The sequence below is a fragment of the Phocoena phocoena genome, chromosome 3 (genome assembly GCF_963924675.1).
Source record: "Phocoena phocoena chromosome 3, mPhoPho1.1, whole genome shotgun sequence".
Taxonomy (NCBI): Eukaryota; Metazoa; Chordata; class Mammalia; order Artiodactyla; family Phocoenidae; genus Phocoena; species Phocoena phocoena.
Genome location: NC_089221.1, coordinates 55,852,977 through 55,908,108, shown reverse-complemented (window position 1 = coordinate 55,908,108; position 55,132 = coordinate 55,852,977). Strand labels below are relative to the sequence as shown.

General features: G+C 37.7%; 3 protein-coding genes across 6 annotated transcripts in view; 1 reads left to right on the top strand and 2 right to left on the bottom strand.

The window, feature by feature from the left end:
• Positions 1 to 3,651, top strand: part of CCDC125 (coiled-coil domain containing 125) — a 23,892-nt gene extending 20,241 nt beyond the window's left edge. Inside the window, exons 10-11 of one of the 2 annotated variants that reach the window (XM_065875144.1) lie at positions 2,373 to 2,503; positions 3,343 to 3,651. In XM_065875144.1, coding sequence (XP_065731216.1) covers positions 2,373 to 2,503; positions 3,343 to 3,651 — 440 coding nt within the window. Of the gene's footprint in view, positions 1 to 2,372; positions 2,504 to 3,342 lie in introns of those variants that run through there. The other variant, XM_065875146.1, reaches the window with a different exon arrangement.
• A 4,268-nt stretch (positions 3,652 to 7,919) lies between these two features.
• Positions 7,920 to 35,615, bottom strand: CDK7 (cyclin dependent kinase 7). 3 transcript variants are annotated; one of them, XM_065873610.1, is made up of 12 exons: positions 35,429 to 35,615; positions 35,011 to 35,070; positions 29,281 to 29,314; positions 28,298 to 28,365; positions 27,490 to 27,558; positions 25,449 to 25,559; positions 24,088 to 24,206; positions 22,371 to 22,470; positions 14,754 to 14,840; positions 10,793 to 10,942; positions 8,586 to 8,733; positions 7,920 to 8,178 (listed from the first exon to the last, which is right to left on the bottom strand). In XM_065873610.1, the coding sequence occupies exons 1-12, from the start codon at positions 35,492 to 35,494 to the stop codon at positions 8,150 to 8,152; spliced, it is 1,041 nt and encodes a 346-aa protein (XP_065729682.1). In that variant the 5' UTR covers positions 35,495 to 35,615; the 3' UTR covers positions 7,920 to 8,149. The 3 variants fall into 3 exon arrangements, with proteins under 3 accessions (XP_065729682.1, XP_065729683.1, XP_065729684.1); XM_065873611.1 differs by lacking the exons at positions 27,490 to 27,558; positions 28,298 to 28,365 and having other exon boundaries at positions 8,150 to 8,178; positions 35,429 to 35,460; XM_065873612.1 differs by lacking the exons at positions 27,490 to 27,558; positions 28,298 to 28,365; positions 29,281 to 29,314 and having other exon boundaries at positions 8,150 to 8,178; positions 35,429 to 35,494.
• A 3,263-nt stretch (positions 35,616 to 38,878) lies between these two features.
• On the bottom strand, positions 38,879 to 51,686 carry KGD4 (alpha-ketoglutarate dehydrogenase subunit 4). The gene is made up of 4 exons (XM_065875227.1): positions 51,584 to 51,686; positions 42,126 to 42,189; positions 40,741 to 40,928; positions 38,879 to 39,866 (listed from the first exon to the last, which is right to left on the bottom strand). Exons 1-4 carry the CDS (start codon positions 51,623 to 51,625, stop codon positions 39,849 to 39,851), a joined length of 312 nt encoding a protein of 103 aa, XP_065731299.1. The 5' UTR covers positions 51,626 to 51,686; the 3' UTR covers positions 38,879 to 39,848.
• Between the last annotated feature and the right edge of the window lie 3,446 nt (positions 51,687 to 55,132).

The following is a 55,132-nucleotide window of genomic DNA, read 5'->3' as shown; positions in this document are numbered from 1 at the left end:
CAAATATAATGGCTAAGTCCGCAACAGTCACTTATAGTAAAAAAATAATTAGTATTTATATGGCTGTTTTCTATAATAATCCCTTGATAAAAGGTAAAGGTATAACCTTAATGTCAAGGTAAGTGGTTTGCCAGGGAAATAAGCTAACATAGTCCAATGTACTTAATTAGCCTTTGAGGAATTGGTGGAAAACATTAAGAATATCTAGTTCTACCGTGAACAACAAATGTGTAGGTGATCTTCCTCAAGTACCTCTTCTTTCAGTGAGGCCCTTGATAGGAGCTGGATTGCAAAATTTTCAAAGGTATACTCTCAGAGGGCAGCCTCGGTGTTTTTTGTGTTGTTAACTGAAGTCAAATCCCTTTGAAAATCTGATTTTGTTTTGATGGAAGGTAGAGAGAAGAGTAGGGAGAAAGAATAGAAGCGGTAGATTCATATTCAGTTCAGCACTTGTACTCATTTTATATTCCAGAATTCCTGCCTTTCTTAGCTTTTTACAGAATTCAGGAACTTCTCCATAGAAAATATGATTTGAGAGGTACAGCTCCCAATCTTTGCTTTCCGTTAAGGTACTGGGAGAGACTGGAAGCAGAATTTAAAATAATTAGTTTATCTCTGAAAAGCCTTACAAGTCCATGAAAGGTTTAGCAGCTCTTTGTTTCTTAGTGACAAGACTTTGATTCATTTTAATATACTTCAGTAATCTGGTACAAGATGACTGTTACAGGTCATTTTCTTATTTGTGGTTAACACTATGTTAACTTTTCTTCTTGATAAGGCTGCTTAGAGATAGCTTATAAGCATGTTTCCTTTTTTTTTAGATTGAAAAGAGAGACAGATTCATCCACTCTTAGAACTGGTGAGCTGGTCAACTTGTCCGGCTTTTCCCCCTTGCCACAGCTGCTATTGAAAAAGGTCAGGTGTGAGGCCCAGTCTCTGTGGTTTATCAGGATTGGGTGGAAAGGGAATTGTCCCTTAAGACTTTATCTGATCATTAGACCATTTGCACAGCATTCTAAAAACATTCTTGAAACTTTCTTTGTATAAATCTATAAATTTTGTATTTTCTGCTACAAATTGCATCCTTTCTATGGATGAAGAAGAATATCAGTGTACATATTGCAGGATGTGGACTTTTAAGCATTATGTCAGTAGCTGGGCTAGGTGCTTTCACAATTGTTTTTTTTTTGTGATAAAATATGCATGAAACTTACTGTTCTTTTTTCTTTTAAGTAGGTACATTTTTTTTAACATCTTTATTGGAGTATAATTGCTATACAATGGTGTGTTAGTTTCTGCTTTATAACAAAGTGAATCAGTTATACATATACATATGTCCCCATATCTCCTCCCTCTTGCGTCTCCCTCCCTCCCGCCCTCCCTATCCCACCCCTCCAGGCGGTCACAAAGCACCAAGCTGATCTCCCTGTGCTATGCGGCTGCTTCCCACTAGCTATCTATTTTACATTTGGTAGTGTACGTATGTCCATGCTTCTCTTTCACTTTGTCCCATCTTACCCTTCCCCCTCCCCATATCCTCAGGTCCCTTCTCTACGTCTGCGTCTTTATTCCTGTCCTGCTCCTAGGTTCTTTAGAACCATTTTTTTAAAACTTACCATTTTAACCATTTTTAAGTGACAAGAAGTCCATTCACATTGTTGTATAATCATCACCACCATCCATCTCCAGAACTTTTTCATCTTCCCAAACTCTGTATCCCCGTTCAATACTAACTGCCCACTCCCTTCCCCCAGCCCGTGCTCTATTATTCAGTGGCACAGCAACCCAACAGTAGAGCATAGGTACTATTATTCTCATCCTGGAAGTGAGGATATGTAGCTCAGAGAACTTGTCCAACATGATACCATTAGGAAGTGGTTAAATGGGGATTCAAGTCCAGGTCTTTCTGGCTCTAAAGCAGAGTTTGCATGGTTCAGAGGCCACCTGTCTGCAGACATGTTTTGTTGGGAGTGAATAGTGTTCTCAAATATTGTGGGCAGGTGGCTAACCTTTACACTGGGAGATTTCATAAGCAAATGTGGATTACTGGCTCCTTTGGAAGACTATGAGATTATCAGGTAGCACAGGCTGCATTCTCCCATGGGCAGCTGCTGAGCAATGAGAGTGGGAGGGCGCTGCTCTGGGTTCTCACACTGTGGCCTCTCACCTGCGTTTGCAATCCTGGCTCTAAAGTCTGCTTTTCCCACTGCACTGCGCTGCCTGACTCACTCGTGCTAGAGGTCACCTGAAGAGGACAAGATCCTGGCTGATTCAGGAATGAATTAGCCTTGGTTCACACTTACCTCTTTTTCTGGAAGTACTTCAGTGAGTGTCTTTTTGTGTCTCAGCTGGATTTTCATGTTCCATTTTAGGGTTACCATCACAAAGGAGTAAGAAGACCTTAGGGCAGAAACTGTTGGGTATGCTCCCTCTGGAAAACAGTTCTAAGAGTACTGATGACCAGCATGATCCTCAGGAAGTCTTTAAGTTGCTAACAGATTTGGTTAGTATCTTTGCTTTTTGTTAGAGGCTGTGGATGAGCTTATCTTTTTCCTTCCTATTAATTCAACTCTTTATCGCTCTATACTTGACTTTTATGCTCTGTTCCCATTTCAGGTACCATTTTCCAGAATCATGATCTTCATCTCCTTAAACACCCCACACATGCTTCCCACTTCTCCCATCCATGTTCTTCCTGTGCACCTTTAAAGCTCCACCTCTGAAAAGAGGAGGCTCCCTGTAATTAAGTCCAGGCATCTCCGTCATCTGCAGTTACATATACAGTTCATGACGAGACTTATATATTCAGGAATTTTTAAAGTGTTCAACGAACTTCCTCATGCATTATATCCTTTAATCATTACCACAACCCTGAAATCGGTCCTGTTATCCTCAATTTCATAGATGACTATACAAAGAAACTCATGTTATATGAACATACTTATCTACAGAAGAGTATTAAAGTTTATTTGCATATAAAAATATAAAAACAATTTTATATAAATAACTTCAACATTCTTTCAGAGGTAAGTACATGTTGGTATTATATATACATATATACACATATACACACATACCATGTAAATATATACTTCTTTCTCCTTTCTCTTCAGATGACTTAAAAATTTTTTTGATAGAAAGAACGCTGTTTTCTATTTTTCCTTTTAAAAAAAATCCTCAATACCATGTAGCATAATGCTTAGGAATCAGTGGATACCTAATTGATTTATTCATACTGACTGGCTTAGATTGGAGGTTGAACATTTTCATGAAATACTTCTGACTATAGTTCTGTACTCTGTGATATACTAATTGGTATGTTTTTAATTTCTGTGCATGCAGTTAAATGATAAAGAAGAAGCTTTGGCTCATCAAAGAAAAGTTAGTTACATGCTTGCTCGGGCTTTGGAAGACAGAGGCACCACCTCAAAAGAGAATAAAGAAAAAGATCCTATGAAAGACAATTCTCCATTAAAAAACCCCTGGCAGAAAACTTCAGAATTCCCTGTTTTACATGATCCTGTACATTCAAGTGTTCAAATTTTTAATTCTGTGGGCTGCATTTGTTCAATTCAGCACTTTCAAACAGATCAATACTACACAAGAACTCTTAAAAGATCCTATTCTTTGCCATCAAATATCATGTACTGAAGACCAGTTGAAATTAGAACTGAGAGCTGTTTATATCGAGACTTTGAAAACGGACCATGTAAATGTTGCTACATCTTCAGAAGTTGTGTTTTCTGGGTATTCTAAATTTGGGGAAGCAGCTTAAATAAGTGTTCTCTACAAGACATTTATTAGTATTCTGTGTTGACATATTTATAAATTATATTACTATATTTTTGAAATTTTCAGTATTTGCCAACATCTTAAAAACAAAGAAATAGTGATTTTGAGAAGAAAATTAACTATTTAGATTGACTTATAGGGATCTTTGGCTCAAGCAACAAGAGTGACTGTTAATTTTTGGAATACATTTATCTGGTTTTGTGTTTTTCTGGATTTTTCATTTGCCATATAAAGTTTAAAAATAATTTCCTTCACTTCAATAAAAAAGTTATTATGGTGGGACTTTGGCAGCAGTATATTCAAAGTCATTGCTAGTTACCTATTTCATAGCTTCCTTTTTGTCAGAGTGGTGACATTCTGTAGCCAGATCTATGCAGAATTCTGGCATTTAGGCCACTCTGAATTAACTTCTTGGTTTTGATGCTGAATTTTAGGCCATTTAAAATTATTTTCTCTTTCTAGAAATATTACATAGTAATACTCTTTAATATCTTTTGGGAATATTACTATATTAATAGCATCACAATGATATCAAAGGAAGTGCATTACCTTGTCAGCAGTTATAAAACTTATCTAATCTCTAGTGAAAAGAAAAGATATTACTACTTAATTAGATAGTTAACAGTAGGGTAATAAGGTAACAATATAAACCATTTATAGTTGTGTTACAGGAACAGCACTGGTTGGCATTAATAATAATAAAAGCTGAAAAATTGGCAAATACATTTTGAAAACAGGAATAATGAGCATCTACTGTTGCCAGATATTAAAATGTATTATCCTATCAACTATATTCCAATATAAAACAAAAATTAAATTAAAAAAATGTATTGTCCTGATGGTAATACAAAGCTACATTATTTAAAACAGTGTAACAGCAGGTCAATGAGAATCGGATAAAGACCATACACAGACCTAGTATATATAATAATTTAACATAAAAGGTAGGGAAAGGAAGGATCTGGGATTATTTAATAATACCAAAGTGGGAAGTGTAAAAAAACAAATCACATTACAAAAACTAGAAAGAAGTATGTGTGTATATAAAACAAACTCAAATAAATTGATAAAATTTATATTCCAATTGATAAATGGACAAAGAATCTGAATCAGTCTCCTCAAGTAAAGGAAACAAAAGCAAAAATAAACAAATGGGACCTAATTAAACTTAAAAGCTTTTGCACAGCAAAGGAAACCAACAAAATGAAAAGACAACCTACTGAACAGGAGAAAATATTTGCAAATGATATGATAAAGGATTAATGTCCAACATACATAAACAGCTCATACAACTCAACATCAAAACAAACAACCCAATTAAAAAATGGGCATAAGTCTTGAAAAGATATTTTTCCAGAGAGGAAATGCAGATGGCCAACAGGCACACATAAAGATGCTCAACATTGCTAATCATCAGGGAAATGCCAATCAAAACCACAATGAGACATCACCTCACACCTGTCAGAATGGTTGTCATCAAAAACACAAATAAATGTTAGCGAGGATGTGGAGAAAAGGGAAACCTTATACACTGTTGGTGGGAATGTAAACTGGTGCAGCCAATGTGGAAAACAGTATGAAGGTTTCTCAGAAAATGAAAAATAGAACTACCACATGATCCAACAATTCCACTCCTGGGTATATATCCAAAAAAACCCAAAATCATTGATTCATAAAGATACATGCACCTCAATGTTCACAGCAGCGTTATTCACAATTGCCAAGGTGTGGAAGCAACCTAAGTGTCCATAAACAGATGATGGATAAAGAAGATGTTGTATCTATACATAGAGTGGAATACTACTCAGTCATAAAAAAGAACGAAATTTTGCCATTCGCAGCAACATGGATGGACTTGGAGGGCATTATGCTAAGTGAAATAAATCACAGAGACAAACACTGCATGATATCACTTACATGTAGAACCTGAAAAAATACAACAAACTAGTGAATTTAACAACAAAGCAGCAGACTCACAAATACAGAGAACAAACTAGTGGTTGCAGGGGGAGGTTTCATATAGGGGTGGGGAATGGGAGTACAAACTATAGGGTGTGAGACAGGCTCAAAGATGTATCCTACAACACGGGGAATACAGCTGATATGTTGTAATAGCTGAATGAAAAATACCTTTAAAAATTGTATTAAAAAAACTGAACCAACAGTTCACAGAGGAGGGATTAGCAACACAGTAGAAATCAAAGAAAAGTAAATTAGAATGAGGTATCAAATTAGCAAAGACCCCAAAGAGTATGAATGCTAGAGATGATGAAGTGAAATAGATTCTTATATAAAGGTTAACGAATGCATTCGTTTGGGATACCGCATTCAATTTTTTTGCGTATATACTCAGAAGTGAAGGTGCTGGACCGTATGGTAATTCCATTTTAAATTTTTTGAGGAAACACCACAGTTTCCCACAGCTGCTGGCACTGTTTTTATACATTCCCACCAATAGTTTACAAGGGTCCCAATTTCTCCACATGCTCACTGACACTTGTTGTTTTCTGGGTTTTTTTGGTAGTAGTCATCCTAATAGGTATAAGGTGATTATCTCACTGTGGTTTTGACTTGCATTTCCCTAATGATTAGTGATGTTGGGCATCTTTTCATGGGTTTTTTTGGCCATTACTATATCATCTTTGGTGAAATGTCTATTTCAAGTCCTTTGCCCATTTTTTATTTGGATTTTGTTGTTGAACTATAACAACAACATATATTCTTCACAGATTCTGGATATGAACCCCTTATCAGATACATGATTTGCAAATATTTTCTCTCATTCCATAGGTTGCCTTTCCATTCTATTGATTATGTTCCTTTGATGCACACAAGCTTTTAATTTTGATATAGTCCAAATGGTCTATTTTTTACTTTTGTTGCCTGTGTTTTGGGGTCATATCCAGGAAGTCCCTGCCAAATCTGATGTCATGAAGCTTTCCCTCTATGATATTTTCTAAGAATTTTTATAGCTTTAGGCCTGGTGTTCAGGTCTTTGATACATTTTGAGTTAGTTTCTGTATACAGTGTAAGGTAAGGGGCTTCTTCATTTTTAAGAACTACTGAACAGTTACTGGGGGTGTAAACTGATACAACTACTTTGGAGAAATATGGCAATATCAACACTAATTGAAAATACACACTATGACCTCACGATTACAATTCTAAGTATGTACATTAGAGAAACACTTGCATGTGCATATAAACAATCCTTTTTAAATAACCTAAATGTCCATGTGACAGAATTCTCAAGATGGCCCTCTCATGATTCCTGTCCTGATTATTCAAGCACTAATCTAGTAACTGCTATGAAGGGATTTTTAAGATGTGTAATTAAGCCCTTGGTGAGCTGACATCATTTATCAGGTGAGTCCTTTAAAAAAAAAAAAAAAGGCAGAATTTTCTCTCTTGGCAGCGATAGGAAGCCAGACAGATTTGACACTGTTGCCGGTTTGCAGATGGAGAGTGACATGCAACAAGGCAAGTGGACTGCCTTAAGAAGCTAAGAGAGGCCCCTGGCTGACAACTAGCAAGGATAAGGAGGCATGAGCATTAAAATGGCATGAACTGTATGAACTCGGAAGCAGATTCTTCCCTAGAGCTTCAGAGAAGAGCCCAGAGTCCAACTGACACCTTGATATTGGCCTATGCAAAAAAAACACAGTTGAGCCACGAGAGGTAACTGACCTACAGGACTGGGAACTAAGTTTTAAAGTTTTGAGTAAGAATAAAAATGCCGTATGAGATGTACTGTCTACCACTCAAGTTGTGAGACCCAAAACAGTACTGTATACTACTACATGCATTCTTATAAAATAGCAGTATAAAATCATGGAAGGACACACTCATTTCCTGAGAGTCATTCTCTTTTGGGGAGGGTAAAAAGGAAAAAATAAAATGGAATGATGTATTAAAGGGTTAAAGGGAGCTCAATTTTATCTGTAATGTTATTTTTTTTTCCTATTTAGTATATGAACATATGTTAAGTCAGGGTAGCAGGTATTTGGTATATTACTACTATCTTTCTATTTTAAAATAATACCCCCTTTACTACAAATCTGTAATGCTATATGGGCCAGATCATTAAAATAACTGATAGTTATTTTTATTAAGAATTCCTTAATGCATTTTCAACTCTACATTTCAGAGAATTAAACTTATCTTACTGTTGCACTCTAATCAGAAAAATCAGAATTAAGTTTGTTTTAAAATACATTTAATAAAATAACCCAGTTTTACATATTTTACATGAATAGAATATTTACAGATTTCTTTTAAAGCATTTAATTAATGTTTACTATTTTGCCTTTTTCACTATATCCTTCAGTAGTACAATATTGTCCAGTGTTCTCTGTAACTAAAAAATTAGCTTCTTGGGTAATCCTCCTGGGGGGAAAAATGAGGTTGTTTACATTTAATCTTATAGCAATTTTAACCAGCCATTGCATTCCAACTACCTCTATTTTTACTCGCTTTGATTTTCCAATAGCACTAGTTAAACATTAAGCATACAGTGTACCAGAAGGAATTTATGAAAAGAGCAGGATGCACACGGACAGTACTTGTAACTCTGAGGTATACTCAAAAGTGCCCATGTCCTTTTAAAAAGCATGATGTAAGTATTCTCAATGGAAGTAAACATAGCTAAAACACCACACTCAACTTTATCCAATTTAAATTTATACAAGTAAACAGGTCACAGTCTACATTTCTTAGCTGCCCTTCAGTCACTAGCTATATATTAGCTATCTGGAGTTTTCTGAATTCATTTCTTGTGAAAATGAGAGTTTTACCTTGTTCCAAGGCCTCTGTTCTCTTCCGTTTTGTTGCCATGGCTGGATTGGACTGCTCCTTTAAAGCGTCCACTGGACAGTTTGGTCTTGGCAGCTGACATCCAGGTGTTGGCCCTGGCCGATTACTGAAATACTTAGTTTTCAATGCCTTTAAGAAGAAAAGATACCAGAGCAAGTAAGGTTTTAAGTGAATATATGAACTGTGTTTAAGAAAAGCTAACCGCCAAAATTTTAAGGAGCATTAAAAATACTATGTGAATACCCCCCTCCCCAAGCAAACTTAATTTCAAGTATTTCGACATGCAGATTACTACAAATAAACATCTAGCAGCCTAAGACTGATTGATAATTCCATTACTATAAGAAAAAGACACTACCTTCAAATTTTTCTACAATAGCCTATACTAAGTACAAAATATCCATAGTAAAATATTGTAAAATTCATCTCCCTGCACATTATAGGCTCTGTAGTTCAAAACACAGAGAGAGACTTGTTTAAAAAGAACTTCCAAGTTTATTTGTCACATCTACACGTATTCAAATTCCAAATCACATAAATTCTTAAAAATAAAGCTTTTAAAAAGATGTGATAGGTTGGAAACAATGGATTAAAATCCAACAATCCACTACAGATTAATAGAAATTTTACTTGGAAGGACTTGCCCAAGGTTACTTCTATTTACTACCAGTCCAATGTTCTATAATATGATATTTTTACTTAGTTCCAAAATTCCAATAAAAACAGTTTTATTCTAGATGACAAAGTTGTCAAGTTCATACTTTATCCGCATCATAGTACTGTTCAATAGCCACAAAAACTTAAGGTATTTCCTTTTGGATAATTCTTTTATGAACAAAAGGAAGTCATATAAATTTGTCAAGCATACCTCCCCCTACTTGCCAACGTAATATCATATGCAGTAATAATTTAGAGATTTCTTACTTCAGAAGAGTTGCATTTATAAAATATAACTTCCAAATCATAGCAGTTCCATAAGTAAATTAAACTAATTTTGAGCTACATAGAGATCTAAGAAGAGTATCACATTCCAACTTTTAGATATCTACAAGCCAAAACCCATTAAAAAAATTCATTCTATCAAAATACAACCCAAGTAAGTCATCACAACTAGTATTTTTCTATATATTTTGAGTTTTACTATTAACGAAAACAACTTTCTAGATAATCTGACCTGGTCTCAAGTTTCTTATGATGGAGATAATATGCATATATGCATGAGTGAAAAGGTAAAAATGAGTTACTTGTTTGAAATTAGAAGAGTAATTCCAGTGGTAAAATATCTATTATATATATATTAATGTGGCATGTACTGCTACAAAGAAAAGGCTTGTACAAGTAAATGCATTAAACAATGATTTGGTAGTCTGTAATAAACTTAAGTGAAAAAAAATCCACTTTGTATCCCTCATATATTGTACATTAATATGTTTTGTGAGATATGAAGATTTGTGACATTTCAATTGGTCTCTTCCTTTATGAAGGCAAATCATTGTACCGTGTTGCGTTTTTGCACTGCCTGTCCCTGCCCCAGTTTTGTGTGCTTGTTTTTAAAACAAAGAAAAAAAACCTTTTCAAATCTATAGGTCTTATATTTTTGTATTGGATAACATTTCTCTCTTCTTTTATAAGAGCAGGTACTCTTGGTCTTCCACATTTTTCTTGAGTTTCATTCTTATTTCCTTTAAATAACTCAGTTTCCATGTTTTTCTGTTTAGAATACCTTTCAATCTCTTGTAAGTATACAGTTGTATCAGACTATACCATTTTCTCCCTATTATCACTTTCTGACTGTGACAATGACCAGAATGCATATTTGAACTGCGTTTTATGCGGAAAAATCAAAACACTTTTGGCACTGATTTTAGCACAAAATTTTAGTTAATACATAAGAGTTTAATTGAAATATACCAATGCCTTAACAAATACAAAACCTTTTTTTTCCTCTCTAGTGAACTATTTGAAAGCAAATTAATTATGAAATAGAAATGTATTTATATGTGTTTAAGCAAGAATAAACTCTCCTGTACTTGTGTGCATCATATACTTTAATACCAGTCTGAATAGTGCTTGTAGCTTAGGGAAAAAATAAAATTTGTTACCCCTTAAAACAAAACAGAAACACATCTTTTCGGTATTTAAAGAATGTCAGAAAATCTTAAGAAATTCTAAAGATATGCTAAAATACCTGTGTGGCTGTAATTCGAGTACACGGATTAAATAAGAATAAGCCTTGTATAAGATCTAGCAAGTCATCTCCTGCTGCAATGAAGATATGCTGTAACGGGATTCCAGGGAAACTCTTAAATGTCACGAAATCTGGAAGACTACACATGTCCTGTAAAAATATTTTTATAATTCAAACGTAAGTAAAGAATCGAAAAGCATGTAGATCTCAAATGAATAAATAGAACTGTCATACGGATGATATGATGATCTATGTAGAAAACCTCAAGAAATGTATTAAAAAACTCCTACAACTAGTGAGCAGACAAGGTTACAGGAAGGTAAACATAAAAAAATCAACAGTAGTTCTCCATACTAGCAAAGAACATGTGGACACTGAAATGAAAAACAATGCCATTTAGAATCACTCAAAAAGAATGATGGAATGCTCTGGTGAAAATCTAACAAAACATGTGTAGGACTCATATACTGAAAGCTATACAATACTGATGAAATAAATCAAAGCTCTAAATAAATGGTGAGACCCATCATGTTCGTGTATTGGAAGATTCAACACCATAAGGATGTCTATTCTCCTCAAATTGGTATACGGGTTTAATGCAATTCTTGCCAAAATTCTGGCAAAATTATTATAGATATAGACAGGTTATTCTAAAATTTATATGGAAAGGAAAAAGAACTAAAATAGCTAAAAACAACTTTGAAAAAGAATAGAAGCGGGAGGAATCAGTCTACCTGATATCAAGACTTAATATATAGCTACTTAATTAAGACTGTGGTATTGACAGAGGGAAAGGTATCATAAACAACACTGTCCCCTCCAAAGACATTTTTAATCTCATACCTCATATAAAAATTAACTCAAAAAGGATCACAGAGTTAAATGTTAAATGCAAAACTATGAAACTTACAAGAAAAAGAAAATCATCAGGAATATCTTTTTGTTAGGACAAGAGTTCTTTGACTTGACATCAAAAGCATTATTCATAAAAAGAAAAATGATAAAAACAGACTTGATCAAAATTAAAAACTTTTACTCTGGAAAGACTGTGAAGAGGATGAAAAGACAAACTACAGTGTAAGAGAAAATTTGCAAAACATATACAATCACAGGACGAGTATCTCAAATATATAAAGTGCTCAGTACTCAGCCAAAGTACAAACAATCCAATTAAAAAACAAGGAAAAGACAAGAAGAGACATTTCATTAAAGCTATACAAATGACAAATAAATACATGAAAAGATATTCAACACTATTCATTAGTCATTAGGGAAGAGAAAATCCCTCAGAATGCTTAAAGTAAAAAAGTGACAAAACCAAATGCTAGAGAGGATGTAGAGGAAATGGATTACTCATATATTGCTGGTGAGAATAAAAAATGGTACAGCCCCTTTGGAAAGCAGTTTGCAGTTTCTTAAGCTAAATATGCAACCCATGACTCAACAACTGCACTTCTGGTCATCTGTCCCATAGAAATAAATGCTTATGCTTACACAAAAGCCTGTATGTGAATTTTTTTGGCCGTGCAGCTTGTGGGATGTTAGTTCCCCGACCAGGGATGGAACCTGGGCCCTTGGCAGTTAGAGTGCAGAGTTCTAACCACTGGACCGCCAGGGAATTCCCTTGTACATGCATGTTTATAATAGTTTTATTTGTAATAGCCCCAAACTGGAAACAATGCAGATGTGCTTCAACGAGTGAACAGTTAAGACAAACTGTGGTACATTCATACCACTCATCAATAAAAAGGAACGAATTATTGATACAACCAACAATCTGGATAAATCACCAGAGAATTATGTTGAATGTGAAAAAAAAATCAATCCCTAAAGCTTACATATTATATGACTCCATTTATAACATTTTTGAAATGACAAAGTTATAAAAATGGAGAACATATTAGTGATTGCCAGAGGTTAAGGAAGGAGTAGGAGTGGAATGAAAGTGGGTATTACTGTAAAAGGGCTCTTTGTGGTGATGTCCTATATATTAACTGTATCAATGTCAGCATGCTGGTTGTGATTTTTATCCTAACTCTGCAAGATGTTACCACTGTGGGAAGCTGGGTAAAGGGTGCAAGGGATATCTCTGTATTTCCTTCTGCATGTAAATCAAAATAAGAATTTAAAAAAAATCCACGGAAAACATCAGTAAGCAACTACTATTTAGAAAATCATGTCAAATAGTACAGAATAAATATTATGAACATGGCTCTGGAGTCACTAAGACCCAGACTGCAGCCCTAGCTCTGACACTGGGTAGCTTCAGGCAAGTTACTTAACCTCACTAAACCTCAGTTGTCTCATCTGTAAAATGGGAATAACAGTACCTACCTTAATAGGATTGTTGGGAGAATTAAATATAATTTATGAAACCCTACCATTAATGGCATACAGTAAGTGTTCAATAAATGAAAGCTATAAGAGCATATTTCACAATTAGAACAGACAGCCAACTTTCAATTAGAAAGTTGAGGAAGTAACAGCACAAAAGAAACTCAATTTCAGTTTCAGATAATTTCATTATAGTTTTAACCAGAAGATAAAGAGACTGATCAAAATTTCTCTTTTCTAGTATTTATTTTTTCCCCAGAAGATGAGGCTATAATAGAAAGGAAAATAAAAAGGTCTTCAATTATATATATATATATATTTTTTTTTTTTTTTTTTTTTTTTTTTGCGGTACGCGGGCCTCTCACTGTTGTGGCCTCTCCCGTTGCGAAGCACAGGCTCCGGACGCGCAGGCTCAGCGGCCATGGCTCACGAGCCCAGTCGCTCCGCGGCATGTGGGATCTTCCTGGACCGGGGCACGAACCCGTGTCCCCTGCATCGGCAGGCGGACTCTCACCACTGTGCCACCAGGGAAGCCCCTTCAATTATAATTTTACAATGAACAAATGGGACTTCCCTGGTGGTGCAGTGGTTAAGAATCCGCCTGCCAATGCAGGGGACATGGGTTCAATCCCTGGTCCAGGAAGATCTCACATACCGCGGAGCAACTAAGCCTACGAGCCACAACTACTGAGCCCGCATGCCTAGAGCCCGTGCTCCACAAGAGAAGCCACCGCAATGAGAAGCCCGCACACCGCAACGAAGAGTAGCCCCCGCTCGCCACAACTAGAGAAAGCCCGCGCACAGCAATGAAGACCCAATGCAGCCATACATACATACATACATACATAAATAAGAAAGAAAGAAAAAAGAATGAACAAGTGAGAATTTCACTGAACTGTAATATATAAAATTTAGCAATTTATCTTGTTTTAAATTTTATCACAGATTTAGTATTTCTTTTTTATAGACATGTAATGGTTTAAAAATAAATAACAGGGAGTTCCCTGGTGGCCTAGTGGTTAGGATTCTGGGCTTTCACTGCTGTGGCCCAGGTTCAATCCCTGGTTGGGGAATTGAGATCCTGCAAGCCATGAAGCGTGGCCAACAACAAAAAAATTATAATACTAAAAAATCTTGATTGTGTTAGTGAAAATTCAATAAATACACCCAAATCCATCAAGATATTGATAAACTAACATGGAACATCCATAAAATTAAATATTATATGGCTTAAAAAGAAAAAGGTCAATAATATTAAGTAAAGAGCAAGTTAGTTGCAAAAAAAATTTGTATGGTGTGATCCCTATTTTGCTAAAGAACAAAAGAAAAAGCAACTCTATATGTCTATATGTGCATATGTGTTTGTGTATGCATCCTCATAGCAAGACTTTACAACAAAATAAGAGTGATTAACCCTGGAATGGGAATTACTGGGATGGGAGAGGGCTATAAGTATATAGAAGGCTGGATGGTATATCATAATTTTAACTTTTACTTTGTATAACTTTTGCAATGAGTATATATTATTAATAAATTAAGACAATTAGTACATTTCTTTAAGTAATATTCACGTTATACACTATACAGAATTCTAACTAAATTTCAAAGAACATGTATGAAGGCTTACAGGCCACTGTTCTTCAGTTGGTGTGCCCAAAGTTTCAAATATTCTTGTTAGTTGATCAAGGTCTGAATCTCCTGGCAAAAAAGGAACCTGAAAGAAAGTGAGAGGCAGCCACTTCAAGATAGTTTTTGATAGCTGTTACATAAATAATACTATAAATTTAATTTAATAAAAAACACTAAACTATAACAAAAATTTAGTCTGAGGCATACTGGATATGGCATTAGATCCTGCCATTGCTATCCAAGTAAAGAGTACCACACTGTCCATTTTATTCACGCCTCTCATCTTTAATAAACACTTACCATGTAAGAGGCACTGTGCTAAGCTCTAGGCATTTAAACAAGGGAACAAGACAGTCCCTGCTCTCCCCTGGGGTGGACATGGTGAACAACGATGATACCAGTAAAGCAGTATTTACAAGATGATGTGTTCAGTGAGAGCACAGGATAGGATCCAAGCCTATATGGGAACAGCACCTAACCCACTCTGGACAGGTGAGGGAAGGCTTCCTACAGGAAGTGGCCATGAAAGTTGACAGATGAAGATGAGAGTTGCCGAAAGAAAAGTCTAAGATGGAAGAAGAAAACTATCCTAGCAAAAGGGCAGGTACAAAGGCTGGGAGGCAAGAGAATACATCTCTATTCCAATATTATTTAAACAATCTTGGCAAATTCTTTCTTTGAAGAGGTATACTGGCCAACTTTAAGAGGATAAATAATTATAAGTTACATATATACAGTGGAATATTACTCAGCCATAAAAAGAAACGAAATTGAGCTATTTGTAATGAGGTGGATAGACCCAGAGTCTGTCATACAGAGTGAAGTCAGAAAGAGAAAGACAAATACTGTATGCTAACACATATATATGGAATTTAAGAAAAAAAATATCATGAAGAACCTAGGGGTAAGACAGGAATAAAGACACAGACCTACTAGAGAATGGACTTGAGGATATGGGGAGGGGGAAGGGGAAGCTGTGACAAAGCGAGAGAGAGGCATGGACATATATACACTACCAAATGTAAGGTAGATAGCTAGTGGGAAGCAGCCGCATAGCACAGGGTGATCAGCTCGGTGCTTTCAGTGCCTGGACGGGTGGGAGGGAGGGAGACGCAAGAGGGAAGAGATATGGGAACATATGTATATGTATAACTGATTCACTTTGTTATAAAGCAGAAACTAACACAGCATTGTAAAGCAATTATACTCTAATAAAGATGTAAAAAAAATAATAATTATAAGTTAAACGTCAGTAAGCTGATAAGAAATGATCAAAATCTTTGCTACACAAAGACATTATTTTCCAATTCATTTCTCAGACATGTAAGTATACAAGAAAGAAAAAAAAAAAGGAGTTTTCTCTACTCTGTGAGTTAAGAGGCCTTTGGCACTGTTAAAGGCAATGAAAAAGTTTATAGAATCACTGGGAAGACATGAAATTAAGTACCAAGTCTCCCAACATTTTTATTACTGTGGACCTCTACCAGCAACAAAACATAACAAAAACACCTCTGCCAGTTATCAATATACTCCAAATTCATCCTTTTTGACTCTCCATAAAAATGGATCTAGGCCCTTTAAATATTTTTCCTTTGCCAAGTGAAGCTTTGTCAGTAGAGAATGCTGGAGAGACATCACAGGAAGAAAAGTTTTGCTTCCTGGTTCCAGTCGGCTTGCCGGGCAGGCTCCTGCACCACTCTCAGCTTCTAGAATCGGTACCAGGTTCCTGCAGTGTGACCAGTTTCTCCAGTGTTCAGTTCCAACAGTGCACGGAGGCCAGCAGCTTCCCTCTAGAATGCCCTGCAGATGGTTTTGTAGCAGTGCCTCTAGAGAAATGCTTTCCTCAGCACCTGAAATACCCTGAACAGCTTTCCTCAGCATCCAAGAGGACAGATTTCCAGCAAGTTCAGCACAGCTCTACAGCAGCTTCTCGGCCAACCAGTGAGCCACACTGTGCCCTCTTCAAGAGGTCTAGATCTCAGCCCTGGGTGTCCTCTCATTGGGTGCTCTGTCCTTAGTCCTAGGGTTACCCCTAGGTATAAGGGTGACTGACTGCTCTTTATATCTGCTATTCCTATATTCTTTAGAGTTCTCTTTATTTTTTGTTAGTCAATCCCTCATTACTACAACCTCTTGTCATAGTTAATAATTCTTTATATTAAACTTCCCTTTTCAAATTCATGTGTGGTTTCTATATTCTGATTGGACCCAGACTTAACATAAACCCTATTTAAAATATGTATTTATAATAGCGTGCTATCATGTATATTAAATGTGAATAAAATAGAAACTAGAAGGGATATTAAATAACATTTCATAAATCTTTTTTTAAAAATATTTATTTATTTTTGGCTGTCGGGTCTTAGTTGCGGCACATGGGCTCTGTAGTTGCGGCATGCAGGCTTAGTTGCCCCGCAGCATGTGGGATCTTAGTTCCTCTGACCAGGGATTGAACCCACGTCCCCTGCACTGGAAAGCAGATCCTTAACCACTGGACCACCAGGGAAGTCCCCATAAATCTTTTTAGACATGCTCACATTTTCTTCTTATACCTTCTTCTTATACCTTCTTATACCTCTGCTACTTTGCAAACCACCAACGTAAATTGTATTATGAGATCTGAAGACAGGGACACTCATCATCATAGCCTTAGTTTTGTGAGCAAGCTTGCAATTTAACCAGATTTTAAGGATGGCTGTTTTTGTCTGATGTAAGAAATTTAAATTAGAATGAGCTGCCTAATGCGTGGATTTCGGATCCCTCACAATGTGTTCTGTTGTCTTCAATGTTGCTTTTGAGAAGTCTGATGCCATCTTTTCCCTAATCCTTTATTTTGGTTTCTGTGTAAGCTTTTCATGTTTTTTCTCTCTGTGGAAATAAAGGCTTTTTCTTAAGAATCCCCTGGTATTCTGAAATTTCACCATGTGTCTGGGCATGGATCTTCTTTCATTCATTGTGCAGAATCTTTATGGCACTTCCAACCTATTCACATCCATCAATGCTGGGCTATTTTCTTATGAATTTCCTACCCTCGATTTTCTTTCTTCTCCTTTGCTATATTCTAAGATCACTCCTGGATCAATCTTCTCATTTTCTTATCTTTTCCCTACTATAGTCCATCTCTTTTATCTTTTGGTTCTATTTAATGAAAGAGTTCTTTAGCTTACTTTTCTACTATTTTTGTTTGCTTTTAGTTATCCTTTTTGAAAAATTTCAAGTATACTTTATTCTTTGATTGTTCCTTTAGTAACAGAGCATCATGTTCTTGTTTTATGTATGCAGTATATTCTCTCAGTTCTCTGAAGATTTGGTGCAGGTGGGGAGGCGAGGATGAATTTTCTTCTGCTACCTGATAGTTTCTATTTTTTCCAAGTTTCTTTTTTAGTTTGTTTCAGTCTGTCATTCATGTTGGAGGCTTTCATCAAATACCTGATGATCCTTGCCAATTATCTGGTTATCCTTACATGTTGGAAGCAGTCATAAAATCCTTGATAACTATCTGGTGATCACTGGCTAACCATTCATATTTAAAGGTAAGGTACTAAAAAAGCTGATTCAAAGCATTCTATCTATGAAAAGAGCTTGTTAATTCATGGCCTTTATCTAGAAAGATTGGACAGGTAGCTTAATGCCAGTTACCTACGGGTCTATTCTCTGGGACCGTTCAGTTCTTCCAGTGAAGGATCCTCTAATCTTTTACCTGAGTTAAAATGAGTTTTACACTGGCCGCCAGGGTTCTGGGAGCTGAACAGGGAAATAAGTTGGAGGTTTTACTGTTTAGTGTGCAGACTTTCATGTAATCTGTGTGTTTTCACCCTGGCATCTCACCCCCATCCTTCACTGTGTCTAAGGATGCCCATGTCTAGAGATTCCTGCTTCAGTTTCTTTGGAGAATAAACCTTTCCCTGGTGGAGGAATAAGTCAGGGGGAAGTATAGCTGGGGGAAGGAAAGTAACCTGGTCGTGTCGGGGACCTTGTTATTAAGTGCTCAATATACAGGTTTTTCAACCAACCCTTCTGTTTTTAGTCCTGCACCTCATTATTGCCATCAATGATCACTCTCATTGCTAAGCAACTCCAGGATTCTGTGTGCCAAACAAAATTTGCGTTCAGTTGGTATCCGTTTCTGAAGACTTTTAGCCTTCTTCATTTCTGGCTTCATATCCTCTGGCATAGGGTTATAGGCACCTCCTAATTTCAAACATTTATGTTTGTTTCTTTTTAGAGATAATTTCTGAGGGGGGGAGATTTTTGCCTTGCCATCTTAAAAATCCTCAAGATATAATTATCACTTTATTTTAAAATGTCTTCATTGTATTAAGCATCAATGCAACGTTGACTAAAAAAATCCACTGTCTGGGACTTCCCTGGTGGTCCAGTGGTAAAGAATCTGCCTTACAATGCAGCGAACGCTGGTTCGATGCCTGGTCAGGGAACTAAGATCCCACATGCTGCAGGGTAACTAAGCCCACGTGCCGCAACTACTGAGCTTGCATGCCTCAAGTAGAAAGCCCGCATGCAGCAAACTACAGAGTCCATGCACTCTGGAACCCACGTGCCACAACGACAGAGCCCACACACCCTGAAGCCTGTGCGCTACGACTAGAGAAGAGAAAACCCTCATGCCACAACTAGAGAGAAGCCTGCATGCCACAATGAGAGATCCCACACGCCTCAACGAAGATCCTGCATGCCACAACTAAGACCCAACACAGCCAAAAATAAATAAAATAAATAAATAATAAATAAATCTTTTTTTTTAATGATTTGGCCTCCCAAGTCCTAGTCAGTATTTTTATATTTGTTTGTTTGTTTGTTTATTTATTTTTGACTGCATTGGGTCTTCGTTGCTGCACACAGGCTTTCTCTAGTTGCAGCGAGCAGGGGCCACTCTTCTTTGCGGTGCGTGGGCCACTCATTGAGGCAGCTTCTCTTGTTGTGGAGCATGGGCTCTAGGCACGCGGGCTCAGTAGTTGTGGTTCGCAGGCTCTAGAGCGCAGGCTCGGTAGTTGTGGTGCACTGGCTTATCTGCTCTGCAGCACGTAGGATCTTCCCAGACCAGGGCTCGAACCCATGTCCCCTGCATTGGCAGGCAGATTCTCAACCACTGTGCCACCAAGGAAGCCCTTTATTGTTCTTTTATCCTGTTCTATAACAGCTTCTTAGAGGACACCAGAATTTAACCAATACAATTGTGACTAAGCATATGAATGAAAACTTTTCAGTTTTAGGAAAAAGAGTCCAATTAATCCTAAGAGGAAGAGAAGTACTGAGTTCAACAGTACAGGAACCCAAGAGGGACTTCCCTCTGGTTCTTTTCAGTATGACTCCACTCATGACTTCTCTTTTAGAATTGTGTTGAGATTCATCTTTTTAAGAACAATGACATTGTAGAAATTTATTTTTTCTTTCTCAGGTCTTTACAGAGAGGCAGGGATCACAAACCAAATATCAGAAAATCAGCAAGTTTTTTTATGCAATAGGCATGAACAATAACATTCTTGAACATCTGATATCCTATAGCCTCTAACATCCATGTGCATCCAGAAGCCTATGCAAAAACTGATGGAAGCTCTGTTCTGAGCTGATACAGCCAAACTGAAGTATTGGAATGTCAGAGGGCTGAAGATCAACCACAGGCCAAGCCATTAGCTCTGGATCCTCACCATCTGGATGAAGTAAGAGTATGGCAGGCAGCTGCTGGTTGATCAAATTTTTGTATCACCACATCATCTCTAGGGAATGCTCTAATGCAGGCCAGTAGGATGCCCAGTGACCTTCCTATAAAGCATAGAATGTCTCCCCCAAACTACTTCTTATTTACAAACTAAAATGGTTATCTTTGAAACTATCTAGACCAGATAGTGGCATTTGCTCAGTAGGTAATATCCAAGTTTAGATTTTCTATTAATCACTATGTCTCATAACATGATTAACAAAAAAGAACATAAACAGATCATAAATTAAAAAGTAGATTTGTGTTATTTAGTGACATAATACTCCACTAGTATAAATATTTCTCAATTCCTTTTCAGAGGTCAGAATGCAGACCAATTTGCTTCTAAAATGTTTTAAAGTATATAGACTACTTTGGTTGGATACAGGATTACTTATTATTGCTCCTGTTTTCTAGTTATTAAACCTTCTATAAAATTTATATAGAAAAAAAACACTTTAAAGAAGTTAAACGCTTATATTAGCAAATCTTCTGAATAACCCTGGCTTTCAACTATTATCTATTTGGACTGCAGAATCTCACCACAGATTTAGAACTGTGTGGACAGCATTTCCAAGGATATTTTCAAATGAGTACAGAGAAGTTTAAAATAGGAAACATTTTTAATTGTGCTGGAAAAATATATGGCAAAATGGTACAGTTCTTCACCAAATAGGGCTGCCTGTCAACTCCTTCATAACCTTAATAATAATTCCAGCAACGACGCCAACGGTTAGCAAGACTCCAACTATGACTTCAACCAGGTCCACGATTTCTAACCCATTTATTCTCAACTGCTCTCTCTCTCTCCTTACTTTCTAAATGGAATGATCAGTCATAACACTAGGGGCTATGGAATTCCGTTTCTGTCTTGGTCATGAATGAACTGGGCTTTTGAGAGTTAACAGAGTCTCAAATGTACCCTTCCAGTAAACTCTGTTTTTGTTGAGTAGCATAGTTGTCACACCAGGTGATTCAGAGGACCCACTACTACAGGGATTACTTACGTCATCTTCAAGCCTAAATGTGAGGGTTTCTTCTACAAGCATTCAGAAGGGTGAGCATCTCAAAATGATGCATAGAACTCACACTAAACTAAGAAGGTATCTTCTCTCTGGCGTACAGAAGCTATGTTCTGTGTTCAAGGAAATAAATAGCTGTATTTTTGTGTTTTGGGTTCACATTTCATTAAATACACATGGCTTGAGGAGAGGGGGAGTAGAGGCTGGAATCTGGAATGTAAGAAGGAAAAACACTCAGCCTCAGTGTGATTTCCCAATACTCCTCTGCCTTCATCATTGAGAAGGGCTAAACTAAACTTCATAGCTGAAGAAAACTTACCAAGTTGGCATCTTTCTCTACAGTGAGGGAAGGGAGAGGATGTCTCATTGTAAGATGGTCTCAGTTTGAGAAATGCTATAGGACCACCATGTCTGCTCTGCTTGAACAGAACTAAAACGCTCCTCTCACACAATATTTAAAGTTATGCAGAGCTGCATCTGCAGTGGTTGGTATTATGTATCTCTTAAAGTGAACTTTTAAACAGTCCAAACAAAAAAGTACCAGAAGTACATAAGTTTATCCTAACACTTTTAGTTACTGTAGAGACAGTACCATATTACAGCCCAATGAGATTTATTATAGTTACATTTCAGAACACAGAATGATCTATAATAAAACCTTTATTGTCCTAAGTGGGAGATCTCATCTCGCATTAGCATTAATAAAAAGGTTGTACTTGGCAGAGGTGTTTTTTTTTTATTAACCTGTTTGTTGGCTTTTTGTTTCAAGGATGGTACTCCTCTCTGGGAATTACTTCTGGGAAGATAATTATTACACAAATTATAAAAACAAATTCCTATAACAATACTGAAGTGTGTACATCAATTCCAGACTTACCCTTAGGAGCAACTCTGCTAATATACAGCCAACAGCCCACATGTCCACACCTACACCATACATTCTAGCTCCAAATAGTAGCTCAGGGGCCCGATACCACCTGAAGAACAAAAAGAAATACTGTCATTTTAGGATGGAATTAAAGTATTTCTTAGAGAAAATTCCTCAGCAAAACATCATCTACTGATGAAATGCACTTTTATGGATATATTAACTCAAGAAAAATTGGCTATAAAACCAACAAGTTCCATATTACTGCCAGGAAATTACATACACCCTTAGTCCATTCACTCTCCCACTTTGAGATGAGTAACACTTTCTTTCTCCAGGAACCCTCAACACCATCCTTCCTCTCAGCTGATGACCTTATTTCCTACTTCACTGAAATAATGCAAGTAATGAAAAAAAATTTCTACAGACTCACCTTCAGTCATTTGTATTCTCACAATCCGCCTTCCCATCCATAACTACAGACGAACTATCCATGATTGTCTTTAAAGTCAATCCCTCAACTTGGGCACTGACACCCCACTCTCCTGCCTATTTTCAAGGATATTGCTCCTCCAATTCTCTCCTCTTTCTCCTACATCAACTTTTTGTTCTTACTAGATTTTTAACATCAATGTCAAACATACCATTATTTTTTCTAGCCTTAAAAAATAAACTAAAATATAAAGAAACAAAAACTTCTTTGGACCCCACTTCCCCTAACAGTTACCCCTCATTCTCTGGTTGTCTGTTCTTACTGTCTCCATTTCCTCTTCTGTCATCCTCTTAAACCGGTTTCAGTCAGGCTTTCATCCCACCACTCCACCAAAATTGCTCTTGTTGAGGTTATCTAAATTGTTAATTCTCAGTCCTCACGTTAATTTGACCTATTAGTAGCATTTGATTTGCAAGAAGAGAAAGTATGAGAAACGAGTAGATGAAAACCAGTGGCACACAATACTCATGTATGTGGGTCCCTGTTTTCCTGAGTCCCCAGTATTCCTGAATGATGGGCTTAATCTTTCCAGAAATTACATGAACAACTACTTATATCCCTTACTTTTTACTCAGGGCTCAGGTGACTGACACTCAGTGAGATCTGGAGGAAGGTGACAAAGTAATTTAAAAGGATAGAGAATCTGATGACTTCTCAGATCCTTACAAGAGTCAGAGAAATTAACAAATGTCATCCTGACAAGATAAAATCTACCATCCCTATCTATTTAATGTGATTTTTAGTTTTTATACATAAAAAGTATGAACAGAAAATGGAAGCAACTAATAATATGCAAAACCCAAATATAAATGCACTGCTTTGTTTAGAGAATTTTCATTCACACTGAATGATATAAAATGTGGAACCAAGACTGACCAATAAAATAAACACAGGCCCCCCAAATCACATGCTTATGTACGAGAATAGGCACTACAGTTCCAACCTACCTAACTAAACTGTATAAGAAGTATAAATTAGTCCCCAAAATAACTTGGTAAATCTCTGAGGACTGAGTTAAATTCAACTCCGTTTGAAAGAAGGGCTGTATATTTTTTTCACTGTGGTAAGGTATACACAATATAAAAAAGGGCTATATTTTTAATAAAATACCAATAGCAATCCCTGAACTCTGCCAAAATTTCAGAGAAGACAAATGATGCTCATCTGTGTAATCACAATCATTTGTGTATATTCTACACAATATAAGGTTTCAGTTAGTTAAGGAATCCTTACCTGGTTACAACCTGATGTGTATAAGCTCTATTGGGGCTCCCAAATGATTTGGCCAGGCCAAAATCTGCCAGTTTTAGAACTCCATTTTCATCTAGCAACAAGTTGTTTGGTTTTAGGTCCTATATAGTAGAGGTTTTAAACAAACAAGTAAGCAGGGTGGAGAAGGATATCACAATGATACATTTAGTTGGCTTAAATTTAAACTTAGCAGAAATGGGGTAACACCCCAAATCTAAACAACCACCAATATTATTTTTATTGACATAAAATCCTACAAAGCAAAATAAGATTGGCCATATTACTTAGTGAGACATTGGGTCAAGGTACTTAATTTCACGAACTTCAATTTACCTACTTCACAGGTTTGCTGTGAGGATTAAATTTAATATTTCCTGTAAAAGCCCTAGTGTAGTGACTGGCTTATAGTAAGCACTCAATAAATAGCTGCTGCTATTTAATTTAGTAACAATATATATGGGGAATTCCCTGGCGGTTCAGAGGTTAGGGACTCTGCACTCTCACTGCTGAGGGCCCGAGTTCAATCCCTGGTCGGGGAACTAAGATCCCACAAGCCACGAGGCCAAAAACAAAACAAAACCAAACAAACAAAAAAACCCCCACTATATATGAACTTCAGTAAATAAAAATATTAGGCACTTATAAGGATGAGGAATACAGTCTTCACAATCTATGCTAAAAATATATTAGCAATAACCTATAAGGGATTCCAAGTGTAAGTATGAGAATTACTAACTATAACTTACTTATTTTTAGCTATTTCATCTAAATAGGGTGCCTAAGAACATCTACCTATCTAAATTATCAGCCTTGTTCTAGTAGCTGAACGCTCCTAACAATGACTCAGCCATTTCAGAAATTTTATTTCATTATTTCCTAGAATTTTAGAGCTACTAGAAGTATTTTTCCAAAGGTATTTTTGCATTGCATAATTTAATCCAGACTCCCACTGTTTTTGGTTTTGTTTATTTTTTTCCCATTACAACAGTACAGCACAAAGAACACTGGACTTCAAGCCAAAATGTCTAGGTTCTAATACTATTGTCAGTTTTCAGCTGCTGACCTTGAAAAAAAATACGTAACTTTGGTCAGCAACTTAGCTCTTCAACTATGAAAAGCATGAAGGACTAGGTCTCTTCCATTTCTAAGTTTCATATAGTAATTGAGAGTCCTCACAGCACCACGTAGTGGAACTGAAGGGAGCACAGAGGAAGAAGGTTGGATAAAATGGCCCAGCTCTATTTTGTAACAATTTACATACTCAGACCTTTTGTGTAATAAATTGGCTACATAAAGTCTGACTACAACATGAAGAAGCAATAATATTTGGTTAAAAACCTTACCCTATGTAGAATCCAGTGTTGATGTAAATATTCTAATCCTTGAAGAGTCATCAACATGTAGGCTTTGATGTGTGATGGTGTCAGCACAAGACTGTTATCTCTTATTATAACCTGTAAAGCAGGCATACAATATACGGGTAAGCTTTATTATTCCAAATGGACTCTACTATATAAAATCATTTACAGACATAAAGTGGATTTATTCATAGAGGAGAATCTCAAGAGAGCTTGCCTAACTCTCCTTAGGAAGTACTGTCAGAACCTCCAATTATATGGTTAGGGAAAGTATCTTTGGTTTGGAAAGAAAGCAGTGCTTTATGTCCTACTGCTTTGTTTTTAGGCATCCATGTAGCAAACATCTGTTGTTTTCACTTGCCCCCAGATACATAGCCCCTTCTGACAACAGCATTCAACACTCCATCTGTTTCCAGCTTAGTCCACGTGGTTAAAACAGGACTGTGCACTACCTGTAGACTTCAGAGGTAGACACAACGACCCAGGCATGGTCAGTCACCACACTGCAGCCTGCTTTCCAGACTAGCTCAGGGATGGATATGTGAGCCAAGCCAAGGCAAATATTGGTGCTAGAATCAAAGGGAACAAAGCACTTTCTTTCCTCAGGGATTATTAAACTCTAAGGACTGAAGCCTGCAAGTGCCTGAGCCACTATATTGAGAAATTCTACCCATGAACAAGGCAACAGAGAGAAAACAGTTAAAGTGAAAGACTGTGTTAAATTAGCATTATTTGTGAACTATGCCTCAAGTCAGTCAGTTTATTCCTAGACTTTTTGTTATATGAGATAAAAATTCACATTTTCTTTTTTAAAAAATAGGTAAAATATACGCTTTTAATCTCACAGTTCTATGAATTTCAACAAACACATCCAGTTGTATAACCACTACCATAATCAAGACATAGTTTCATAACCCCCTAAACTCTCCCCAGGCCACTCTCTACTCAATCCTCCCCTCGATTCCCTACCCAGGCAACCCCTGATCTGATTTTTGTTCCTTTAATTTTGCCTTTTCCAAAAAATCATACATGGAAGCATATAATATCAATAGCTTTTTTTTTTTCGCGGTACGCGGGCCTCTCACTGTTGTGGCCTCTCCCGTTGCGGAGCACAGGCTCTGGACACACAGGCTCAGCGGCCATGGCTCACGGGCCCAGCCGCTCCGCGGCATGCGGGATCCTCCCGGACTGGGGCACGAACCTGTGTCCCCTGCATCGGCAGGCAGACTCTCAACCACTGCGCCACCAGGGAAGCCCAATATCAATAGCTTTTTGAGCCTGGCTTCTTTTGTTTAGTATAATGTATTTGAGATTCACCTATACTGTTGCATATGTTAGTAGTTTGTTTCTTTTTATTCTCAAATAGTATTCCACTTTATGATTACACATTCACTTAATGAAAGCTATTTGGGTTGTTTCCAGTTTGGGTAGTGACAAATAAAGCTAAACATCTGTGTAGTCATATGTTTTTGTTTCTCTTGGATAAATAAATACGTAGAGGAAGTATTTACTAGATTGTACCTTAAGTGTATATTTAATTGTATAAGAAACTGCCTAACTGTTTTCCAAAGTGGCTGCATCACTTTGCATTCTCATCAGCAGTGTATGAGAATTCCACTTGTTCCACATCCTTGGAATGTCCATTACTGAGATTCAATTAATATTAATGAAAAGTATAAAATTTTATTTTTCTCAAAAAGAAACCTGGCTTTCAAAAGGATATTCTGTGATAATATCACAAAGAAGTTCCAAATCCTCCGAAGCCAAACACTCATTTTTCGAAAAAGGAATGTCAATAAGGTATTCGGAACTTGGTAGACACAATGCTATTGAAATCCAACTCTTGTATTTAACCCTGGGAATATGGCTAAATGATTCAGAAGATCTTTGACTTGAGAACACATCTAGATTTCAACAAAATTAAGCATTCTTTTGACTGCCAGTATCTTCAAAGGTAGAAAATAAACATTTAGATTCTCTTTTGATAAATAGAGAAAAAAAATTCCTCCAGGAATTTTAATCTTACCTCTAGGTCAGTTTCCATAAAATCAAAGACAAGGCTAATATTAGATTTATGTCCAAAAGCATCAAGGAGCTGCAAAGCAAAATTTAAAAAAAATCAACATGTGACTCTCTATTAAACACTTGACAGTATTAAAGTAATTTTTAAAAACTTAAACAAGCATTTGGATTGTTGATAATTCTCTGTAAAGTTTAAATAATTTTATTAAATTTAATATTTATCTTTTTTTTGGCTAGGAGTTAGTACTTTGAAGCACAGGATACTAAACCTTACTATTAAAAACAAAATCACTAAATACTTAACCTCTCCCTCCAAATTTTGGAGTTATAATAAAGATATGAATTAATGAAAACCTCATTTAAGTCTCCAATTTAGAAAAATTCCCAAACTTGGTACTTAAGAACATCCTACAAATAGCATCAGCAGCTATCATTCCTTGAATGAGCGTGTTCTCTATGCCAGGCACTATCCAAGGTACTTTACGTGTATTCAGTCTCATAACAACGCTATGAGGTAGGGACTATGGCACAGAGTTCAAGGGAACTTGCTAAAGGTCTTACATATGCTAGAGCTCTCTAGGCTTCAAAATGATCTCTGAGAAAATTAGCCTGTACGCCAATATTTAATTTATTTCATCAGTTGTATAGTTTTTAAGACACTGCCTACAAGAACAATTAGGATAGAAAATAAATTTCAGCCTTTTTGCAAGGCTCATCTAGAACAACTTATTTTGCTGAGCCTTCAATCAACATCTACCACATTCAGGAAAGGCAGGGTCCCAAATCCCAGAAACAACTTAGATCATACTCACACCAATTATATTTGGATGACTTAGCTCCTGTAATAATTTTATCTCTCTTAAAGCTGTTCTATTTATACCTACATAAAAAGGCAAAGAAAAAAGTGAAAAATAATTCTGAAATCTCAAACCTTCTTGTAAACGTATTTTTTGGGAAAGGTCAGTCTGATGAAATAGCGATGACTATTCCTCAGGAAAAAAATAACAATTTTTATGACATATCTGTTTCCATTTTATATTGCTTTATTTTTAAAATAGCTTAGCACAGACTATGATAAATGGTGAAAAAAGTATTCACTTTATCTGTGAGATATCAGATCTGAAAACTGCTGGAACAACATGTACACAAGTGTGTAGCATATAGGTGAGAAGTTAAAGTTAAGTTAATGGCTCCCTTCTCTTGCCTTATCAGTAGCAGATTCTTTAAGCTAACAGCAAACTAGTGATTAGATACCATTTTGCCCAATGTGAAGGATGGAACTCAACATTTAAAATAAAATCTGGTACTAGTTATTACAGAAATGATGGATCCTTTACATAGGAACTATTTCTTGATGACTAAATAGGACTTAGCACTCTAGCAAATAAGGCTTTGGAAGAAGGGGTAAAAAAAATCTTTCCCCTCCATACATTTATTCTATAGTACGCTTTGTATACTTCCATGAATCCTGAATTTTCAAAGTAATCAGAAGCTCAGAAGAAGAAGAAACAATGGCTTGTAACAACACCTAAAGCAGTAACGAAGACAGCAAGACAAGTCACTAATAACCTTGCTGTCTTCCATCTACTTAGGTGACTTGAATATTCTTCTGAACACCCAAATGGTGAAAATCACAAATAACCTATCTCTATCCTGAGTCTATCTTTACTCTTCTGGGACCCTGCAATAACTCTATCCAGAACCACTGTTAACTTTAATTAATACTTTGTTCTCTTCCTCACTGAGAATAAGAACCTTTCCTGTTCTGTCAGATTACATGAAATAAGTTACTCACCATCTTTAGCTTCTGATCTATGTCCAAGTTTGATCTGGCAGAGGAAAAAACAAACACGTTAGAAATATGTTAAATTATTTAGACCAATGCATATATATAAACACTTCAAGGACTTTGCTGGTGGCGCAGTGCTTAAGAATCCACCTGCCAATGCAGGGTACATGGGTTTGAGCCCTGTTTCAGGAAGATCCCACATGCCGTGGAGCAACTAAGCCCGTGTGCCAGAACTATTGAGCCTGCGCTCTAGAGCCTGCGAACCACAACTACTGAGCCCGAGTGCCACAACTACTGAAGCCCGCACACCTAGAGCCCGTGCTCCGCGACAAGAGAAGCCACCGCAATGAGAAGCCCACGTACCACAACAAAGAGTAGCCCCCGCTTGCCACAACTAGAGAAAGCCCCCCGCACAGCAACAAAGACCCAAAGCTGCCAAAAATTAATTAATTAATTAAAAATTTAAAAAATTCTTAAAAAAAACTTATAACAAAAATATGTAGCAACTCATATGTAGCTAGTATTAGTAGGCAAGAAGAGAGTGGGAACCATGAATCAGAAAGGCAAAATTAACAACATAAGAAAGGATCAAGTACCTATCATTCCTTTCCCCTTAAGTTTTGAATTACACATCTTTGTTAGATTAAATGAGGAACAAATAATTAAACGCATAGAGACTAATAAACAAAAGGAGCACTTCAAGTTAGACTACTTCGGAGGAAATGCGTAACACATAAAATAAGATGCTTAATGTGTCCAACAATATGCTCCCAGGGACCACATTTTCCAAAAAGAAAAATTACAAATTGCGACGGATATAGAAAATGGTTAAACTGTTGTTTCTGTGAATAAGCACATCAAACTGCATTAACAGGTTCAGTCTTACACAAAACCAAGTACCAGGTTAAAGAACAGGAGCTAACTACTTTATACAATGACAACGTAACCAAGAATACAAAAAAAAAAATCCTACTCCAGAAAATCAACTATTCTACTTTAAAAAATATCCCCCACCTATATAATACAAATAGAACTTTTAATTTAAAGGTAGGCTATTTATTATAGCACCAAAAAATATAAGGCACTTAGGAATAATGCCAACAAGAGATGTATGAAGCTTTCCATGAACACTATAAAGCACTCTTAAAATATGCTTAAGAAATGAGATCAAAATAAATATAGATAGCATGTTCATGGATAGGAAGACTCAATATCATAAATGCGTCAAATATGTCAATTCTCTTTAATGGAACTAAATGTAAAGTACAAGAGCATTTTTCAAGGACATTGACAAATGGATTCTAAACTTTATATGGAAAAGTAAAGAGCTAAGAACAGATCATTTAAAACATTATTATATTTTCTAAACATAATAAAAAATAGACTAGTTTCATGAAGCCATCTACTTCATCACCCAGATTCAATAATTACCAATATTTTGCCATACTTACTTCATTCATTCATCCTCCCCTTTTTGTTGGCTACAATATACACTTTTTCAAGTCCCAGACTTCATGTTATTTCATCCCTATATATTTAAGTAGGCACCTCTAAAATGTGGACATTTTCTTACATAACTATAATGCCATTCTCATACCTAACAAAATTAATAATAATGCCAGAGTAGCATATAACAACTAGTTCATATTCAAATTCTCCTGATCTGTTTCAAATTTCTCAACTGACCCACAGAGTAAGCCAAGATAATTTTGAAGAAAAATAGCTATGTGGGACTTACCAGACTTCAAGACTTTATAAGGCAATAGTAATTATAGGCTTATTGTATTGGAGCAGGGATGGGGGGGGAAAAAGTCAACCAGTAAAAAAGAATAGTGTGCCCAGAAACAGATGCAAGTAGAAAATGGAACTTGGCATTACAACTCACCAGGAAAAGGACATACTATCAATAGTGTTGAGAGAGCTGGGGAAAAAATACTGGATCCCCATACTACACAACAAAGAAAATTTAATTCCAAATGGAATGAAGACCTAAATGTGAAAAGTAATACTTTAAAATTTTTAGACGAAAATATAGTAGAATTCTTTATAACCTGGAGGTAAGGAAGCACACAAAAAAGGGAACCAATAAAGGAAAAACATGGACAAATTTAACCAAATTAAAATTTTAAATATCTGTGCCTCAAAACATACCATAAATCAACTAAAAGTCCAGCCAAAGACTGGGAGATGATGATGGAAAAAATTTTTACATACTGAAGTATGGAGAAGTCATTCTGGCTTATACATGATTTAACAAACTTTTTGCTAACTAGAACAGCCTGTTTTGTGGTCTATCAAACACACATTGTACATCTGCTTTTAACCATTGAAAAAAAAAGGGTGCATTGTCCCCGAAGTAAAGAATGTCCATTTTGAAGATAGGGATAAATGCCTCCCTTCCAGGGACTTCAGTAGTAGTACCCCTTTGATGATAAGGCTCCCTTCCCGGGAGCCATGGCCATACTGACTCACTGTGTACTCGGTGACCTGTCTCCGGCTGATCTGTCTTTTTTTTTCTTTTTTTGAAACTTTGAAGGAATGTACCCCTGTCATGCTTGATGTTTTCTGTTCTGACAAGATATAAATTATGCTGAAAACCATACTTCTTCAGAACAGTTCCTCAGAGCTATCTGACAGACTGTCTTCTGGGCTATAATCCTCAGTTTGGCTTGAATAGTACTCTTCTATTCTTATTACAGATCGGTAATTTATTGTTTACAGCAACGAGGGTATCTCCAGTGCAAATTTCTGATAAAGGATCAGTATCCAGAATATATAAGAAATTCCCCACCAAATCAACAGGAAAGAAAAAAATGTAGGCAACCTAACAGAAAAAGTCTAAAAAGCCAATAAATCTAGGAAAAGATGATCAACCTCACTGTTAATCAGAGAAGTATTAATTGAAAAAACAACCATATACCATTTTCGATCCATCTAATTGGCAACTGTTACAAAGTCTGACAATACAAAGATGGTGAGAATGTGGTGGGAGGTTAAACTGATCCCACCATTTTGGAGAGCAATTTGACAACATATGGTGACATTGCTGCGTATTCTCTATGCAGCAACAATTCATAATTGGTTTCAACTAAAGATACATTCTCTAGAGAAACTCACGTATGTATAAGAATGTCTGTAGAAGGACTGTATAAAAGTAAAACATTTAAAAAAAACCAGCTTAAATGTTTATCAACAAGAGTTTGGATAGACCAATTTTAGTGTAGCCACATAACAGAATCTAATCACTGATGAGCATGAATAAACCAGATCCACATGTATCCATCTGGAAGATTCCAGAAATAATACTGATTCAGAAAAACAAGCTGCAGAAGAATATTGCGTGCGCACGTGCCTGTGTGTGTGTGTGTGTGTGTGTGTGTGTGTGTGTAGGGAGAGAAAGAGTTTAGAAGTATGCAACACTATATATTGTTGAGATACATAAAACAAATACTGAAAAATGAAAAAGGCTCCAAAAGGCTACCATAGGGGACTGGTTAAATAAATTGGGAAACATAAATTCAATACAATTGTTTAAAAAGGATAAGGTAGATTAATGATGTCTTAAAAGTCTAAAATACAATAGGCAAAAGAATACAGAATACATAGCTTACTATCCCTTTTTTTGTAAAATTAAACATGTCAGTAAATGAGTGGGAGTAGAAATTGAGTGTTGGGAAAGGAAGGTGCACAAGCACCACATCTCCAATGTTTACAGTAGGAAGTATAGAAAATGTCTAAAACTAGGGAAAGAGAGCACTCAAGAAATAATGATAAGCATACTATCTAAAGAAATGGATGTAAATAGCAGAGAAAACAGTTTTGGAGCTGAAAGTGATTGCTCCAAGGAGTGAAAACCAGCGGTAGAGGAGACAGGCATGCTTGGTCTAGTAACTGACTTTTTTTAAAAAAATATTTTGAGAAATAACTGGTTTAGTACAAGGAGAAATATTTCTGCTTTATTTTTTTGAGGTACAGTTTATGTATACTATTATATAAGTTTCATATGTATAACATAACAATTCACAATTTTCAAAGGTTATATATTCATTTATGTAACGGTTATATGCCATAAAACCACAAAGATGTACTGTTTGAAATAAAAATTAAATGTAAAAGAATATTCCATTATGAGTCACTTTCAAGGGGTACAAGTCTATCACTGAGAAATAGGATGAATTCTAAATCCTAGTTTATGATAAAAGTAAGCAAACAAGAAAACCCACTAGGATTTTCAGAAAACCACAGAATTCAATGAGATTATACCAATTTGAAGAGACTATATCAGTCAAGTCAATACATTTTTAATGAGTGTCTGCAAATGTACCAGACACAGTCCTAAATATAATTCAAGTGGTAGTAAACAGAAAATAAACTCATAGGTAAAAGACTTTAGATTTTGATAAACGCTATGAAATAATAATAGAGAAATATGCAAAGAACACCAGGTAAGAAGGGAGGCACACCTGTTTTAGCTAGAATGACCAGCAAAGGCGTGTATATACAGGAGATATTTGACTGAGATCTAAATGATAAGGAATCAGTCATGATTCCTGATTACATGATTACTCAGGTTTTAGAGTAAAAATATACTAACCAGAAGGCACAGCAGCAAATGCAATGATACCGGGACTGGGATGAATTTAATGTATTCAAGGGACAGCAAGGTCAGTATGGCTAGAATAAAGTGAACCAGGGGTAGAATCAGAAAAATAACTTTAGAAAGAATTAACAAAGTTAAGGGTTTCACAAGGGATTAGCTATGGCATTGGTTTATAGAACATAAACTGGAAAAGGAGATGAGACACGTCAGAAAAAGTAAAAAAGGTAACAATGGCAGGAATGATTGTGGAAAGGAAGAGTGGGAAGCAGGTGTTAAGAGTATGAGAGGGATATGCTTCAAAGGAATTAGGGATTTTCAAGGAGAAAGATTCAAAGCAGCAACAGGAATAATAAGGAAGGTGGTCACCTAAGCCACCAACAGGCCTGAGGTGTGAAGAAACCAGCTTCTCTTGAGAAGGTTATTGATTTCCGTAGTATGGGAAAAGGCAATCAACCTGGGAGCAGGACACCTGGATCTAAAACCTGGCTCTAGCAATTACTATCTGTGACATCTTGATGAGTCACCTAATCTCTCTTAGCTTCAGCCACCTCAAGTGTAAAATAGAGATACGCTACCTACTTCATGGGCTCTTATGAGGATTAAATGAAAAAATGAGGGTGAAAGTGCTTGGTATATACAGAGTTAACTAAATATGACCGAAGTTTCTTGAATGAATGCGAGTAAAAAAGCTACTGAAACCATTAAAAAAAAAAACCCGCACCGCAGCAATGTCATTAATGCTGGCGAAAGCCTTTCATGGTAAACCTGTACTCAGGAAATACAGATATACAAAGTGGATGCAGGTGAGGCAGAAATAGGGACCTGGAAAGGTCAGGTGTTCTGAGGACCCAAGAGACGAGCAGTATTTGTCCCCTTTTCCAACGTCTGCGTTTATAGAACAAACATAAGACACAGCTTCCTCTTCATTTCAATTTCAATGAATGCAACAAAACACAAGTTCAACCCGAGTTCCACGTTGTAACACAAGACACTAAGAAATTCTATTTTCTTTGAAAATGACCTAAGTAACTCCTCACTAGCAGAAAACGGTCCAGAGAAGTAAAACGGCCAGACACCGGCTCCCATATACACACACATCTTCAAGGAGACTCAAGGAAAAACAAACTGCAACTCACTTTCTTAATGGCGACAATTTGGTTGGTGTTCTTGTCTCTGGCCTTGTAAACCGTGGCAAACTAGAGAGAAGAAGAGGAATAAAGTTAAGTTGGTGAGAGTATTTTTGGTTTGTGTTTGCTTTTTTACTTTATTAGATTCGGGGAAGCAAGGAACCCAGGGTTCTTGGAAAAAACTCGCGGCGGCTTGAAACGTGGTGGGGCCGTCCACGTCTCGTTCTAGTCTATTCTTCGGAGAAGGCCGCTCAAGGTCTCATGTCCAGGGTGGACAGAGGGGCCGCAGGAGGGGTCTGGGCAGCCTCCCACAAGCAGAACGAGTAGCGTGGCCTGTCCGCGGGCTTCCACGAGAAAACCCGCGATGGTGTGAGGCGGTCCGGCGTTCCCCGCTCAGGGCCCTCCGAGCCCCGCCCGAGAATCTCACCTGTCCCTCGCCGAGGAAGTCCAGTTTTTCATAACGCTTTGCTCGCGACTTCACGTCCACAGCCATCTGTCACGCAGAGCTCGACTCCAACTGAAACGGCAGAGCTCCCAAGACAGCGAGAATTTAAAGCACCTTAAAGCCTCCCACAGCCACTTCCGCCCACTGAGCGCCGATGCCTCATTAACTCCGCCCCAACTTCCGGGGTGGGCGGGGATGCTGTTAAGTAGGTCCGGCCAGAGCCCGCCCTAAGGGAGCGGAAAGAGGTAGGGCTGGAGGGCTCTTCTGCGTCGCACCCCGCCCTACCACGTGACCGCAGATTGTACCGGAAGCGGGGTGCTCTCGGTGGTGGCTGTGTCACCCTGTTACCGTTTTAACATAGACACTTTCTTCACTACCGAAGACGGATCAGCGCTCTGATACGATGCTCTGTGTTCAGGATTTAATAGGTGTGTATGAGTGCGGAAGGCTCGGCCTTGTCTCTGATCTCGCTCTCTAGTTTTTGCTCAAGGGTGTCCTGTCACCATGGTTACTGTGGACGCCTAAGCCGACAATTTCAGGTTACTTAAGCGAGTGCCCAGTTCTTAAGGGCTGATCAAGAGGCATTCTTAGTCCTTTATGAAGAAGCACGTCTAGGCAAAGAAGTTCCAAGTCAACTGAACAATTTTGTGCTGTGGAACAGGCTTCTGGCCATCAGTTTTCTACCCTGTAAGGTGGAACTTGTAGACTACATCATAGGTGGTTGCGAGGATTAAATGAAACTTGCACAAAGTTTAGACATAGCGCTCAATGGTTAACTGTGATCAGTACCCAACTTTGATTCTCATGTTTTCATACAAATCAATTCATTTATTCAACGAATATATATTGAATGCTTACTATATGCCAGGCTCTGTTGCAGACTCTGAGAAATCAGCAGGGGAAAAACAAATATCAGTGCCTTCCAATGGGAGGAGATAATTAAAATACGCTATGATACATAGTGATAAGTGCTACAGAGATAATAAAGCTGGGAAAGGGGATAGATAGTAGGGTTTGTGATTTTAAATAGGGTGTTACCAGAAAGACATTACTGAAAAGCCACTGCAGAGTTTTAAGCAGACAAGTGATATCGGACTTAATGTTTTAAAACTCGCCCTTTGACTGTTGTGAGAGATTACACTGTAAACTTAGAGGGGCAAGGAAAACCAAGAAGGCCAGTTAAAGAATTTGCAGGAATCCAGATGGTTGTATTGAGGGTACCAGTTTGGCTTCTAGCCAATACGACTTGCTGACAGACTGGACATGGGTTGTGGGGGAAGAAAAGGATAATTCTAAGGTTTTGAGCTGGAGCATTTGATGCTTCTAAGAGTTGAGAATCCTGATTTTCAGAGTTAGGTTGAAGAAGGCAGCAGAATACAAAAACTCCTAACTTACTCAAGGTCATACAGTGTAAAGGCTGAGTCCTTACTCTGGATCTAGGATACCTGCATATGAACACTGGCCCCACCACTATTCATTTACTAGGTTTATGATTTGGGCAAATTATTTAACCTTTCTGTTGCTAGTTTCTTCTGTAATAGGACCTACTCACTGGGTTGCTGTAAGGCTTAAATGACTGCACACGTCAGAAACCCTTAGGATACTGTCTGACAGTGTACAGTTTATGTTAGCCATCACACAACTACTACTGGTCACATTCCAGCTCTTTGTCACTACTTGGGTCTTTATTGAGCACTGATATATTCATTAAGCAAAATTCTCCTACGTTGCAGAAAACATACCATCTATACCACTTATATCTCTGAATTGTGGCAAGTCATACCTAGTGATATATGGTGTCACGTGACTTAGGTAATCGTTCCTTCTAAAAGACATCACTGTTAACAGTAATCTAACCTCACTTGTAGTAGAAACAAGCTAAATAGTGAGCTAAATTTGAGGCTTGAGGTTCCCAAGTGTGCCATGGCATATGAATTGATAATCACATTATACCATGCTGCTGACAAGTAAATTCCTATATTGGGACATTTTAAATAGGGTAACAAAGGCAATGTTTAAGTGATATTCTGGGTTCATTAGGGCACTGTATAAATATAAAATACCATTCAGCATCTGTATAGCATTTTACAGTTAAGAAAGCGCTTTCACACACCAGTAGTAGCCAGCTTCCAAGATAGCCCTAATGATTCTTGCCTTCTGGTATTAATGCACTTGTGTAGTTTACTCACACAATGAAACAGGCTGTTCTGTGTGACTAACAGAGTATTGCAGAAATGAATGTGTATAACTTGAGTCTAGATCATAAAGAGGTATTGCTGCTTCTGCCTGTACACTTGGATTATTTGCTCTGGAGGAATTCAGCCATCATGTCATGAATTCATTCAGGCAGCCCTGTGGAGAAGCCTAGGTGGAGGGGAACTGAGGCCTCCTGCCAACAGCCAGCATCAACCTGCCAGCTATGTGAGTGAGCTATCTTGGAGATGGATGGTCCAGCCCTAGAGAAACCTTCAGATAACTGCAGCCCCAGGTGGCATTGATTGCAACCTCATGAGAAACACTGAGCAGAACTGCCCTGCCAAGCTGCCCCAGAATTCCTGACCCAGAGAAACCACGAGCTAGTAAGTGAGTGTTGTTTTCAGCCACTAAATTTGGGGGTGATTTGTTACAATGTAGTAGACAATACACTAATTTGATCCTGCCTATCACATTGTATAGTACTGGAGAAAAAACTGCAAGTTGGACAAACTGAGCGATTTGCTAACGGTTACAGATACTTAACTGTTTAACTCCTAAATGAAAACACAGGCTATTTACTCTAAGTCAAGCCCAAATTCTTTCTATGACACCATCCTCCTTGGGAGCTCATCCTATGACAGCAATTCCCACGAACATCCTTTTGCCATACCTCTAGTCATGAATTCTGTAAAAGTGATATATTTTTTCATTGGAACTTTCAATGGCAGCAGCTGTAGTAAAGGTGGTCCTCAGACGGTACCAGTATTGGGGTTTCTAACTGCTGGCCCACGGCATTACTCAAGCCACTCTTCATTTCCTGCACCTACTCTGAGAGCAAAAAAATTGCCTTGGGCTTCCTTTTACTGAAATGAGAAAGCTAAGGAGAAAAAAAAGAATAGTGCTAGTTTTTAAGAAATTTTTCCAAGTATATTTTTGAAATAATAAAAAAGAAATCATGAGTCATGTATTTCTCATAAGTTACCAGAATAGCTCATTGCTAGCACAAAACTCCTATTTCACATTCAAGTTGGGCAACATTTATACTAGGCCACAAAACAGAATTTACACGAAAAGCAGATCAACTCTGAAATAGTAAAAAAGAAAAAAAAGTATAAAGATTAATCCATACACAACTGGGCAAATACAAAAACGTACTCAACAATTCTACTGTGTCTATTACTCATGAGTTACCCTTACTATTAGGGATGACTTCTTTAACGCATATTCTAGAAATCATTAAAGGTATAGAAGAGAATTTATTTCACTTTGTGAGGCTTTACTTTCACAATCATACATACCCTTGGCACAGGAAGAGCCTATTAAAATTCTATAAACTGCCTTAATAAGGTGAATAGGTTGATTTTATGAGGCTTTTAGACAATGAAGTTTGAGAAAGTTTATGATTGTCAGGATTTCTACACATGATCACAATCAAAACAGTAAAATAAACCAAAGAACAAGACTTTCTTAACACCCCTAAAAACATAGTAACTTAAAATTTCTGGTCAAATGTTATTCCTATGCTATAATCATTTTGATCTCTTATTTTCCATTTGATACTCTGACATTTTTTTCTGAACACAGGTTACATAATCTTTTGTGTTAACTCCCTAGTCTTAATATCACAAAGGCATCTGTTTTACCATGGCTGTATTTTTATTATTTAGAGTACGATATGCTTATTGAGCCAGTTATTCTCCAGTAACTTTGTGAATGCAAAAACACTGAGAGAATTAAGAACAAATAATGGAGTCATTATTTCACTGATCCTTATCCAATTCCAGGAAAATTACTTCCAGAAAGCTGCAATTCTGCCGGATATATTCTTTCCATGTTTAAACAGAAACTGAAAGAGAAGTGAAATTATGGTAAACCTATGATTGTTCACTAGACATTGTGTACTTTTAATAGTTCAACACTGTAATGCTTGATAATTTGATTATCTGAGTAAATTAATAGGCTAACATTTTAAAATGTATACTTTAATAAGTATAAAGTATATAAACAATCAGGTAAGCTTGTGGAGAAGCTGACCAAGATACATAAATTAGGAGATACAAGTGTCCTAAATTTTCTATACTTCTTTTTTACAGAAATTTTATTAAAGTTGTTTAATGTACAATTTCTCATTTGTCATTCTGGAAGTCCTTCATTGTAAAGACTCTTCTTTGTCTGATTAAACAAACAGCAGCCACATTGTCAGTGATTATTCTGGACCTCCACGCTGAAAAGGAAGTAATAAAGCAATAAGATTAGGTGTTTCATTTACAAAGAAATGTTTTCATGGCCACTATACAAATTTGAAACATTTTAATCAAGTGATCTTTAGGTTTTAAAAACAATTTCAGATTTTTCATAGCTTTGGGGCACTCCTATCAATGTTATAAAGAATTTCAGATCTGAAGAGGACTCAAGGTTGACGTAGATCAACGGTCCTCAAATTTCTTGGTCCTTTACACTCTAAAAAATCAATGAAGGGGCTTCCCTGGAGGCGCAGTGGTTAAGAATCTGCCTGCCGATGCAGGGAACACAGGTTCGAGCCCTGGTCCGGGAAGATCACACATGCCGCAAAGCAACTAAGCCCATGCACCACGACTGCCCAGCCTGTGCTCTAGAGCCCGCAAGCCACAACTACAGAGTCCATGTGCCACAACTACTGAAGCCTGCGCGACTAGAGCCCGTGCTCCGCAACAAGAGAAGCCACCGCAATGAGAAGCCCATGCACTGCAACAAAGAGTAGCCCCCGCTTGCCGCAACTAGAGAAAGCCCATGCACAGCAACGAAGACCCAACGCAGCAAAAAGTAAATTAATTAAAAAAAAATTAATGAGGACCCTAAAGAGCTTTTTTCCATGGGGTATATATATTTTGCTATTTACCATACTATACTTCTACACATATATTCCTTCATGCACATTTACTGAGGGCTCGAACATCGTTTATTTCTCATAGTCCAGGCCTACATGGCCATCCCTGTCTTAGCTATGGACACACCTTGACAAGACAATGGGAAGAACATGGAAATCAGCAATATGAAACTCCAAAGCCAATAACGTTGAGGTGTTTTCCACAGTATTGGGATAAAGAGCAACAACGTACTTGGATAAATTCAATTTCTTCTTGAGATACAAGTTTCCTTCTGTACTTCTGAGGTAAAGTTTTTATTAACTCTGCAGTGTCTGGTGGACCCGGATGCATCAGCCAGTCTGGCGATTTACTTCCCTTAGAATGCTGTGAAATTGAAGAAGAGTGAGACGGTAGTCCTGCTGATCTCAGAACTTCTGACACTGAAATTAAAAAACAAAAAAAAAATAGAGGAATTGTTCGGTGTCTTAAAATACTATTTTGAATTATCTATCATTAAATAATCAAGTTATTCTTTTTTTTTTTTTTTTTTTTTTTGCGGTATACGGGCCTCTCACTGCTGTGGCATCTCCTGTTGCGGAGCACAGGCTCCGGATGCGCAGGCTCAGCGGCCATGGCTCACAGGCCCAGCCGCTCCGCGGCATGTGGGATATTCCCGGACCGGGGCAGGAACCCGCGTCCCCCGCATCCGCAGGCGGACTCCCAACCACTGCGCCACCAGGGAAGCCCTCAAGTTATTCTTAAAATGATAAGTATTACAATCCAAGAGATAAGTATTATAGAGTAACTTCGTTGGGTAGCTATATATAGTTTCATAAAGTTCTTTTTAAAGCAAATGAGGTAGTTTTAAGTGAATGAATCACTAAATTGAAGAGTAAGTTCATAAAATAATGAAATTTCTAGGTAGTGGAGTTCAACCCGTATGGATAACTTACATTACTTAAATTTTGTCATATGGTAGAGATTACAGGTAATACCATACAATGGAGAATAAGAAAGTTGGTAAATGCAGATGAGATTTGTTTTCTCCATACTTGTTTGTCACCTATATCTTAATTTTTCAAGAGTTACAATAAGTTAAAAATATCCATACAAAATTTGTTAAAATTCTCCCTGAATTAAAGGTCAAGTATCTTATAATTAAAGACAGCTGACAGAGCAGTAAGAGAAAAACAGAACTTGTTCAGAATCTTCAGTTACTGTAATAGGCAATGATTGTTAAGTTCTAAGGCAATCCAAGAAATATTTACTGCCTCAATGAACAGATAAATCAGTGAATGAAAGAAAAGGTTAGCTGGGAGAGAAATATAGGAATGGTGGTTATTCATCATAATCTCTGCAAATATAAGCATGGGACATTCTTCTGAAGGACAGATGGTGGAACAAAAATTCCCATATATAAACACAGTATCATTAAAAATTCAGAAATATCTACTGTCAAGTTACTACTTTTTTACAAGGAGATAATAGAAAGTTAGTTAATGCAACCTAACATACCATTGTGATCTAAGCTACCATTGTCTACCGGATTCTAAAATGAGAAATATTGTGTATAATAGAATATTCATGTATAAATCTGCATGTACATATCTTTTTAGTATAAATAAACTACAGCTTACCATTGGGTTTAGGATTGTCTCTTCTGTCAGGGAACCTTATTAATGGAGTATGTGGCTTGACTACCTAAAGGAAAAATAAAATGCATGAAAAAGAAATGAAGCACTAAAATAACCTCATTTACTACATAAGAAATCATCTAATGAACCTCACAAGCAGATGCCTTTGTTAAAATAAAATAACTTAGTACCTGACAGCAACTTTAAATTTTACTATTTTAAATTTTACTCTTTCCCAACAAGGATAGCTAGTCTATGAACTATTATCTGATGTTCATAAGAACTTTGTACTTTATACATCACAAGATATTTTACTGTACTGCCTACTGACCTCAAAACAACCCCATAAGGTGATAAGGATTTTATGTTGCATGATTTCTAAATCACCCTGATGACTGGTAAGAATTGGAAGTTTCCTGACTTGTATTGAGTGTTGTTTCTCTACTATGTTAACACCTAGTGCTTTAGATAGAATAGGATAAAAAGCATATTGAAAATTAGGTAATCAAAAAAATACTTTTTCTGACTACAAAAGTAACCCATGTTCTGTGTAAAAAATTTGGAAAAAACACAGAAAAGCACAAAGAAGAAAACACCATCTATAAGCCAAAACCCACATAAAATAGATTTAAACATTTGATAGCCCTTGACTTCAGCCTTTTTCCTATACCCATAGAAATGCATGTATTTAGAACACTGTTTTTAATAAGATATTTGAAGAGTATTAATGTTTTATCCCTAAAATTCCAGTTAATGCTACAGAGGAGCTTAAGCAGAACTTTCAGTATGAAATCTTCTGAATATATATAAAATGCTGAGACTCTAATAAACAGAGCACTATTTTTTACTAACGTAATCTGTAAGTTGCTGTGTAACTAGTGAGACAGGTGTGTGTTTATCTGCAATATATTTGTATATATGTACTACACATTACACATTTTATATGAGTACAGAAGCAAATAGGCTTGTAGGGATGGGTCTGAAAACTAACCACCATAATTCTGCTGCTGTGAGAAAACGCTGGAAGACAGTTGTCTCCCTAAGCATTAAAGCATGTTCACATCTTTCGTGTTAAAAAACAAACCTTCTCACTCCATGTAGTACCTGTTTCTTTTCATAGCCAGGCTTCTTGAAAGAGTGTTCTTTCCTTCCTATAGTCCTAAACTTTTCAAGGATAAACTTCAAACTCGCATTTGGCACACACAGGCCCATCATGATCAGGTCTCTCCCTACCTCTCTAGCCTCATTCCCCACCACTGTACCTTTCACTCCAGGTATTCTGAAGTACTTTTCATTTCCCTAACTCCTCATACCATTTCCATCCCCATTCAATCTACAGCTTGTGTGCTCTGCCACGAATCTCTCCCAGGTCCCACCCCGCTTCCATGCCTCCACTTTCATCTGACTGCTTATCTTTGAAAACAGCTCAACTGTCACTCCTTTCTAAGAAGATTCCCGATTCCTAAATCTGATTTTAAAACTCCTCCTGTGTTTCCACAGCAACCTGAACATCTTAAGAATATTGTGTAGAGGACAGTAAATGAGCCAATGATTACAGGAGAGCAAAGCTCCTGGAAAGGCAGAGATGGAAAATTAAGTACTTCTGCAGCAGTAGCCAGTACGTAGTAAATGCTCAGCAAACATCTGACAAATGAGTGAATAGACCATTTGTAGGTAAGGGTTAACTGTATAGGTATGTGAGTATGTATACACACACTTAAACAAATGTACATACACAAGACAGAAAGAATCCATTTCAACATTGCTTTTGTACACTTAAAAATATGGTTGGGCTTCCCTGGTGGCGCAGTGGTTGGGAGTCTGCCTGCCGATGCAGGGGACGCGGGTTCGTGCCCTGGTCCGGGAGGATCCCACATGCCGCGGAGCGGCTGGGCCTGTGGGCCATAGCCGCTGGGCCTGCGCGTCCAGAGCCTGTGCTCCGCAGCGGGAGAGGCCACAACAGTGAGAGGCCCACGTGCCGGGAAAAAAAAAAAAAAAAAGGTAATATGCCCATATAGATTAAATTCCCACAGCTTGGTATCCCCCCTTTTTAAGAGAAAATTTTAAAAATACATAAAAGTAGACAGAGTAGTATAATAAACCCTGATAAACACATCACACAATTTCAACAGTAATCAATCTTATTTCATCAACCCTTCCCCCATTAAACAAATCCCAGTCATCTCATCTCATCTGTTAATACCATCTACATGTATCACTAACAGAAAAGGATTTGGTTAAACCATAGTCCCAATACTTTTCCCACACTTAACAAAAATAATTCTTTAATATCATCTATTATTTAGCTATGCTCAAATTTTCCTGTCTCAAAATTGTCTTTTTTAAACTCTAAATGTAAATACAAAGAGAAACAAATAAGTCTGTCAATTAGTTGACCAGCTTATAACTAAGGAATAAAAAGGAGCTAATCCAAATAACTTTCATAGTGCTTGGACTATATACCTTCAGTCTGAAGACAAAAAGAAATACAAAGAAATCTTGAACTTTTTACTTAGTAGGTTGGTTGTATAGATATAGCTATACATTTTGTATATATTGTAGGACTAAGCAAATGAGTATATTGATGTTTGTGGAACGCAGGGGTTTCCCTGTGAGAGAAAGAACATACAAATATGGGATGAGGGAAGGCAAGGAAGAATACTGTAGTGTTAAGACTGGAATCTGAGGGAATCAGTAGGAAGTCAGGATAAATGCCATGAGTTTATTCAACCAGCCCCCTGTTAATTTGGGTTGTTAATTTGAGTCGTTTCCAATCTTCTTCCAGTTCTCATATACCACTGGGCACACCCCCACTCACCCCACCCCCCAGTCTTTCTCACTATGGACATCTCCCACCAGAGTATTCTATCTGTTACAAATGATGAAACTATATTAACACGTCATTATCACCCGAAGTTTTACATTAGAGTTCATTCTTGGTGTTGTACATTCTATGGGTTTTGACAATGTACAATGACATATTCACTATTATAGCATCATCTGTGTTCTGCCTACTCATCCCTTCATTCCCCAGTCTCTGGCAACCACTGATCTGTTTACTGTCTCCACAGTTTTGCCTTTTCCAGAATGTCATGCAGATGGAATCATACAGCATGTAGCCTTTTCAGATTGGCTTCTTTCATTTAGTAACATGCATGTATGTTTCTTCCATGATTTTTCCTGGCTTGGTAGCTTATTTCTTTTTGAAATAACATTATAAATTATATTTGTATAATATACAAATATATAATTATATAATAATATATTACAATAATATAATTTGGGTTGAATAATATTACATTGTCTGGATGTACCACAGTTTATTTATCCATTCACCTACTGAAAGACATCTTGGTTGTTTCCAAGTTTTGGCAATTATAAATGAAGCTGCTATAAACATCCATGTGCAGGTTTTTGTTCGGACGTAAGTTTTCAATTCATTTGGGTAGAAGTGCGATTGTTCAACCATATGGTAAAAGTATGTTTAGTTGTGTAAGAAACTGCCAAACTGCCTCCCGAAGTGGCTGTGGCACTTTGCATTCTCAACAGCAGTGAATGAGAGTTCCCGTTGCTCCACCTCCTTGTCAGCATTTGGTGGTGTCAGTATTCTGGGTTTCAGCCATTCTAATAGGTATATAGAGGTGTCTTACTGTCGTTTTAATTTGCAATTAATTCCCTAATGACTATGATGTTGAACATCGTTTCATATCATTGTCATCTGTATATCTTCTTTGATGAGGTGTTTGTTCAGCTCTTTTGCCCATTTTTTAGTCAGGCTGTTTTCATTGTTGACTTTTTTTTTTCTTTCATTTTTTTTTTTTTCCGATATGCGGGTCTCTCACTATTGCGGCCTCTCCCATTGCAGAGCACAGGCTCTGGACACACAGGCTCAGCGGCCATGGCTCATGGGCCCAGCCGCTCTGCGGCATGTGGGATCTTCCCGGCCTGGGGCACAAACCCATGTCCCCTGCATCGGCAGGCGGACTCTCAACCACTGCGCCACCAGGGAAGCCCCATTTTTTTAAACATAAATTTATTTGTTATTTTTGGCTGCACTGGGCCTTCGTTGCTGTGCGCGGGCTTCCTCTAGTTGCAGGTGAGCATGGACTCATCATTGCAGTGGCTTCTCTTGTTGCAGAGCACATGCTCTAGGGCGTATGAGCTTCAGTAGTTGTAGATCGTGGGCTCTAGAGCCCAGGCTCAGTAGCTGTGGTGCATGGGCTTAGCTCCTCCATGGCATGTGGGATCTTCCCAGACCAGGGCTCGAACCTGTGTCCCCTGCATTGGCAGGCAGATTCTTAACCACTGTGCCACCAGGGAACTTTTAAGAGTTCTTTATATATCTTGAATAACATCCTTTATTAGATATTCTTTTTGCAAATATTTTCTCCCAATCTGTGGCTTGTCTTCTCATTCTCTTCACAGTGTCTTTTGCAGACCAGAAATTTTTAATTTTAATGACATCCAGTTTATCGATTATTTCTTTCATGGATTGTGCATTTGGTGTTGTATTTAAAAAGTCACTGCCAGGGGCTTCCCTGGTGGCGCAGTGGTTGAGAGTCCGCCTGCCGATGCAGGGGACATGGGTTCGTGCCCCGGTCCGGGAGGATCCCACATGCTGCGGAGCGGCTGGGCCCATGAGCCATGACCACTGAGCCTGTGTGTCTGGAGCCTGTGTGTCTGGAGCCTGTGCTCCACAGCGGGAGAGGCCACAACAGTGAGAGGCCTGCGTACCACAACAAAATTAAATAAATAAATTTCTTAAAAAAAAAAAAAAAAAAAAAAAAAAAAAGTCACTGCCAAACCCAAGATCATCTAAGTTTTCTTCTCTGTTATCTTCTAGAAGTTTTATAGTTTTCCACTTTACATATAGGCCTATGATCCATTCTGAGTTAATTTTTGTGAAAGGTATAACGTCTGTGTCTAGATTCATGTTTTGCAAGTGGATATCTAGTTGTTCCAGCAACATTTATTGAAAAGACTATCTTTTCTCTATTGTATCACCTTTGCTTCTTTGTCAAAGATCAGTTGACTATCCTGTTATTTCTACCTTTCTAAGTCTCTTAGTTTTAGCTGTGCCTCATATATAGCATAGCATTGAATATTCATTTGTTGGCCAATCTGAGAATACTTTTAAAAGGGCAGTTACACCATTTAAATTTATAGATACAACTCACAAGTTTGGTGTATTTTCTGTCATATCATTATATGATTATTTAAATATAAAGTCCTTTGTCATATGATCTTTTTCTTTGCTTTCATTTGTGGGGTTTGTTGTTTTGTTTTTTGGTATTTGGAAAGATTTGTACTTTTGTATAATGTTTATGTTATGTTGCTACCTTTAGATAATACTCTTAGTTGCCCGTTTCTGAGATACTATCTATTGGTTCACTATTATGAGAAAGAATGAAAGTAGTTGATGGTAATCTCTTCTCTGCCTTCCCTCCCCATCTTTTACTACCATTTAATAACCAGAGGCAATTAGCAAGTTTATTCTACCTTCTATATACTCTTTCCCTTACTCCCTCCATTTTAAAAGTTTTATTAGATCTATACTGTCAAAAAAATAATATTACCAACAAGTCTTTCTCCCTTATCTGCATTATTTAGTCTTAGTTCTATAGTTAAATACATTCAGTGCTTACCAGTTCCTATATTAAAACAGCCACAAGTACAAATAAGTATTTCTTAGTTGTCTGAAGCTCATTCTCTGTGAGAGCTGTAAGAAGAGCTTCAGGGAACAATATTCCCTGAGTTATTAAAGGTTTAGAAGAGTTTGTGGCCTTTACACTTGAAGGTCAATGTAGCTAGATAAAGCTTTGGTTCACATTTTCTTTAACTACCTTAATGAAGTATTATTGTTGAAAACTCTGATAACTTCCATTCTCTTTTAAGTGCTTGGTCTTGTCACTTGGATCACCAAATAATTTTTTCTTTAAAATTTAATGATTTTACTAGAATATACTCATTAATCAAACATACTGGATCAAATATACAAGGTATAACTTTAAGTTTTCTTTTATATCAGGAAAGTTTTATTAAATTATAGGTTTTGAGACTTGGTCAACTCTATCTACTTTCACTTTTTCATAGACTACTTATACAAAAGTTGCATCGTCTTGTCTTTATTGTCTCTATGATTTTCTCTGAAACCCTTTCACCTTTTTTCATTATCAGTGATTTCTTTTAGAAACTATTATTCTATTAAGGAATCCACTTCTATGATTCATGAAGCCCAGGCAGAGTTAACAGTGACGAGTTCTGGAGGTAACACTCCACTCTGGACTTTCTGGTTATAACCACCATCTCCTCTCTCTACCTCAACTGAAAACCGAGCCTCATGAGGCCTCAATCCCTGCCCTCCTGTTCGTGGAAGATGCCAAAGCCAACTATGTAAGAGGCTTTTTTAGAGGAGAAGACAACTCTTGTCTTCCCAGAAGACAAACCCTCTACTTTGCTTCATAAGGCAGATAGCAACCCCAAACTGCAGACAGGTTGGGACCTGCCTAGGCCTCAATCATTATCTGTGACTTTTTAAAAAAAATCATTTTTCTCCTTTCCTCCACTATTTCCTTTAGCAAAACTTCCAAGTTGCCTATTGACCTTTATATTCTTTCCAGTTTAGCATCCATTCCTGAAAGGTTCTTTTCTTTTACTCTTAATTGTTTACTGAGTTCAGAACTGTACCATCCCTAAAATCTTAATCTAAAATCTAAACTCAACTACAACCTTTTAACTTACAACTCTCTTCTCTGTTATTTCCCACCATCAGTTCCAGCAAGCCCTTCATTTCCTTTATCGTTCCCTTTTCTCCCAGTCAATTGGTTCCATCCTGACTTTACTTCCTTTCTCATCTAGCCTAGAACCTACAGTCCATTCAAAAACCTCTTAGCACTCTCAACTGCCTTGCTGGAGGTTTATTTTCACCTCACCTGTAGAGCTCAAACCCTGAATTAATCCAACCACTTATCTTCTTCTTCTGTGTCTCATGCAGCCAAACGATTTCCTGAATGATTAACTATCTCCTTTCTACTACTGCATCATCCCAAACATATCAAATATATACTGCTTGGCATTTATTTTATTATTATTATTTTTAAATAAATTTATGTATTTATTTTGGGCTGCATTGGGTCTTCGTTGTTGCACGCGGGCTTTCTCTAGTTGTGCTGAGTGGAGGCTACTCTTCGTTGTGGTGCGTGGGCTCCTCATTGTGGTGGCTTCTCTTGTTGCGGAGCACGGGCTCTAGGCACACGGGCTTCAGTAGTTGTGGCACATGGGCTCAGTAGTTGTGGCTCAGGGGCTGTAGAGAGCAGGCTCAGTAGTTGTGGCGCACAGGCTTAGTTGCTCTGCAGCATGTGGGATCTCCCTGGACCAGGGCTTGAACCTGTGTCCCCTGCACTGGCAGGCGGATTCTTAGCCACTGCACCACCAGGGAAGCCCCTGCTTGGCATTTAGCAGGCATTTAATGAACACTTATAAATTACTCTTCTAAAATTACTTTTGAATACCCTGTGGTCCAGCCAAATCCCTCTACTTAATGGTGACACTATGCTTTGTGAATTCCTATCAGTTTGTGCCAGCCTGCTGAAATACTACTCTTTCTTCAAGACACCAATCAACAGCCAAGTTCTAAGCTCTGTGGAGGCACCATGTATTGTCTTGTTGGCACTGCAGTCTCAGCAATGAGTATAGGCCTGGCACAGAAGTATTCAATACATTTTGCTAATGTTAACATGTAATTATTACATAATGTCAGCACATACTGCTTTGTATTATGAACCTGAATACAAGTCTTTGCAGCTTTGTTAAAAGGAGACAGACCATTTCTTACTGTATATCTCACAGCATCTTTTTTATTGTTGTTGCATATATCAATAGTAAGTTCTTTATTATTGCTGTGTACTGTTCCATTTTAACAAATCTACCACACCTTATCTTGCTAATGGACATTTGGATAATTTCTGGTTTAGGGGTTATTATTAATAAAGCAACTATGAACATTTTTTTTGAACATTTTTATATAGTTTTTAAATAGGTATATGCACTCATTTCTCTGGGATATAAACCTATGAGAAAAACTGCTTGGACATAGGGTAGGTATGTTTAACTAGTATTAGAGGCCCACAAAAGTTTTTCGAAGTGACTGTACCATTTTATATTCCCACTAGCATTGTATGAGAGTTTCAGGTGCTTCATGTTCTCATCACTACTTGGTATTGTCAGTCTTTTTAATAATTTTGGTGGGTGTGGTAGTACTTCCTGGTTTTAATTTGCATTTTTGTGGCAAATAATGATGTTGAGTATCTTTTCACTGGCTTAGTGCTCATTTGAATATCTTGTTTTGTGCAGTATCAAGTTTTTCTTACCCATTTTAAAAACTGGGCTATATATTATGGATATATATAATTATCTATTATGGATACCAGTCCTTTGTCGGATGTTTTCCTGTCCTCACAGCACCTTTAACGCTCAATAACTACCCGTTGAATGAGTAAGTGAGGATCATTCGTTGCAATGGGAGCAAAGACTGGGATCTAGGATTCTCTTTCAGAGCGAAATAACTTTAAGAAAAGGTCTTTTAAGAGATGTACAAAGGGAAATGCACTTCTCGTGTCAAAGTTAAAAGGTAATTGTACAATAATATACTTTAAGAGTTGAAAAAAACTCGTGTAAAGCAACCACAAAAGTGGAGATTGTGGCCCATTATATACCAATTTTACCTCTCGTATTTAAGCTAGAGATCACAGATGGAGAAGCAAAAACAAAAGCTGTCAGGAGTTAGTAACTGATGTGTGGATTAACAATAAAGTTCCTCTAGCGCCAATCTAAATTCAGGGGAAAAAAGCTTAGGAAACCAACACTAAGACATATATTACAGATAAACTTAAATATGTATTTTTTCCATTCTCCCCCATCCAGCCTGTAACCAGACGCTGGTTGGTGGGGGAGAACCCGCCTCCGGCGAGGACGCAGCCCGCGGGGCCAATTCTCTGGCCATTCCCAAGACCTTGAAGGGACACCAGGTCAGAAGCAGGGTTCGCTTCCTTTCACTCACCGCTACCGCCTTCCTTCCGATTGGCTGATCCGCGGCAACACAGACAATACTGGTCGCTGATTGGCCAGGATATTGCCAGGACAGCCAAGCCTGCAGACTCCTAACAGGCTAACGAGGTCCCGGTGGAGGGCAGTCCAGGGACTTCGGAACAGCTATGTGCCTACCTGCTGAGATGCACTCCCGCGGCCTGGCTCGAACCCTCAGCTGCGGTCCCCGGCTCACTGCCCGACCCAACGAGCTCAAGGTCCAATTCTTACATACACCCCGGGAAGCCGCTGCTGGCCCTATGCAGGGCCGTGGTCACCGCGCAGGCTCCACCACCGCCTTTCCTCCCCAGCGCCGGTGCTACAGTCAGCACCATCCCTACTGCCTACGGCGCGGAAAGGCAACCGAGTCTCCTTACCTGAACGACCCTGCTGGCAGACGCCATCTTGCTGCCCATCATGACCCCCGAGAGGGGCAGCTTCCGGGGCCCTGGCGAGCAGCGGCTATAACAGGAGTCCTGGGCGGCTGGGGGCGGGCTCTACCTGTGACGTCACGGAGGAGGAGCGGGCGCTCGGGAGAGACCCTCCTCCACTGCGGAGCTAGCCCCACCCACTTGTGCCTGACACCGCCCCTCCTCTCTTCCTGCCTGGGAACTGACCCAGGTGTTTCCCATTGCTTCGTTTTGCAGACGAAGGTTTGTGGTATTGTATTTATTTTGTTCACCGGCCTATGAGTGATCTGGGACCATTTCTTCTCCAGATAGGCAGTTTCCAGTTTCAGTGTAGTCCAAAATTTAATCTGAAACCAAATAAGTAATATAAATTCTTGTGGCTTCCTAAAACGAACAATCTTGTTAAAAGTTTAGGAGTAAGAAGCCAGCTCAGAAAGAGCGGTCAGTTCCGGGTCTATACAAGGCCACCTCATACTCCGTTGCTTATTTTTTTTTTTATTGAAGTGTAGTTGTTTTACAATGTTGTATTAATTCCCGTTGCTTATTAACATTTCTCGATTTGGTATTCTGATTCCTTTCTCTACCATTAGTCCTGATATTAAACTACTGCCTACTTGGAGTTTGAGAAAACTCAGAAGTTCAAGTTTTTCTTTTTGAAACATGAGCCATCCATGTCATTCCACCACGTTATATTAAATTCTGTGGTAAATATTAATGTTTACAATGTTAAAAAATTTTAATACACAATATGTTGCAGCCATTTAGCTTTGTAGGTAATGCAGCCTTACACTTGTAAATATTTAGAGTGACAAATTTGTTTTGATGATCTAGGTCAATGGTTTCTAAATCTAGAGGGTTATTGAGCCTAAACATGGGCCCTTCTGATTCAGTATGTGTGTGGAGGACACCAGGAATCTTTTTTTTTAAAGCTTTCAAAGCTTGTTTTAGCAGCACATATTCTAAAATCAGATTGATAAAATGGTTAAATGGGCAAAGCACATGAACCGGTAAATTACAGAAAAGAAACACAAATTGCCCTTAAAAACGTTAAAAGACATTCAACCTCCCTTATTCTAAGAAAAATTGAAACGCTACACTGAAACGCTATTTTCAATCCGTCAAATTGGCCAACAGACAGAATTTGGAGAATATGATTTGGGGAGGCTGTAGGGAAAGAGGCACTAATGTATATCGTTGGTAGTGATGAAATGAAACTTGTATTTTAAGACAGGACAAGAAAAATTAAACATAAAATTCTCTGTGTGTCCCTTTGGGCCTCCTCCCTCCCTAATGTGTACGTGCATCTGCATTACACATTAACCAGAGCTCCTCACACATGAGAGCACTTGCTCAACTGCAAAGATCTTTTTGTTTTTTTTCTTTCTTCTGACGCTAGCAATGTAACTTCTTAAAACAATAGCCTTCTTTCCCAGATCTGTAGGGGGTCACGGTGACTTGCTGCTCACAAGGTTTATGTATGCTTGGTGAACTTTATGTAAAAGATCGGTTTGTCATTTTGATGTACAATCCTTTGTCTCAAAAATATATGACTGTGCCTTAGACTTCTAACAGGCGGAAAAGTTCTCAGAGCTTTCTGAGAATCGGCTACCTGGATTATAATCCTGTTTGGCTTGAATAAAATTCCTCCCCCACCACTCTTATCTTGATAGTTAATTGAATATCAACTGAATAGTTAATTGAATTTTCATCGACAGTGGGAGTAAAAGATGGTACTCGAAAAAACTACATACTGAATGACTCCAAATATATGACACTCTGGAAAAGGCAAAACTATGGAGACACTTAAAATATCAGTGGTTGCCAGGGGTTGGGGAGAGGGAGGGACAAATAGGCAGAGCACAGGGGATTTTTAGGACAGTGAAACTATTCTGTACGATACTATAATGGTGGGTACATGTCATTATACATTTTTCAAAACTCATAAAATATACAACCCTTGGGTGATAATGACATGTTAATGTTAGGGTTCAGTTGTAACAAATGTACTGCTCTAGTCGAGGATGGTGACAGCGGGGTGAAGTTGTGCCTGTGTGCGGGAAGTAGGTATACGGGAACTCTGGATTTTCTGCACCATTTTGCTGTGAACCTAAAACTGCTTTAAAAAATAAAGTGGGTCTTCCCTGGTGGCACAGTGGTTGAGAGTCCGCCTGCCGATGCAAGGGACACGGGTTTGTGCCCTGGTCCGGGAAGATCTCACATACCGCGGAGCAGCTGGGCCCATGAGCCATGGCTGCTGAGCCTGCGCGTCCGGAGCCTGTGCTCCGCAACGGGAGAGGGACAACAGTGAGAGGCCCGCGTACTGCACACAAAATTAAAATAATAGAAGTGTATTAAAAAAATTTTTTTTAAGTCACCATTGCCGAAACCAGATAAACTAATGTGTTTTTAAAGTTCAAAAACGGTGACTATACTTGATGACATTGTACAACTGAAATTTACTAAGAGAGTAGAACTTAAATGTTCTCACCAAAAAAAAGAAAAGAAAGAAAAGGTAAATATGTGAGGTGATGGATGTGTTAACTGGATTGTGGGAATCCTTTCACAACGTATACATGTATCAAATCAACACACTGAAAACTTTAAATATTTTACAATTTTGTCAATGACCTCAATAAAGCTGGTGGGGAAAAGCTCAAAAGCAACAGCAGCTTAGATGCCTAGCACACAGACTTTTCATTTACATTCAGAGAAACAGCAAGTTTCTATGTGAAAATCTACAATATTAGATTCTCATTCTGGTCATTTAAGAGAGAATTTATTGGCTACTTTTCTAAATAAAATAAATATTTGTCATTTTCCTTTATGATTATACTTAAGAGATGAAGAAAATGGGCAAAGAATTCCCATGATTTTTTTTTTTTGCGGTACGTGGGCCTACTCACGGTTGTGGCCTCTCCTGTTGCGGAGCTGGACGCGCAGGCTCAGCGGCCATGGCTCACGGGCCCAGCCACTCCGCGGCATGTGGGATCTTCCTAGACCGGGACACGAACCCGTGTCCCCTGCATCAGCAGGCGGACTCTCAACCACTGCACCACCAGGGAAGCCCACAGGTGGATTCTTAACCACTGTGCCACCAGGGAAGCCTGAGATTTTTTTTTTTAATTTTATTTTTTTATACAGCAGGTTCTTATTAGTTATCTATTTTATACATATTAGTGTATATATGTCTAGAGATTTTATTAAAAGAAACTTTCCAAGTCCTGTAATACCAAGAAGTTTCCTGGGAATACCTGATGATAAATTCAGAAAATGTCAAATGCAATACAAATTACTGGTCATATTGGTATGAATTTTGTTTGGGAAGACTGCCAGGAAAATGCTCTGACTTTTCTCTACTTGTGGATTTATTCGTAAGTGTTGGCATTCATACTCCACAGAATTCTCATCCAGGCCCCTTCTTGATTAGTTCTTTCTAGGATGAAGATGATAAAAGTAGCTGAAGCTGAGGCAGCAAACCAAATCCTATCTTATCTTCCTGCTGCTCAGTTTCAATCA

What these genes read in the sequence shown, in the direction of transcription:
- CDK7 (XM_065873610.1), bottom strand. Translation starts at nt 35,494, where the DNA reads ATGGCTGTGGACGTGAAGTCGCGAGCAAAGCGTTATGAAAAACTGGAC. An exon ending in ACTTCCTCGGCGAGGGACAG is followed by an intron (nt 35,071 to 35,428) that starts GTGAGATTCTCG and finishes TCTTCTCTCTAG; the next exon opens with TTTGCCACGGTTTACAAGGC. An exon ending in CAACTGAAGAACAGTGGCCT is followed by an intron (nt 10,943 to 14,753) that starts GTAAGCCTTCAT and finishes ATATTTTTACAG; the next exon opens with GACATGTGTAGTCTTCCAGA.
- KGD4 (XM_065875227.1), bottom strand. Translation starts at nt 51,625, where the DNA reads ATGATGGGCAGCAAGATGGCGTCTGCCAGCAGGGTCGTTCAG. An exon ending in CTGCCAGCAGGGTCGTTCAG is followed by an intron (nt 42,190 to 51,583) that starts GTAAGGAGACTC and finishes TTTTTCCTTTAG; the next exon opens with GTAGTCAAGCCACATACTCC. An exon ending in AGACAATCCTAAACCCAATG is followed by an intron (nt 40,929 to 42,125) that starts GTAAGCTGTAGT and finishes TTTTAATTTCAG; the next exon opens with TGTCAGAAGTTCTGAGATCA.